Source organism: Centroberyx affinis, unplaced genomic scaffold (assembly GCF_046629955.1).
Source record: "Centroberyx affinis isolate AG114_WGS23_722 - 3 ecotype Tasmania unplaced genomic scaffold, CSIRO-AGI_Caff_v1 ptg000285l_1, whole genome shotgun sequence".
NCBI classification, from domain to species: domain Eukaryota; kingdom Metazoa; phylum Chordata; class Actinopteri; order Beryciformes; family Berycidae; genus Centroberyx; species Centroberyx affinis.
The window spans coordinates 263,985-336,073 of record NW_027278964.1 but is presented as its reverse complement, the minus strand read 5'-3'; the positions used below and the strand labels follow the sequence as shown (position 1 = coordinate 336,073).

Genomic DNA, 72,089 nt, shown 5'->3' with positions numbered 1-72,089 from the left:
CCGACAGTCCGGCAAAACATTTGTCACATCGTTAGCATCTTTCTGACAGCCCACAGGAAGCGCAGGGCTCCTGTTTCCGGGGCCCCGGACCCCTGGGCCGCAGCACCGGGCAGCAAAATGTTATTAAAGGAATAATTCACCCAAAAAATGAAAATTCTGTCATCATCTCCTCCCCCTCATGCCAGTTGAAACACAGGTGAAGTTTGTCCATATAACACACAGGGAGGTTGCCAGCGCAACTCCATAGCAGCCTTCTCCAAAACAACTGAAGTCAGTGGGGACCAGTTCTTCAGAGTTCCAAAGAGACCTACAGTATATTTACACCATAATTTAGTGCAATCTTAGCTACAGCTGATTGATTTGCAACAAATAATGGTGTATAGGTCTTTCTATTCACAGTGTGATTGTTTGGCTGTTTTTGTTTTGGAACTCTAAAGAACAGGTCCCCATTGACTTCAGTTGTTTTGGAGAAGGCTGCTACCAAGTTGTGCTGGCAACCTCCCTGTGTGTTATATGGACTAACAAATTTCACCTGTGTTTCATTTGGCATGAGGGTGAGTAGATGATGACAGAATTTTCATTTTTGGGTGAACTATTCCTTTAAATCGCAACCTGCAGCTAGAGGAAGGATGAGAAAGAGGAGGAGGAGGGGAGGAAGGGAAGGAAAGGGAAGAAACGCTCCCTCCCAGCCAAGCCCAGACACATTACTATGGCAGTCTTCCCAGTGTGCTGCCCATCAGAGCCCAATCAAATATTCTATTACATTATTCTCCAATTTCTGCCCCCTATCTGCCTCGGGGGCCCTGGGGCCTCGCTAGCACCGTCGGCCCAGGAAATGTTTCCTCTGCAGCCATCTGTGGTGATGGGAGGACATATTGGAAATCAAAGCAGGAACAGGAGGAGGGCACAGAGGGCAGGTCCCCCGACTCTGCGAAGGCTCCTCTTCGGCCAGGAAATACTGCACTATATAAGGATGGACTGGGAAGTGAACATGTACAGTACATATACCAGCATGTGGATGTTTACTCACTTTCTGTACATACACTGGGGGTAACATATAGGGATGGAAAAGCTAGCCAGCACATATTTTTTATCAATTTGGGATAGCTTATGTAACAGAATGCTAGGTGCCATAATTTGAAAATAGAGAAGAAGAATGGATAGAGATAGAGTGCCAAAAATCAAATCCATAAAATTCCTGTGTTACACTTACTACACTACACACACACACACACACACACAAACACACACACACCGCAAACCTTCAGAAACACAGGTCAGGATCTGTAAATCAGCGAAACCCCACCGCAGCACCTTAAACCTGGAGGAATCAGAGAGAGTTGGACGGAGAGAAAGAGAAATAACGAGGGAGCGAGATCGTGAACAAAAGCGAGGTCAGGAAAATAAACAGTGCAAAGCTTGGAAAGCGAGAAAGTACAGAGGAGGTGCCAAGAAGTGAGGAAAAACGCTCTCTTGAAGAAGCTATAAAGACAGAGTGAGGACACCCGCCGAGGACTCTCGCCAATTAATCCGTCCTCTGCTCCTCTGTCTGGGCTGCCCACTGCTTCCCTCTGAGGGGGGGTTTACTGAGCGCTCCGTAATCCCCCCCCCCCCCCCCCCCAAAAAAAAAAAATCCTCTTTCAGGAGACTCTTCCTAAGGCCAGAACTCATATCTCTGCAACACAGTTGGTCAGCGTCTTGCTCCCCGATTAGAAAACACACAGCTTCAGAAACTTCGGGCACACGCTGAATAAAATTAGAGGTATCGTTCAGTGCAGAATGACAGAGAAAGAGGGAAGATTTGGCTGGCATTAACAGGTACTTTCTAATTCCTAATGAAAAGGGTTATGTTCTGTTATTTCTGATATGGATTTTTCAGAGAAGCACGTGTTGTGGAAGTGGTTTGCGTGAGATTAGTTTGTCCATTAAAAAACCTACAGGAAGGAATGATTGGGTGCTGGTATGATAGAGATCTTGGACAGAGAAAGAGAGAGAAAGAGAGAGAGGGCGAGATCGTAACGTGAGAGAGAAGTTGGCGGTGACACTTGTAAAGGGGAAGGAGAGTTGAACGGCGAGTCGCAAATGGCCGCATGTCGACATTTCCCTGAAGACGGGAGCGAGAGAGCGAGAGCCGGGTAGCTAGTTTGCGATTGGACGAGAAAGAAGGAAACATGTCCGAGGCTTTGAGGGGGGAGTGAGGTGCCACGAGTGTGTGTGAGAGAGAGAGAGAGAGAGAGAGAGAGAGAGAGAGAGAGAGGTGTGGTGCAGCAGCCTCTCTCTCACCTCTGGACATCACACCACACTGATGCTACAGTATAGTTCTCTCAAAGGACCAACACCCCACCCCCCCACCCCATCAAGCTCTCTCTAGCCGCCGCCAATGTATAGTGGGCAGTCACACACAACCAGCTAGCAGCTTTATGAATTATGCAGCCTAAACAAACATACAAGCCACTGGGTCACTCGAGTACAAGGACATTTTCGTATTTCTTTTTTTTTATTATCTCCATCGTGGGAGAGGAGAGAGAGGGAGAAAGCATGGGAGAATGAAAGATTGGGAGAAGAGGAATAAAGAGGGACAGTGGACCGCCATCGACTCCTGTCTGAGGTTAGGTTGGTCCGCGGAGACTCTTCTCCTTCTCCTCCTCTGTCTGTGTATGCCTCCACCCCCAACACCCCCCTCCCACCCCCCCTGCTCCCTGGCTCCCCAGCAGGAGACTAGGGGGCATCTCAGAGCACTGTGACAGGACAGCAGGGGCCCCAAGGTGGGGAGGAGGGGGGGGGGGCGGGTTAGAGGGACAACAGAGCCACATGGGTTGTGGGATGAGAGTGTGTGAGTGTGTGTGTGTGTGTGTGTTGGGAAAAGAAGGTGGGGGACTGGGGGCGGTGGGGGACTGGGGGCGGTGGGAAGCCACTGTGTCCATTAAGAGTGGCCAGGCCTGAAGATCAAGCCAAGGGCACTCCAGCCAGCCACTCCTCCAACCAGCCTGGTCTCCAGTGGCTCAGTGTGTGTGTGTGTGTGTGTGCGTGTGTGCGTGTGTGTGTGTGTGTGTGTGAGACCCACCTATGACCGGCTATGCTTGCTCGGAGGCAGCTCTTTGTCTTTGCGGTGACAGGGTGAAGATGATAGAACGCTGTGATCCTCCAGTATTATGCCACAGAGACCCAGAGCTTTAGACAGCGCACCAGTTTTACACTAAAGCACCTCCACACATCGCTCTACATATCCTTCACTTGTAACATATTCATTTACAAATCCTATGCAAATAGCAAAACGTCTTTTTTATCTTCCATTCAATAATTAAGCCTGATGCTAATTATTATTATTAATTATTATCCAACAATAGAAATCCAATCATATCTCCTCACTGGATGAGCGGTACCTTCGGCCCAGAGGGATTATGAGAGGCTATATCATTTAGTCTTATTCATGGACTAGATAAACCTTCTGGAATTGGAACAATATGTGAACCGCCATGCTTGAACACTCTATCACCCATTTGTTCGCTTAAATAAGGCTAAATGGAACAACTTTTTATATTAAACCGAGTACCACTGCAGGGTGTGTGGGCATGTGAGAAAGAGAGAGAGAAAGTGTGTGTGCAGTGTGTGATGGGTGGGCTGCACTCATGCAGACTCTACTGTGCGTTTGAATGTTTATTTTGATTTGATATTTTTATAGTAGATTTGATTTGAGATTAGAGGATATTTTATTTTGGGTTTTTTTACATGCTCTTTATTGTCTGATCTAATCTTCTGTTCACAGTGTGATTTGTCTTGATGCAGTAAATTACTGCTCGTGTTTACTTGAGCTGAGTTTATTTGCAATGTTTTTATTAGATGGGGGAAAACACTGATAAAATGCAATGGTAAAAACACAGGAAGAAGAGAAAATGAGAGAGACAAGAAGAAAGAAAAATAAAGAGAAAAAGTTGTAAAGGTGAGATAAAAAAAAAACCTTAAGGGGCATAAAACCATTTCACATCAAAACAAACAAAAGAAAGAAACAAAATATGATATGCAAAGACAGTGATTTGGATAACACCAACATTAAAACACATTAAATCCATGTATGTGAAATTCATTAAAGACACATCAGCTGTTATGATCATTTGTTTAGTTGATTCATTGGTCTCAGTGACATTTTTGCATTAGATTGAGTTATTTTCAGAAAGTAATGATAAGCACATCTCTGGCATATATAGGTATTGCTTTTATTTGATAAACACTAGTTCAGGTTGCATTTTTGTTTGCAGGGCATCAGCAATGCAGTAGAAGCGGAGAACTTTATGGATTTATCTATTGAACAGACATGAATCGATAAAATCCTGTAATCGATTAGTCGACGTTTATGGAAGCGCTAGACTTCGCTCCATCGCGCTGCTCAATCTTGGCAGCGGCAGAAGACGGTGGCAGGCAGCAGACAGCGCCGTTTGTCCTTCACTGCTTCAATATCACATATCTGATGCTGCTGGTGCCAGTATGTAGACAAAACTGTGCTGAAATATCGCACTTGGCGCCGGTCCCTGGAGAGCCTGTGCTGTTGGACTGATTAGTAAAGCATGTAGCCGGCCTGTAGCTTGTTGAGCCAGACAGACAGGGAACATATGTATGTGTGCTGGGCCTTGTAATCAGCACATGGCCTGCGCGGCTGATGCTACTGCCAGGGACGGAGGGCAATTCTGTTTGGTGTTGGTTTCTGGGAAAACAGGGTAGGGTAAACAACAACACAAGTACGCGCAAATTACACATGCACAGATATAAAAGCACACAATCAGTATAAAAGGAGTTAATGGCTTCATCTGGGCTGAGAGAGATCAACCGAATGAGGTTTATGTGAACAGAGGGGATTGTCCATTTGGTGTTGTACAGGCGCACACACACACACACACACACACAAAAACCAAATCCAAACACAGTTGTCATTTGAAAACCATTGACCTAAACCACATTATGAAGCCAACAGAGGCTAATTAATTTCACCAGCAGCTCCATTCCCTCTCTCTCTCTCTCTCCCTCTATCTCTCTATTAGGCCTCCAGTGTAAGATGTGATCAGTATTCGTCTCTGGTCGTCCAGTAAACTGAGGGAGTGGTGTGACAGTAACCCTCTGGGTCCCCAGACCCCACTGCCTCCACACTCTGCCTCCCCAGTCACTAACAGGGCCAAAGGCTGCCTGTAATTAAGAGCCACACACTGTTGTTAGAGTATGTGTGTGTGTGTGTGTGTGTGTCCATCAATGGAGCAATAGTATGTGTGAGTATTACCCTTGGAGGTCTCTCTTGCAGCTCAAGTACAGCTGGAGGCGGAGACAGGTTAACCCCGGGGAGAAGAGGCCTTGAGGGCTGTTGAGAAATGCTGTTAAGAGAAGAAAGCTTTGAGTTCTGTCATCTGTTCATATGTATCAATTCAATAGATGATAGGCCTCCTTGTTTCAACTAGGCTGAGACGGATACGCGTTTTTGAAAGCAGATACCAATATTATTTGGATAGAATCTGTCAATAGCTGAAATTTTAAACTGCTATTCCATATGTTTAAATTTGACCATGTTCTTACCAAAATATATTTTTAAAAGTCTAATTCAGTGTTTCCCCCAGAACTGTATTCTTGTCAGGGTGGTAAAGCCTCAGAAACAGCATTTAGACCATTGGACAATAAAACTCTCCACTGAAAATAATGATAATAGCAATAAAGACATATCAATGCATGTTTGTGTGGAATCCCATCAAAATGTGGCATTAGAATCAATTCAGGTTAAGGCTCGCTCTATATAGACAATCAGTGTAATCAAACAAACTGCATCATATCCATCATATCAGAGGTGAACAAACCAATACACAGGTCTACCCCTTGTTTCAACACTCCTAACCTCATCCTGTATATCATCTGCAGAGAAGTGAATGTAAGGACTCTTGAACCGCCATCCAAGAGAGTTATATCATGTAACAGCCGAGCCTGGCTTACTCCCAAGCCTCCTGCTCAGCTGTAATGCATGATGCCAGCTGTAAGACACTCTCAAACTCAACAACTACCCTTGAGTAAGGCAGTTAACCTGCAACTGCCCCAGTGTAGCTGCTCAGTGGAGAACAGTAGCTGGCTGTGGCAGAAAAAAGCATGCATGTTCAGCATAAACTAACCAAAATCAAATAAATGCCTGTCAGAGGTGAGCTAAGAGCAAAGTTGATGAAAGACTTGTCTCATCCCGCCATCTTCTATCCGCCTTTTCCGTCTCTGTGCCCCGACTCTTCTTCCCCCCTGTGGAAGCCAGGTGAGGTAAGGGAGGAAGATGACGGGCAACACTCATCAGTGCGGCGCATTGATCACATTAGCATCTCCTGCTCACCGATCAATGCCTCTCCCCGCCATCCCAAGCCATGCTTAACGTGCAGGATTTCATCTCACATCATTACATCAACACATCTCTCTCTTCCCATCTCTCTCGTCGCAGTTTTCTCTCTGTCGTGTTCGACTGTTTTCTTGACAGTGAAGGATTTGTGACTGTTTCTGACAGTGCGATCAGTAATGCATGTGTTTGTGCAAAAAGACAACAAAAGTGATTGTTTTGGTGATAAAGATATAGATGCAAATATTGAGAACATTCAGGTCCAGTCATTTTGTGACAAGCACAGTCTTATTTACTTGTGTTTTTGGCTTGTACTCTCTTTCATGCAGCCTTTGAAATATCTTTATTATCAAGTGAAAAAAGATCAGGAATTGCTGCAATCATTTTCCCGGCGAAATGAAAGATTATTTCTCTGCCTCTCTCTCTCGGTCTCTGTGACAGGGACCCAGGTGTTAGATGAAATAGAGAAGATGAGCTCAGTGGAAAGACCCATTAGAAGCCAGCAGCGGGAGCTCAATTGAACAAATAGAATCACTGTTGTCTTCTCAGTTGCCCATGGTCAACTGAATGTAATCTTATCAAAGGACGAACAGGAATCTTGGCACATCAGCGCAATTACAGGAACCACAGAATCAAGACAGTCATACATTCCCATGCAAAACATTCATAGGATGTGACAATTGAATTTCTTTTCACACGACACACAATATGTGATGGAATTTCCTCATGTTACTTGAAAACACATATTAGAAAATTTTCCACCATAAGAGAGGCTTAGCCATATTTTCCTTGTTAACCATCAGTTACCTTCAATTTCATTGTTTCACCTGTAAAATCACGGGCCAAAACATTCCCCATATGCAGCTTATTGTAAATCATTTTCATCCTGACCTCCGTTTGCTCTGTATCTCCAACACGACAGTTACCGGACCGACCCCCCCACCCCCCCTCTTCCTCCTCCTCTTCCTTCATCTGTCAGCTTACTGTCACCGTCCCGCTCACCTTCTGGCACTGGCATGTGTGCTGAAATCCTCAGAGCAACGCCCCCCTCCCGCCCTCCCCACTGCAAATTTATTAATATGATTTACATAAAGTTAAAGTTCTCTCGGCAGCCAAGGAGGCCGCTCTAAAATAAGCTGTGGTGGTGACAGAACCAATGTGTTATGTGTGTCACCGGCCCGGGGGGCTCCGGGGGGCTGCTGGGGAGGGAGGGTGGAGGCTCCCCGGGGGCCTGCTGGCCTGGAAATGACACGGAGTGAGGGAAGAGCCCCCATACCGCAGAATCAGTCATCTCATCTGCAGGGGGAGAGGCGGAAGGACAAAGACGCATCGCCACACCGCCGGGCATGCACACACACACACACACACACACACACACACACACACAGGGAAAAGCACACATGCACACATATATACACAATGCACATGCTCACACACACACTCATACACACATATACTGGAGAATTTAATATTTCAAGTGTGATTTTTAAGTATGGCTTTAGAGAGGGATTATGCTGGGGAATGATAGAGGCTGGTTGTGGTTTCAGGACACTGCGGGCACTTGATCTCCTCGGAGGAGCCCAACACAAGGGTGTATTTTTTCATACGGCACACGTTTTTGCCAAAAAAAGATATACATTTTCAACCTTTCAGTAGGTAAACTCAGGCTGCTGTGCATCTGAATTAAAGGGGTCACAACCATGATGTAACACAGTAATACAGAATTCAGTTACCCCCGCTGCCCTCTGACACAGGATCGTAACAAATCAATTGCCGGCACGGCCAGATAATCACCACATCTGCCGATGATGGGGCTGAAAATAGTATGGTGTAGCTTACCTCACCGCAAGGTCAATATCTGCCCCCACCCCATGACAGCTGACTGATCTCAAACTACACTGACACCTTTTTGATGGGATGATTTTTGAGAAACCACCATCAAAGCCCTGGAGGCTCGGGCCGATAGAACGCGGTGGGAAATACAATCCAGTGTCAAATGGGACGGAGGAGGTAAAAAAAAATCCCCCCTGAGTGGAACACGGTGCTCCAAGCACTGTTTGTAACCCCGACCATGGGCAGGAGGTCTTTCTTCAAGAAGGAACAAGTATCAAGGCTATAAATAACTAGCCATGGCCTCTGCTACTCTGCCATTACCCACCACAGCTGTGAAATTACCCCAATGTGTTTCCTCCTGACTGCGTGACGGCGAAAAAGGCAAAATGTCAACACCTAGTTTTCCCTGTAAATCTTTAAGAAAACTGTGACTAAGGGAGAAAGCCTCCGAGAGAGAAAGAAACACAGAGAGGGAATTAGCTGAAACATTCATGCAACGCTTTCCCCGACGCTTCGTCTTAATTACCGCCGTGCAAGCCATGCAAATCCGATTGGCCGTTTATGCCAGGAAATTCATAACCACAGTGCGATATTAATTACTCCGGTAGGATTCGTGCTATATTTGATATGCACGACGCATCGCGGCCATTACCAGCCTTGTGTTTCAGCCTCGGCCCTGCGTGTCAGCGGTAATCAAATATAAACGTTGACAACAACACATTCGCCAATCAATATAGGATAGGAGGGATCCTTTGATGGTGGAATTTTAATCTCTTTTCTCTCATGTGTGTCTCTTAATTTGTGTCAAAATCCTGTTAGCATCTCACACACACACACACACACACACACACACACACACACACACAACTTTATTAATTTCTTTCCAACATGCTCATTGGATTTTCTCATTTAAAACATGTCTTCTATGTTCCATTGTTTGTAAAGCCATTAGATTAAGTAGAGTCAAATGCAATTACAGCACATGCTTGTTCAGTAATAACAAGTATCTGCTGTAATTGGAGGGGCGAGATAAGAAAATTAAAGCTATGCAGTGATTACCACATAATTAAATGCTGCCAGAACTCACATAGTACACCTAAAGCATGATATATTTTTTAATAGAAACTCTCACCTAATCCTCACAGTTGGTCATACAAGCAATGAGTGATGCCTATGAGTTGACAGAGAGATTAAGAGAATGAACGACAGAGACAGGGAGAATGAAGGAGGGATGGGCAGAGAGACACAGAGAGGGAGAGAGAGAGAGAGAGAGAGAGAGAGAGAGAGAGAGAGACAGACAGAGAGAGAACCAGCCCTTTTCTTCATCAATGGAGCAAGACTGACCTCTGGTGGTGGAGAACAACCCTTCTTCTTCCCAGCATGTTACTTCTGCTTTAACGCCTCGCTCCACTCCCAGCCACTGGCTTCAAATTGCTTTCTTAAATCATCGGCCATGTGAGTGAGAGGGGACATAGATCAAGCAAGCTGAGGAATAGAAATAATAATAAAAAAAAAAAAAAACACAAAGCACGGTGCCAATTACTGGCTGGGGTTCTACATTGCACTTATAAAAATGTAATCAATCATCCGCTCCAATGTGGGCCACCCACAATGTAGTCCACAGTTTAACACCCCACTGCCACAGCCACAGGAAGAGGTCACCAGGGGAGAGGAAACAGTGCACTCCGCTAATAACTTACCCACAATGCGCACAATTTACTGACCTTGGAAACGAGAGACACCAAGATAGAGGGAGATAGAGAGACACAGACAGAGAGAGAGAGAGACAGAGAGGCAAAGACGGACAAACGACAGACAAGATGACAGGCAGAATTCCGCTCTCATCCATATCCATACAGCCATTCATCTCTCCCTCCAGGACCCCTGGCAAGACTCCATTCTCCTTTAAATGCCTCAGTTGATTTTCAGACGGGCATCGAGGATGCCACCTCCAGCTGACAGCACTCGCAGCACGTCGGGAGGGTGGTGGTGGGGGAGGACCCCGGGGGTTCTCGCAGGCCCAGACGCGCTCATTAATATCTCCAGCTATGTGGGGTGCCACCGGCAACAAACAGCCAGTGCAAGAGGCGCCGAAAAATGCCATTCAGACATCGATGTAAAGCTAATATGAACACCCAGGCCATGATATACTGACTAATGTACTCATACTGATCGGCTCACGCAATCCTGTGGTCATTATGTAATCTTGCTTACTTGCGTGAACACATTCCCAAACCCATAAGTGCATGCAAGCACAATATACTCACAAACATCCATGCACACACACTGTCTCACTGCCTCTCACGCTCTCTCAATAAAGTCAGGGGTTGAATAATTTGACTGTGCATACTGTATGTTTGTTCAAATAGTAGTACAAGCAAACACAATATACAATTATCTATGCTAAATGCAGCTTGTGTGCAAACAGCTATCAGAGACAATTTCCAAAACATACAGGCTCTCTGTGTCTCTGTGTGTGTCTCTCTCCTAGTCATCCTCTGCCTCAGCTAATGATGTGCTGGCACACATGATGTATCTGCGTAGCCATTCACAGGGCTGGCATGTGTTAATGGCCCTGGCACCCCATGCCCACGGTAAAGTGATACATCCAACTGGCTTAGCGGCGCTCACAGTCAGGACTGAACAGATGCCACTCATTTCGTCTGGCCAAAGTGACCCAACGATCAGCTGGCTAAGCACCTAAAAATCTCAGCAAGCTAGTAATGAGCAAAATGAATGCTCTACTGGGTGACAACACAGCAAGGAGCCTCGCCACAGTAAACGCATTTCTCACTCCCTCTTTCTATTTGTCCTTTCCTGCTCTTGCCAGTTTCTCTCGCTGATCCTTACTTAGCTGATATTTTGCTGACCCTCGGTCCTTCTCTCCCGCTCTTTCTCTCTGTGTTTCTCTCCATCTCTGACCTCCCCCTCTTCCTCTTTTCTCATTTTCTTTCTTGCTTCCTATCATTCCACTAGTCTCTCTATCTCTTACTCCCTCTCCATCACACAAAACACTCATTCAGTATCTTTTCTGCCATACCACTCCCTCGCTGGGCAGCACCGGCGTGTGTGTGTGTGTGTTTGTGTGGGTACATGCCTGCCTGTGTGCATGTGCGTTTTCTGGGTATGTGTTTGTGTGTGTGTGTGTCTGAGTGCATGTGGCTGCTAGCTGATGCGCTCTATGACATATTGAGGTAATAAAAAGCTCCTCCTCAGGGACGGCAGTGGCCCACTAATTAAACACCTCCTATGCGACCTTATTGCAGGCGCCAGTTGCCATAGAATCCAACTACATCTTCTGGGCCCTGCGTCAAACCGCATCTCTCCTCTCTGATTCATAGGAAAGGGGAAAAAGGGAGAGGAGGGGGAGGCAGAGAAGTTGCAAGGTCATTACCTCAGAAAGCCCAATTATACACAAAATAATCTCCTCTCACGAAATAGGAGGTATTGATTCCCAAGACAGAGACTTTAGAATTGTTTTCACTGTGCTGTAAAAAAAACTAAACAATTTTACTCTAACAGTTATGGAACAATTTGCTTAGAACCGGTTTTGGCTCCAGTTCTCAATACAACATTTGAACGGGATGTTTCAGTTCTTTTCTCAATCTGAAAAGTGGAAACAGAAAAAAGGACATTTCTCGCATAATTCATTATTGCATTTGACTTGATAATAAAGCAGATTATTCAGATTATTTTTTGGGCATTTTTGCCTTTATTTGACGCTAGACAGAGACCAGAATGAGTGGGAGGGATGATGTGATAAGGGTCCTCGTCCAGATTTGAACCCAGGTGGTCAACTGAGCCAGCAGAACGGCCTTAAAGCTATAGGTACATGGAGTTTTACAAATGCTAAAATCAGTTTCATAAGCCTAAAATCAGCCCTACAATAGCTGTGATGAGGCAGGGAAAACAGCAGTTTAGTGTGGAAGCTCTTCTGAATTGCTATGTGCTTGTTTGAGACACTCAGACTATTATATGACAAAAGCAAAAAAAAAAAAAAAAAAGAGAGAAGAGAGAGAAAAAGAGAGACAAGGGATGCTGCTTTACCTGCCAAGATCAAGACTAATGTGCTGACTACACCTAGTAATAAACAATCCGACAAAGCCTTACCAAAGAACGTAATTTTCCCTTGTAGGAGCCTTTTCCCCAAGCGCAAATGGAATCAAAGAAATCAGAGCCCTGGGCGACGGAAATGTTACTACAACCTCCTTCCTGAATAAGTTAACTGAGGAATGATCTGTAGTGTCTCATTTTCCCTGCTTGTGTTTACTAGTGATGAGATACAGACTGTGTTACCACTGCAACTTAAATCATTAATTTTACTGCAGCAATACATTAGCAGAAGCAGCATAAATACACTGCCCGACTACTCAACATAGTCACAGCGATCTGAAAGTGCTGGGCGGAATTACGATATATGTTTAAAATGTGAAATGTGAAACACTGAGTAATGAATTTCAGAATTTGAAGTTTTTTATTGGGCTCAACCTTAAAATTACTTAAAATAGTGGCAAAGTGCAAGTGAAAAGGCAACCACAGAGAGTCATAAATACCTCTAGCCATACAGTAACCCAATAAAAAAAAGAATTACAGTATAAGCATGGTAAGGATTGGCCGTGTTTCAATTGCATGTGTGGGAGTGAGCGAGCTTTATATCAACTTCGAACTGAACTGATAAACGTGAAGCCAGACAGAGACAGAGGGATGTAGTTGTTAAATGTGATTAAAGAGTGTGTGTGTGTGTATGTGTGTGTGTGTGTGTGTGTGTGTGTGTGTGTGTGTGTGTGTGTGTGTGTGTCGGTGCAGGGGGGTCAAGGCTGCTGAATGAAGGTGTCCTCTGTTTTCGGTCCGTTGTGAGGTGGGGGTCAGCGCGACAGACGACTCAGCACCTGTCACCAGCCGAGTCCCACTCATCAGTCAACACCTCCATATGCTGCCCATTAAAATCAGACATGTGGGCACCTGGCTGGCAAAGTCCAAACACCTAGTGACCCACTCCAAATCTGTTGACAAAGCCTTAAACGCATGTGGTGCTTAGAAGGGGAGAAGGACAGTCGGTGAGGGAAAGCGAGCAAGGAGAGACAGCGGCTACATTTACATGCACTTAGCGTTCACTTCTTAACCTGGTGACTCAAGTAAATGGCATAACTCGGGTAGAATAACCTGCTTAAGCTTATACTAAACATGAGAAACCCGGGATGCCAGATATTACTGTAAACAGGTTACTGTTGCATGGAAACATCTTACTCCTTTCACATTTGGTTTTCATCATCTGCAGAAACTCTCACAGCGTTATGGGTACATTTTGACGTCAAAATAGAAAAATATAATTGCCTGTAACGTTAGGTTATTTGTCAGGAGCAACAAGAAGTTGGCACAGATTGCTATTGGGATTGTCATTTTGTTCCCCTGTATTAGAAGTAACCTGCTATTGCTCAGTCAAAGAGGGAGGGGGAATATTCTGTTAACTGGTTTATTCATGGAAACAGGGAGACTCAATCACAGTGGATCAAAGCTGCATGTAAACAGCTTAATCTGAATGAAACCTTAACCGGAGTGTGGCCAATAGCTGGGTTAGGCCATGCATGTAAACGTGGGTGAGAGAGGGAGAGAGAGGGAGAGAGAGAGAGTGAGAGAGAGAGAGAGAAAGAGAGAGAGAGAGAGAGAGAGAGGTGGAGAGAAATAAAGCAAGGGTGAGAGAGAGAGAGCAAGATGAGGTGTGGGTTGGAGTTGAAAGTAAAGGAAAATTCTCACTATACTAATGACACTGCTTGAATTTGATGTAGGTGTGTGTGTGTCTGCATGTGTTGCCGCATGTGAGCGTGTGAATGTTGGTACGCATGCTTGTGTGCGCGCATGCGTGTGATTGCACGCATGTATATGCATAAGCATGCAAGTTTGTGTGTGTGTGTGTGTGTGTGTAAATGCAAGTGTGTGAGTCACTGTGCAAAAGAGATGCAGAGGGCATTTTCTTCAAACGGACGGGATTCAAAGAGCAGGGAGTTTCAAAAGGAGACGGCACTGAGGGCAGTCGGGTTTGAACTGTGTTTGTGCAAAGCAGTCCGGCTGAAAAAAAAAAAAAAAGGAATTCCTGAAGTGCATTCAGTGAGTTTTCTTGGAGAGGGAGAGAGAGAATATTAGGAGAAATAAAGAGAAAACGATAGAGCCAGACAGACCAGGCAGAGAGGGAGCTCACCGACATACACAAGTAGAGAGAGGGGAGAATAGTGGACTGGAAAGGAAGAGAAAGAGAGAGGGAGAGAGAGCAGGACACATAGAGGGAGAACATTGGCCTGGGGCGCTGCTACGTGCTGCGCCTCCTTTCTCCCCTTCCTCCAGGAGACTCAGAGAGGAGGAAAGAAAGAGAGAGAGAGAGAGAGAGAACAGAAACTCACTTTCCACCCGTACCTATGGGACCGTCGAAGCAGGCGGTGGCCCATATACCCGTACCAATCTGACCTCGCTGCTGCTGGAGTGATGGCTAGCGAATTACTGTGTCAGTGGCCCCGGTGCCCCGTCATGCCAGCTCCCTCACACACACATAATAAACACACTCCATCACCCGCTTCAGCACGGCCACACCGCCCAAAGAGAGCATATTAATTATAGATGTACGTTAAATTACTTTCATTACCTCCCCTGCTCAGCGGACGGGACAGAGACAGGGATGATGGATGGAAAGGGGTTCACTATGCCTCCCCCAAGTAGTAAACCCCCCCCTCCTTACTTTTCCTAACCCCTTTTCCCGCCCTTTAGTTCTGCTTCTTTATTTTGCGAACTCCTCCTTCTCATTTTGTGGTTCTCCTTCTCCCCTCCTCTATCTCTCTCTCCCTCCCTCCCCCTCTCGCTCGCTCGATCTCAACTTGAACGCTGTGAAACGGGTTGCCTCTTTTTCTTATTCTGCCAAGGACTAGGGCAGGAACGGCAATGTCATATGTTGGTGTGAATAGATAATGCATTAGCAGTGGTCTGTGGGGGGGGAGATGGATGGTGGGTGGGGTTGTGGGGGTGAAAAAAAAAAAAGAAAAAAGCAAAGTGACCTGGGGGGGGGGGGGGGGGGGTTAACGGGCCCTAGCTGTGGGGGGCAAGAGTCAACCTCACATCTCTGTAGCTTTTCTTAAGCATTACAAATTCATATTAACCTGTTAATATATATTAATATTACGTTATTACGTTGTGCCACTCGAGTCAGATAAAACGGGGTACATTAATGTGAACATGCTAATGTGATTTCAAGTGGAGATCAGTGGTGTGTTGTATGGCTACAGAATATAGTGCAACTCTCATCCACATCACACACCCAGTAACCACTGCCTGATTGTTTTTACTAACTACTTTTCAAATCAAGCTTATATTTTCACATCCTCAAACAAAATGCAGCCTTGTTGGCATCCATATTCATATGTGCTTTTCATCCAATAAGGAAATTACAGTGAAAAACATTTCACAATGGCACGGGGAATGAGCCGGAGGCCATTAGCATTGTAAATGCTACCAGGGTAATCTGAATATAGTAGCTATCATCCTGTTTCTGACCTTTGCGATGTCAATAACAAACACTACTAACAAGATCAATACTTAAATAACACATGTGAAGACAGAGATATGTTCACCTGCAAAGACAACCTTTCAAAAGATTTAATTAATGGGAGGGTCGGGCAAATTATGCAAAGAATATGCCATCTGTGCTCATCTTGGGTGATTTACCTGCAAAAAATTTTTTTTTTTTTCTCTGTCATTTAAGGCAGGTTGCAATATATCCTTCTTCAAACTACTCTCCTATATACAGCCAATGTTTGTAGAGTTCTGCCCTGTAAATTAAATTCAGCTGGCATTCTTTGTGGGATAAAAATATCATCACATTGCACATGGGAACATATTGTGACATTTAGGATGGTGGTTTATCAAACCTTTGTAAGCCCATTTTGATGACTTTTGCATGCATGTTAATACTAACACTCCAATGGGAATGACATACCTGACATCTTCAAGTTATAATGAAGATTCCCTTCAGGCTAATGTGGAAATGGCACAACTCTAGTATTATCTAGCATTATCCCTTAGTGAACTCCCTTAACAAATAACAAAAACACCTTATCTCTACTTCAAACCTAAAGGCCATTGTAGAATGCTGTGTGTGTGTGTGTGTGTGTGTGTGTGTGTGTGTTTGTGTGTGTGTGTGTGCATGTGTGTGCGTGCACATACTTGTCCTTGTTCCTCTGTGTTCTGTAAGTTTGATCTCACTCTGGCGAGGGGAGCATTACATTGGTAGCCTCTGCTTGCTCAACACCCGGGGCCTATCTAATCTCTGTTGCTCCGAAACATCCCATTCAATTTCTGCCGCTGATAGATGCCAGTGCTCTTTGAGCCCTCCGGGACCACATTCTTCCCTTCCCGTGTGTCCCTGACTCTTCTCTTGTGTGAGACCGCTCCAGATTCATCAGATCAACCTCCCTATTGTAAACAACAGAGATCCAATTCGCACCAATCCAAAGGTCAGGAGAAGGGCTGATAATCATCCGGCCAGCAGTCTCTCCTCACCACTCGCTTCGTGTATGTAGGCAGATGTTGATGAACACAAAATAGCACTTTGTTTGGTGGCAAGAGGCTGGCAAGATGCTTTGATGAAGATTGATACCCAGTTACAATCATACACTCCAAAGTTGGCTGGTCTTAACAGGAACTGACAGTTAACTGAGAACTGTCAATTAGCATTACTAAATGGTGATATATTCTAACTGAAGTCCTCCTCATTAAGAAACGAGGGAGAAAGAATATGCACCGTATCACAGCATCTCCTGTTGTCTTTCAACTCACTTTTTTCACTAGTACTGATGTCGATGTGTGTTTCATGCTATATTGCAATTAAATTAAAATTTCAGAGCACGGTGGCATAGTGAGTCCTCAAACCAGATGATTCAGGTTGAAGCCCCCAGGTCCGCAAGCATCTATCCTGCTGAAGTGTCCATGAGCAAAACACAGAATGCTCTGGAGATGATCCTGTGAAAAGAAAGCAGTGTTTCCCTACTGGAAAGCCTCACATTAACCTCAGAGATAAAAGGTTTACACGTCTTGTGTTCCCCAACTGCATGAATGCTCTCCTAACCATTGCAGCACTGCAGTAACAATAAAAAATATCACACGAGAGAATTAAGTAGTAAACTTACCAAAGGCATGGTATTGGTAATTCACATTTTTCTTGTGCCGCTGTACCTCCCAACTAGTCTTGTCACCCAACCACCTCCAAGACCCTCTAGAGACCTAGAAGTCTCTCTACCATGGAGCGTGGAGGACAACAGTCATGAGGCTCAGCAAGAACACATGGGGCAGGGTGGGGTGGGGGGCGGAGGGTGGGGGATCGGGACGGAGGATGGGCAGGCGAGGAGGGTCAGCGGGCCGAAGGGGGAACAGGAGGTGAGAGGAAATATAATAATGATAAACAGATTCCTGGCCACAGCAGCCATCGCTTCGTCTCTGGGGTATCTCTCCACCTTGTCATGTCCGGAGACCTTGTGTAGCACTCGGCGAAGGGACGACAGGGAGCGTGGATGTGTGTGTGTGTGTGTGTATGCGTGTGCATTTCTAATTTATTGGCCCACTGATTTGCTGAGTGTGTGTGAGGCTGCATGCAGCTCAGAGCACTAGCCTGGAACATCCGGGCCTTGCTTCATTAGGTACTCACGCCCTTAAGCTGCTGACATTTCCAAACTTGTTCCCCAGTCTTCTAATTGGCGTGAAAAATTGGACACAGCCACCAACACTGAAAGGCTGCATGGTAAGTCTTGATTTGACACCATTTCTCTTGTCTCCGAGTGTCATTTACCTCGCTCCTCGAATGTGGAATACGAAGACATGCTTTCGTCTTGGCTGACTCTACAGTAAGCGAGCGAGGAGATGAAATCATACTGTGTTCATTCTCCTGATTTGACAAAATCATCACCCACAACATACAATTCCAAAGTACTGTCATGATATCCAATAAATCACAGATAAACACGTGAATTTTGTCAAGGTTTACAATTCAATGTCAATCAATAGTGCATGATATAGCCTACTCTTTTTGAGCAATGTATTGAAGGACTTTAAAGGATGACATAGCTATCAAGCATTGCTTTTGTCATTTGGCCACGTCAGTAACAAAGAATAACAAGATAAATTTTAAAGAACGGTTCTTTTTTATTGTTGATTTTTTTTTTTGCTTTTTTTTTTGTCAGCATGCAGGTCTTCTGATCCTTTGGAATACAGTATAAAAAAAACTGCTTCATTCTGTGACTCTGTCTCTCTCTCACACACACAAACACAAACACACACACACACAAAACGCTAATCAAATCGATCAACAGTGCATGCAAATATATTCTCCCCCAAACAGTAACCGTCACTGCTACATGTCAAAATAAAATGATTGTTATATTACAGTAGAATAAATATCACAATTTTGTGTTTCTGCATGAAAGTTAAAATCCAATAAATACTGGAAAGTAATTACAAAATGGCAGTAACAGTATTTGCTGAGGACTATAGAACACTCAGTAGTCAGTGTGTTCATTAGACTTCAGTTCTCAGTAACTTCATTACAGAGTTCAGTTCTCTGCATATTCATTAGAGACTAGAATAATCAAAATTATAGAGAAGAAACAGTAATTAAAGAGTGGATAAAGGTTCTGTTTATGTCTGTAATACTTTCTTTGAATTGGTAAATATTTTGATGTGTGAAACTCATTGTCGATAATCGGAGTGTAAACACTGATGAGTACAAAATGTCTCATAGTTGTCCCCTGAGGTTATAGACATCATCACAAGACTTTTTGACATTTGAATAGCAAATTATATTGCCATAGTATAATGTGTGTATTAAGGATCATGTGAGAGGTAGAATAAGATAAACTGCAAACATTCACTCTCAAATGTTTTGCAGCGTTGTCTGTGGATGGCTGCACTGGGTTAATACAGCAAACAGTTAACGCAGCAATAACAAAACAGCCAAGATCATTCAAGGTAGAACAGTGCAGGCAAAAAACCCACACAACTTGCTAAACAGAAAAATCAGGATTTGCTTGCTGTTACTGCGTTCTCTGGCCTTGGGTCATCCTTGCTTGTTTTCGTTTGCTCTCCCTGGGCTGTAGTCCCATCTCCGGCCTCAGGCTCAGTCTGTTCCACTGCAGCCTCAGGGGGCTGCTGCCTCGCCTCCAGCTGCACCTCTACGGCCTTCTCCGGGTCCTGGTTGTCTTTGGTTTTGCAGTTCTGGTCTGTGTCCTTTGCAGCCCTCTCCTTCTCCAGCATGTGGTTGTTGTAGATGTTCATGACAAAGAGAAAGAGGCCGCCGGCCACAATCACTGTGCCACACATGATGAAAAGGTATCTGTAGTGGCCAAAAACGTCCACCAAAGCCCCTGTGTGGAGACGGGAGGGGGGATGGTTAGGAGATACAACACCGGTGAATAAAGGTATCTACTCTCTATACCAATAAATTAAGATATTAAATGACGTTTCCAAACTAGATAGGGTCAATTTTACACCTCAATTCTGCCTGTGTAGACAAAACACACTTGGAATGCTTGCATATGAAGACAGGCTAACTGTAATATGCTACACTGCATAATATCTTCATCCAAACAGTATACAAGTTTCAAGGTGAAGAGCAGGACACACAGGACACAGCTACATATTTTGTGTCTACACTCAAGGTAAGGTGAGATGTGTTAGGAAATGGGCAAAGGTTACGACACACCTTTCAAACTCCGATTTGGTTTGTGGGTATGAGAGAGAGAGTATGGGCCAATTCAAGAAGAGCCATGTAGGAAATGACAGAGAGCCATTACACCCTGCCTGGCTCTCCCTGCATCTCTGGGAAGGCAATTTGGACGGCTGCTACCAGAACGAATCAGGAGAGAGGCCCATTCTCAGAGCCATAAATATCTAGCCCAAGTCTGCAGAAAAGTGACAAATGTGGTTTAGATCAGATTTAAGCCTCTAGCTTTTCTGAGTCTTAACCCCACCCCACCCCAACCCCTTGCTTCCAGACATGGATCGATTGGCAAGTCTCGCTATCTTTCTCAGCACAGTCTCACACAGCATGTATGAAGGTCTGTCCGTCTGTCTATTTTGCTGTATTACAATCTCTCCTCATATACCCTTTTAGTTCTTATTGATTCATGTGAATCGTGTACTAATATCTGAATCATTATGAGCAACAATATGTGCCCTTTATAATAATAATAATAATAATAATAATAAACTTTATTTATGTAGCACCTTTCAAAACAATTGTTACAAAGTGTTTTACAATAAATAAAAGCATGGAATAAAAACACTAGAAAAAAAAACAAAAACAAAGAATAAAAAGTAAGCACAAATAAAGAAAATGAAATGAAAATCATTATAAAAAATGGCTACAGCAACAAGATCAATGGAGTAAAAATAGAGCTAAGAAACAAGGAATAAAAGTAAAACACAACTAAGAAATAAAAATCATAGTAAAAAAGCCTTTACATAAAAATGTGTTTTGAGGAGAGACTTAAAAGAAAACACAGAGTTTGCTAGCCTGAGATTCTCAGGCAGGGCATTCCAAAGTTTAGGAGCCCTGACGGCAAATGCCTGGTCACCTTTAGATGCAAGCCGAGAAGTGGGAACGGTCAGAAGGGCCCGGCCTGAGGATCTCAGGCTGCGCTTCGGCTCATAGGGGATTAAAAGGTCAGAGATATAAGTAGGAGCCTGAAACATGTAGCGCCTTGAAAGTTAAAAGCAAAATCTTAAAATCAATTCTAAAACTAATAGGAAGCCAGTGAAGAGAAGCTAAAATGGGGGTTACATGGTCCCGCCTTTTACTCTTAGTTATAAGCCTTGCAGCTGCATTTTGCACTAATTGCAGACGAGAGAGGGACTTTTGGATTAGACAGGAATAGAGAGAGGTACAGGAGTCTAAGCGAGATGTAATGAAGACATGGATAACTTCTCAAGGTCGGCAAAGGACAAAAATGACCTTATCTTTGATATGTTATATTTCCTCAACTGAAGGAAACAGGACCGTACCACACTTTTGACTTGTTCCTCGAAACAGAGGTCAGAACCAAAAATTACACCCAGGTTCCTAGCGAAAGGTTTAATATTAGCTGACCAGCTACTAAGTTTACATTGAGTTTTGAGGTCCACATACCACGATTTCTGATTTGCTATCATTGAGTTGGAGGAAATTTTGAGACATCCAGCACTTAATATCGGAAAGGCAATTATTAAGGATATTGATGCTGGTCGAGTCACTAGGATTTAGGGGAATATATAACTGCGTATCATCTGCATAACAGTGAAAATGTATATTATATTTGCGGATGATATCGCCAAGAGGAAGCATATAGATGGAGAAAAATAATGGGCCCAGGATTGATCCTTGAGGGACACCATACTTAAGTGGAACAGAAGAAGAAACGCTATTTCCTATCTCAACAGAGAAAGTTCTATCAGCAAAATAAGAAATGAAAAAACTGAGGGCTGAGTCAGTAAGCCCCACCCAGTTTTCCAGACGATCAAGTAGTATTGCATGATCAACCGTATCAAAAGCTGCGCTACGATCAAGGAGTATTAGGATCGAGCAGAGACCTTTATCTGCAGCAAGCAAAATATCATTAGTCACCCTTAGGAGGGCTGTCTCTGTGCTGTGCTGGGTTCTAAAGCCCGACTGAAATTTCTCAAAAATGTTGTTGCTATTCATGAAAGAAATCATCTGCACAGATACAACTTTCTCAAGGACTTTGGCTAAAAACGGTAATTTAGAAATAGGCCTATAATTGCAGAGGGCATGAGGATCCAGGTTAGGTTTTTTCAAGAGAGGTTGAACGATGGCATGTTTAAAGTAAGAGGGGACCAGACCAGTAGACAGTGAGATGTTTATGATTGAAAGGATGTATGGGGCAACAGTACCAAGAACGTCTTTCAGCAGATTTGTTGGGATTATATCTAAGGTGCAGGATGAGGATTTCATGTGGGAAATAGTGACAACTAGGGTCTCAAGGGAAATGGACTCAAAACAGCTAAAAAAGGTATGACAACTAGGTGGGGTGGACAGATCTTGCCCCGGGGGCAGGATCTGTCCACGAATAAGATCCAACTTCTCAGTAAAATATCTGAGAAAATCCTCACATCTTTCTGGGGAAGCCTCCATAGCAGTTTGACTTTTAGGTGGAGTCAGAACAGAGTCTAATACAGAAAAAAGGATTTTAGCATTGTGACGATTGTTGGATATCAACTCAGAGAAATATGCTGCCCTTGCATCCTTAACTGCTTTTTGATAGTTTGACATGAGATCTTTTAAAATGTCCAATTTAATTTGTATTTGTTCTTTTTTCCAAATGCGTTCAGCGTTTCTGCAGTCTCCTTTTAGAGACCGAGCATGCTCATTTAGCCAGGGCAGATCTTTGGGTTTACTGGTCTAGCTCTGAGGGGAGCTATAGCGTTTAAAATGGTGAGACAAGTATCATTAAAAACAACAACAAGTTCCTCAACGGAAGAGTAAGGAAGCTGGGGCAGGCTATTGTAAGTGGCAGTAGAGAAAGCCTCACAGAATTTGGAGACAGAGGAAGCACTGAGGACACGAGAGTGGACAGTTGTACATGGAGTAGAAATGGGGCACAGAATAAAACATTAAAAAGAATGCATTTTTGATCAGATACAGGGACATCATCAAGAACCAAATTATTTGGGGTAAGACCAGCAGACAGCACTAAATCAAGTGTATGGCCTTTGGAATGGGTAGCACCTGCAACTGACTGAGCAAGACTAAAAGACTCAGTAAGATTGACAAAATCATGAGAGAGAGTGAGGGTAGGACAGCACACATGGATATTAAAATCACCAAGAATGAGTACTCTGTCATAGACGGGCATAATAATGGAGAGGAGCTCAGAAAATTCTTCAATAAAAGTAATGTTAGGTTTAGGTGGTCTATACAGTAAAATACATAAAATAGACTGGGCTTTTCCGGCAACCAGGAAGCTGAGATGTCCGAAGGAGTTAAAATTACTAAAAGAAACTGGGGAACATTTAAAATTATTTTTATGAATGACCACTAAACCACCTAGGTTTAGGCAGATTAGAATAACCAGGGGGAGTGGCTTCAATCAATGGCACAGCATCACCCTGACTAAGCCAAGATTCTGTCAGCATAAAAAATTCTAGGTCATGTGACATTATAATATTCTGAAAGATAAAGGATTTGTTGGTTAAAGATCTGACATTCAGCAAACCAAACTTAGATGTGTCTACAGAGACAGTTTGTAAAGAGGTCAGAGGCTGGATATTGATCAGATTGTTGCGAAAGGCAGTGGAGAGAGGCACAGGTGGAATAAAAGGTCTAGCAGCAGGCTTGGAATTTCATCATTTTAGGGGCAAGGCCATTTGGCCTTCGGTGTCACAGATTTTTTTAGGGCACAAAGGCCACATACCAGGGCACAAAGGCCACTGAGTGAAATAAGAGGATTTGCAGCCTACAAATATTAATAGAAGATATGAATGTTATACTGTTTTGAAAACATGGGGTCTTCAGCTTTCAGAATCCGTAAACCAATTGTATGTTGTCCAAACTATGTCTTATTGCGAAGTATTTTAACAATAAAGTGATACAAATATAAACTTCGTAAATATAAGAGCAAGTTGTGATCAAAAGATCTGGGATAATTTCCTCGTCAGTCTACAATAACATGCTTGCTTGGTATCGCTGGAAACTAGAAATTCTGAGCTTTCCAATGACCCTAAACGCACCACGATTGGAATGATACAACGTCCGCCATTTCCAGGGTAACATAGCAGTCAAACTTCACATTTTACAGTCACACTGACAAAAATCTATGTTCTTGCCAAAATATTTCACCAAGGCTTATGTTATTTTCGCCAAAAACGGCAGATTTTAGTTACTCACATTTCTACCGTAAGTTTGAGACCTCGTAGCGATCTTCTGGGGATTTTCACCAGCCATTTCAGTCCAGACAGACTGGAGCTCTATGGTGGGAGCTATGGCTCTTCGTCGCCATCTGGTGGCTGTATCGAAGTAAGTTACTAACGTATTAAGTATTAACGTTAAGTGGTATTAAAACAGAGAGGTTTGATTCAGTTAAGCACTAAATAAGTCAGCTATTTATCTATCGATAACTAGCTAGCTTGCTTACCTGCATATAGTCCTTCTCAGTTGCGCTCCCTTGATATGCCGAATTGTGTATGTGTATGTAGCCTGCTAGTGGCTTTGATGCGATGTGACGCTGGTGCGTGCATGCGCGCAACCAATCCAAGCTACAAGGACTGCTGCTGATCTAAGAGACCACTGACGCTTTTAAAGCAACCTCGAGATTTTGACAGTAGCAGGGCATAAATGCCATGGTGGCCGTAGGGGCGTACTGGCATCACGGCCAGAGCAAGGGGCAACGACGGCCATGGCCATCGTGGCCGCCGTGAAATTCCTACCCTGTCTAGCAGTGATACGTACTGGGATATGGTAGGAAATGTAGTAGTCAGCAAGAAAATGGGGGGGCGGGGGAGGTAAACAATGGAAACCATTTCCTACCTTTCTAGGCTGTCATGCACCAAGGCAGTCACTGATGTTGTCAGACAGCATCCAAGCACCCGTTCTGTTGGGGTGGAGGCCATCTCATTTAAGTAGGGAAGGTCTCGCCCAGGTCAAAATTGTTCACATAATCTAAACCTGTGGCTGTGCAATAATTTTGGAGCCAGGAGTGGAGGGAGAATCTCTCCATGCCTCTCCGATGGGTGGGGAGGGGGCCAGAGACAATCATCCTGAGACCCGAGTCCAGAAGAAGGGAAATCAGATTAAGCAAGTCAGTTTTTCAAACCTCAGACTGATGATACCTGATGTCATTTGTGCCAATGTGGAAGATGATGGTGTGAAGGTTGGGGTGTTTTTCCAGGATGGTAGGGAGTCTCCGTTGTAGATCCGAGACCCGAGCACCCGGGAAACAGAGAGTTTTCGATGAACCAGCAGACCGGGGGAGGGAGACGTCCCTCACCATCAAGTTGCCAATGATCAGAGTAGAGGTAGTGGACTCTGTAGGCGGAGGGGTGATGAGGGTAATGAGGGGGGCAGGGGCAGCGGTGACAGCAGCAGGAGTGACAGGAACCGGCAAGGCTTGGAGAGGAGGGTCCCAGAGGGTCCGCTTCTCCGGAGGAGCTGTTTGAACCGGTGAGGCTCGGAGAGGAGGGTCCGGGATGGTACGTTTCTCTGGAGAGCTTGTTGGAGGCGGCGGCGCAAAGATGAGCTGGAGAGGTTCCCCCCGCGGCTAATCTGGCCCTTTTCCTCGGGTTGTGGCTGGGGTATGTGGGCAACCGACACTGTCAGGTCCCCGTCCTCGCAGTCGAGGGCCAGAAAGCGGTTGGTGGTGGCGAGCAGGGGGACCACGGGGACGGCAGGTTGGCGGCTAGCTCCCCTTGACTTGCCCCTGACCTCTACTTTGGCCCATGAGACGCATGGACGAGGGGTGGAACAGCTGGCAGGGGGAGCACCAGACTAAGGGATGGTAGTATTGGTTTCGTTCCCCATCCACTTATCCTCCTTGGCCATTTGCCTCTTCAGGGCAAGCAGCTCCAGGTGAAGTGCGGAGACCCTCCCGGCCAGGTATTTGCTCGGTATCCCGAGCAGCAAACTGACTCCGACTTGGTAAGCGGGGCGGTAGAGTTCATCTTTTAAAATCAAAATCGGCACGTATGGCAAACGGCAACAATGACAGGCTAGCAGCCCAAACTGGCCAACAGTGACTATCCGTGAATGTGTAAAATGTACAAGCTAGCAAGCAGGCTAGCCAACCATAGTAGAGTCTGAAGTAGGGGTCGAGATTAAAAGTCCTTTAAAACTCGCTACCGAGACTACTAAAACGATCAAAAACAAAAATAAAAACTCAGGTTTAAGAGAATAAAACCACTAAAACCAACTAAAATGTAGAAATGAGATGCTAGCATTGAGAATCAAAACAGTGGAGCACAGCAAAGCTGCTGGACTACGGAGGCCCCCAGAGGACAAAAGCAATAATCTGATCTTTATGGTCCTTTAAATTTCCTAAATTAGCGAACAAACTTATGAATTCAGGAGTGAAGGGAGACCCAATTTGTTCTCTTTTTCTCAGTAAGTCTTATTACATTTGCTAAAAAAAAAGGAGAACTGTAAAAATTATTTAGCCAATCGTGTATCATCAACACACTTTGGCTGGTTTGTGGATCGATGTACTTGATTTGATTACCCTGTCAAGTAATCAAACTTTTTAAATCTTTAATTAATTTTCCAACCTTCAAGATATCTTTGACTCAATTATTTTGAGATGGACATTATTAAATCAATCAAAGTTTATTAGATATGCTATAATATCAAAACATTTCAGACAAGCTGTTAAACTGAAGGGCAGTTTCTTAGACTAAGTAATTACCAATTAAGTAAAAAACTATTAAAGCTGGATTTTAATGAACTAGTCTTCATAATGATGATGATGATGATGGTTTGTCTGTGTTTGTGTACATGTACTAGACTAGGAAGGGTCCCTCTGCATTTGGATCAGTCTCAAACACCTCAACACAGGCTGTATCATCTGATTGATAGCAATCGTCTGGTGGGCGTACGCCAATGACCATCACCCTCATTAAGACAGCCCTTGATTGGCTGAGCGGTAATTAAGTCCATCTGGCGAAGTCACCTCTTTTTTAATGTATTCACAACTTAATTATGGCCCAGGTACAGGACTTTAATGACTGGAGTTTGAACTGAGAATCATTAAACACCCAAAGCAAAAGGCTAATTACACCCAATTATCTCACTTCCTCCTAATTGGATTGACCCGGAGGTTTGGGAGGGCAGTAACGAGCAGACTAGTAAGGGGAGACGTACCGATTGTGCCCTCTGGAGGAGAATGTTCTGCATGCAGGGAGGCGCTTATTTACCCCATTAAATGAGCGCCTCAGAACAGGATCGCACCAGACAAACCGGGGGGCCTATAAATTTTCACCTCATTAAAACCCAGGATGGAGGCAAAGTAGAAGTTTGCCAATGGGTTGGTATGCACCGTTGATTAAGTCATGTGCACCTACTTCTTCTGTGTATTTGTGTAGCACACAGTGAAACAAGCCTCTCTACCTGAACTTTAAAGTTGACATTTATATCTATTTAACTGATGACAACCGGTAGCTCAAGCACTGTTTTCCCCAATGGCTCTATTTCGGAGATTGTTAATGTTGTTAGATCTTCTTGTGCTTCTCCAAGTTTTGGACTAAATCGAGAGAAGAATGACATTGTGTTGTTTTAGAGTGGGTCTTTCAACAGTGTAGCGAGCCTGAAAATGGCAAGGAAACATGAAGGGAAAACAATACTCCTCTGATTACACAGTTGTTTAGACCATGAAGGTAGCTGGCCAGTACTTCAATCTAAAGCACCATCAGATAAAGAATGCTGTGGCTAGAAGTCATCAGGTTAAAAATCCTTTTCCTTCTACTTGATTGGATGGTGAGCAATAAAATAATTTAGTAATTAAGCTTCTTGGGTGGGTGCTAGATGATAAAAAGGGAGCTGAGTCCTTGACCCATTTCACAAATAAATTGTATATAAATTCGCTACTGAAAACATCTATTAAAGGGGGATAACAAAGTACAAAGTTTCTTGCTTATAACTCTTTCTTCAACTTTCTAGTAAGTCTTACATTTGCATACCAATGTCAGGAATTGGGATTCTGTGGCACTGTTGCAGTATACTGTATATGTAACCAAGACTAGGGGGTCTTGCAAAGACCTTCATTACCCTTACAGCTTCTTAGCTTCAAAAAATGTTCCATAATATGTGTGGAGGCCAAATCCTCCAGTGGACGTGCCATGAAAGCCTGAGCAAAGAGCACAGCCATCTTATTTACAGCAGTAAATAACCATGACCAATTACTACTTTTCTCTGGGCCATTGGTGCATCCCGGTCCGCCCCTACTCACCGACGATAATCCAATTCTGTGGGAATGTCTTACAATAATGACACCCTGGGAAGCAGTTGAGCTCTACTGCCACATAGTGCACAGGCCGTGACCAAGACAGAGGGAGAGAGAGAGATCAAGAGACAACAGAGACAAAGAGAAAGAGAGAGAGCGAGAGAGCGAGAGAGAGAGAGAGAGAGAGAGAGAGAGACAGAGACAGAGAGAGAGAGGGAGAGAGAGAGAGAGAGAGAGAGAAAGAGAGAGGGAGAGAGAGACAGAGAGAGAGAGAGATCTGCACACCTAACGTGTGACAGTGTGTGCAAGGGTCTGCTGGCGTGGGCTTATCCGACTTGACAAATCATTGGTAGATAAATCTGGAAATTTGTTATCAGTTGAGTGGTCTACTGATAGTTTGTCAAGCCTACACAGTGAGACAGAGTGTAATATCTGTAAAACGATATTGTGTGGTGTGTGCAGTGTACACAGTTCTCACCTGCAGTGGGTGGTCCCAGCAGCATGGGACAGCACTCTATGATGGTGACCAGTCCGACAGCACTGGAGAAGCGCTGGGGTCCCATCAGCTCCATCAGACATTCAAATATCAAGGCGAACACCATGCCAAAACCAATACCGAATAATGCCACGTAGATAGCCAGGAAGACATACCCACTGCCCAGAGGGCACAGTAAGTGTAACACACCGACGAAAATCATGGCACAGCTGAAGAAGTACTGGATCCTGGGCCTAATCCACTTGGTGCTGGCCACCAGGCCAGTGCCAGGCCGGGCAAACATGTCCACGAAGCCCATGATGGATAGCAGATAGGCGGCGGAGTACTCCTCTATACCCTGACTGACAGCATAGGCTGCCAGAAACGTAATGGGGGCATAGGCACCAAAGAAGAACAACAGATTCCCTATGAGGTAAATGACAAAGCCTCTGTCTTTGAGGAGGGAGAAGTCCAAGAACTTGTAAACATTCTTCATACAGCTTCCTTTTAGCTTGGTGTTGCAGTTACCTGCCTGCTCCACCACCTTCTTCTGTGGCGCACCCATGGATGGGTTAGCAGAGGGAACAGTAGGCCTCATCAGGGACCCAGCAACACAGCAATTGAGCAACATACCCCCAAGGATGAGGAGACTTCCCCTCCAACCAAAATTGGTAAGGAGGTACTGGCAGAGAGGGGCCAGGAAACACAGGAAGACTGGACTCCCCGCCATGGCAATTCCATTGGCTAAGGGACGCTTGGCCAGGAAGTACTTGCTAATGATGGTGAGAGAGGCGTTGAGGTTGAAGGAGAGCCCACAACCTGTGGGTAAACAGATTATAAGAGAATACAGTCACGTTCCACAGCCTCACATGGCAACACCTTCCTGAACTACCCAGTGGTACTTGCTCAATTAAATTAAGACTGATGCTACTTGGTGCACATTAAGGTTCCATCTCATTTCACATTTGCCAACTAAAATGTCATTACAGAATGCTGGGATAATTTCAGAAATGATTTCTCCATTTAAGTGGGAATAAATTAGAGAGTCTGAGTAATTTGTTCACTTACTTGTCCTCTACCCAAAAATCTAATTTAATAACATTTCATTCAGAAAATGAGCACCTTATTTTCCAAATCAGTGTTCACCTAAGATAAAGAGCTACAGGTAGCTGCTATATTCCCTCCATCCAATGTCTATTTAATGTTCTCTGGTTCACTATCCCCTACTGAATTTTCTGAGACATGTTTATGGAAGTTTGAGTCAAAAAAGCTCAGGATTTTTTGGAATACATCTATTTAAGATGAACCCCAAAAAGTAAAGATTTCCCTGTTACATATTTCTAGGAGAGGGAGAGTATATTTCAGCAACAATTGTCTTCTTCCTCATTGAAGATAATTGTTACTGAAATATACAAAAAAAAAATACCAAAGCAAAAGATTGTTCACAGGAAAAAGGTGTTGAATTCCACGATTAGGAATACTTATTGGCTGATAATTTACATATTATAAGAGCCATAGCATCAAACATCAACATCAAAACTTCTATTCACATTGACACTGATAACAATTATTCATCATTGCAACAATCAGTGAAGTATCATCACATTCATATTATTGGTAGTTCACTCCTTAGAAAGTGCAGTCAACCCAATTTTACAAACCTTTATGTCTTTTACTAGTGTTGTAGTCGAGACCACCTAAACCGAGACCAAGTCAAGACCAAGACCAGAGCGTATCAAGTCCGAGTCAAGACCAAGACTTTGAGGGGGCGAGACCGAGTCAAGACCAAGACCGAAGGGGGGCGAGACCGAGTCAAGACCGAGTCTTGACCCTTTGGAAAGGCTCAAGACAGTGGGCAGAATGAAACAGAAGTGTTAAAACACCCTGAGCAGATAGCTTCACTAAAACATTCAAAATTATCAGGTTATAGCTGACCCTTGCTTTTATGTCACAATGTATAATTATTTTGATTCCTGAAATGAGAAGAAACATAAACTTACTGTCATGTATAGGCTACAAATTGTTTTTATGTTATAGTGTTTTGACTTTGACCAATGTGACAACTTGCCCCGCTCTCCCCTACTCAATCTGCCAGAGCCCCGCTGTGCAGACGAAAGTAAAGCTTAAAATTCCACAATTTACTCTCCTGTGTTAGTAACGGTATAAACAGTAACCTGATAACACGTCTTCTGCTGCACTACAGACTTTAACGGTAACGTTATTACCTTGTGGAATTTAAGCCTAACATTAGTGAAATTATAATTTAACCGATAACTGTGTCGCAATGCTTTAATGCAGTGCGTTGAATTGAACGCGCCATGTGCCTGTATGGAATCGGAGCTTGTTCTTAGAACTGTTTTGCAAAACTCTCTGTGATTTCTGTAGGCAAAATGTATTATTCTCATTCTCTCCTCCTCAGCCACACATGGTGCTCTCTCCTCCTGTATCCTGCGTTCTCTTTCTTGGCGCAGCTCAGAGGGGGGTGAGGGTGGCAGCGTTTAATGGTTAATAAACTTTCAAACTTAAAATAAGCCAAGTTATCGGTTGCAATTTGAAGGGGAAAGTTTTATATCCAATCACAGTAAAAAATAAATAAATCAGACAATGCACCGGCAGGATGTTACTGCACTTGTGGTCTCGACTGGTCTTGAAATAAAATTCCGAGTCCTCTTTGTCCGAGACCGAGTCAAGACCGAGTAAAAATGCAATCGAGTCCGAGACGAGACCGAGACCATCACAATGTGGTCTTAAGACCGGTCTCGAGACCAAGACCGATCTCGAGTACTACAACACTATCTTTTACAAACCTTTTAGTTATCAATGATACTTTCTGAGGGATGCACTACCAAGAACATGAATGCAATTGGTTCCTTACTGATTGTTGTAACTGCCTGTGTTTTGGCAGTTACAAGGAAATTATTAACAGTGGAAAGCAACCTTGAGTTTAACCAAAAGCTTATATAACAATTACATAGAATTATGACTCCAAAGGTTGTGTGTTGGTCAGGAAAAGATTTCAAGCTTTGGTCAAGCAATGAAAATGCACATCATGTATGGAGGAATATTCAGGACAAAATAAATAAATAGCGAAATGTTATCATAAATATATATGTATTGTTAAATATATAATTCAATATATAAATAAACAGGCAATTGCATATATAATACTTATTTATCTATTCATGCATTAATTTATTTTTTCTTTCAGTGTCACAAGATGTGGTGAGTGCAATGAAATAAATATTCTGTCAACTTAATCCATCAAAGCCAATGGGCGGGTTCTAACCGGCTCTGACTTTTGATTGGTGGTTGAAGTTGAACCAGTTGTTCATGTCTACTTCATAACGATGGCGCCCAGGGGAAATGTTCACTTCCAAGATTTTGCATGATTTTGCATATAGCCAAGTAGGAGATATGTTTACATTAGCAGACAAAATGGAAGCAAGTTGAAGGCTTCTCTGAAGTACCTGCAATTGCATTGGCTCTCTGATGATGACACTGATGCAGTATTTGCAAAGCTGGATGAACTTCTATAGTGAATGAAGCTGCATGATAGGAGCTGCAACAGTAACACTACCTGCCCTGACGCCCCTGGACATCCTGAATCAATCCCTGAATCAATTGAGCATTATGTGCTCTGTGGCTTGAACATTTGTGAAATAGCATCTTGTATCAAGCTAGCTACTTCCCTAAATAACTCAGGGCAACTACTGGAAGTCATCAATGTACAGTTAGCCATTAACTCATCCCTCCTACAGCATGATGGTTACATCTGTCCATGCACTGTCAATGGCAATCTAGTTCATAAAATCGATGGATTGAGACTGCAGCCAGTGACAGTGTTTCTGTAAAATTGAATCAATCATCCAGCCATCTAACTTTGATGGATGAAGTTGACAGATACATTTACACGCCACACCTTGCAACACTGAAAGAAGTAAATGATTAGATAAATAATTAAATAATACACATTTATTCACTATTAATAAATCAAATTATTTATTTGACAATTTATTTATTTATTTATGCTGACATTTCACAATTTTACTCTGGTTTCTTGTTTTGATAATTAAATAAACAATATATACATATATATATATATAAATATACCCACATTCCCTCAGATTCCCAGGCCTATCAAAAGAAGGAACCTGAGTAAAACTGATTGAAAATGAGTGTTGCAATATTTACGCTTGTTACTGGCTCCTAAATAAGGTGCAGAGGGAGAGCAAAGGCAGACAATCAATTCAATTTGAGTTCTGGGAGCAGTATTTACAAGGCTAAGTCCTTAGTTATTGATTGAAAGCCAAACACAGTCAGTGTTTAGGATGTCTTTCAACTGGATGGTTGTCTGCATGTGTGTGTCAGTGTGTGTGTCCATGGTACTAGGTGAAACTACCCGATGCCTATGTGTCAGTGTGCCAGGGCACAGGGGAGCAGAGCAGGGCACACAGCCCCCCAGGCGGCACACATGGCCTAGCTACTCGCTGGGCCTATTAATCCTTCACAGTAGGGTAATGAGCCTCACAGGGTGGCAGGGAGCCCCCATGTGAGGAGCTTGATGGGAGCCTACGGGAGAGTACAGAGGGCCACGGAAGACCATGCTCTCTGGGATCAGGGACAGCTCTGTCTTAATTACTGTCCTGGTCCTGGTCCCCTTGGTGCTCTAACTGCACCCCAGGAGCCGGGGAAGAAGCCCTGGGCCCAGACTGACAGCGCAGTAGCCCAGGCAGGGGGAACCAGACCTGGCAACCTTTAGAGCCTGAAAGGATGTGGACCACCAACCCCACAGGGGCTTAATCAGGGCTGGATGGTGATGAGAGCAGGAGAGTAAACAAGTCTTGGATCCATATCAGGAGATTGGCTCCTTCATTGACTTCACTGCAAATACGTGGTTACTCTGTAGTAAAGATCGCAGTGGTCTGTGTTTTGGGCAGTGATTTCTCAGAAAACACAGTGTTTACAGAACGGAGCCTTACTTTGGATCCCCAAGGCATGCATGTGAGCAGTAACAATGCTCTTCTAGAAAAATAACAACCGAGCTAAAGCATTTCAGGAAGCAGGATATATCACAAGATAAGAATCAAATATAAAAAATGTGTAGGTACCTCCGATGACACCAATGCAAATGTAGAGGTGAACGATGGAATTTCCAAAAGACGCAGTTACCATAGCGGCTCCGCACAGCAGTCCACCAACTATGACCACCGGCCGGCTTCCAAAACGAATGACCAGCAAACTGCTCAGAGGTCCTGCAAAGATGAGAGAATAATCAGAATAATAAAATGTCACATCTCAATATAAACAGGTTCGGTAATTTGCTTACCTACTCCTCGTGATCACGTGGTTTTGGAGAAGTGCACACAACAAGGCCAGTACTCACTCTAGGCCTCGACCAAGGGCAAAAGGATGTCACAGCGGGTGTTGAACACTTCCCCACTCTTACTTCCTTTGCAAAGCAAGTCAGTGACTCATTATACTCTCCCCTGATAATATAAAACACTACACTCAGTGATCAATCAGCAATTAAACAGCCCTTTATATGCTGTCATTCTCTTCCCTTCATTCATAACCCCGCCTTCGAGTGACATTGCAGCAACACAGTCCTTCTGCAGTGCACCATAATGCAAACTTCTTTCTTCTCCTTGCTATTAAGTCCAATCATTTAAATAGAAAATCATTCTGCTTTAATTCATAGAGGAAAAACAGGGAGAGCATCAATAAAACTAATATGTAGGCTGCCATGATTACTGAAGTCTTAACAAGCTGCAGCTTTTCAAGGCAGTGGTGGGAAGGGCCTCTGCGTGGACAGTGATAATTGAAAAACAGCCTAGTAAATACTAAGAGGATTACATATTTGGCAAACACCTGCTATTTTCAAGAGCATGTTTGCCACAGCTGATGATTAATTTCTCAGTACATTTTAGGAAAAACGAACTAATAGCATGTGGGCAAGACTGTTGTCTAAAATTGAGGCATGTGAATCCCTTCATGTTTTATGACAGATGTGGACTCCCGTAGATTGTGCCTCTTATGTGAGTAGGAAGCAAGCCAATGTTACTGACATTTACAGTGGAAAAACTCATTGGTGCATTGGTTTTGTGGGTGGAATGACAATGCCTTTATATAAGACATGCTGGTTCATCTAAATACACAGGTGCTTCTCAAAGCAGAATCACAGTAAACTGCTAAGAATTCTCTTTCTTTCTTTCTTTCTTTCTTTTTACTCATGCTGAGCTGTAGAGTATTTCACCTAAGATGTGCCCTGAACCACTGTATCTACATGAGATATGCACATACAAAATATCCACCCTAGTGTTTATACAGTTAAAGAGGTGCCTGCGGGGGTCAGAAATAGATCATCTCCCTCCCTGTGACTGTGTCACAATAGGGCAGCATCCCACACACTAGCGCCATTTCCACTTCCATTATAACTTTATCACTCAGACTCCTTGAGTCAGAGGTTCTCTGAAAAGGCTGTCATGTCTCTCCCATGGGGACCCGGTGCCAGACCCCAATGTGCTGAACCTTTCTCTGATATATTCCCCCTGTCTCTCTCCTCCACTGGGTGACATTGCTGAAGCCTTGCCAAGGACAATATGATAAAGCCCTGTGCCTGAGCCACGGTGGAGGGGAATATTTCACCAGTTAGGCCTCTCTGAGTTGATTGCAGGTGAGTCAGGCACCCTGTTGTCCTGTAACCTTGCAGGCAGCCACTGATGAATTCACTTAAGGTCTCCACTGGATCTCGGTGTTGTCATATTTTTGTGTCATCTAATGAGTCTTCCAAGGTCTCTCAAAAACACCATTAACTAAAATCAGGCTCAGGTGAAATGAAACCAAACACCCATCAAGGAAAGTCAGTTCTGATTTCTCTGACTATTGCTTTTGCCTGTTGTGATGGGGAATGCTTCTTGTAGCAATTTATCACACCACGTCCCAATCAAGGTGTGTGGCACCTGAATATACAAATGTTAACATAAGGGCAGACAGGGTGAATTTTCACTGGGTGAAATTTAAAACTCACAGGCTGGATTTAGAAAAAAATAAATTAACAATTTGAACCTGAAATGTGGATTAGGTCAAGTCAACCATTTTTATTGTTGTTGTTGACCAGTCACATTCAAATAAACTCCTGAATAATAATAATGGCCTTTAAATGAAATCATTAATATCCACATAGACCTAGAAAAAAAAAGACACATAAGTACATAATAGCTCATAATGACCCAGAGTAAACAGAGCCTGTGTGGATAGCTAAATTCAAGGCGGATGAGGAAGCACATGCAAACAGCATTCCTTTCATTAGGCAGCCTCACACTACTTTCAATGGATGTAGCCACTCCTCTTTGACTCATGTTAACTCAATTTATTTATTATGTGGGTTTTCAGTCTGAATGAGGCTGCAAAACAACTGTCTTTTTCTTTGCACAGAATACAGACACAACAAGATGCTTAAAGGATAATTCCGGTTTATAAATTATTTGTATTTACAATTTAAAATCAACCTTAATCAAACTGCAGCAGACGTTGCTCACTTTCGCCACTTAGTTTTAGTTTTTGCCCAATCCTAACAAAATGGTGCTCTCTTACCTCACATTGAGTGACACTCGCTCACCCAGTGTTCATACCACAATGTGTGTCATCAATCAATCAATCAATCAGCTAACCTACCACAGCGTGGCAATATACCACATCCTTCACCAGTGTATTGTCAAGAAGATGAATGATGTGTTTATCCTGATTATTCCAGGACTGTAGTAATGTCAACTACAGCAACAGATGATGCTGCACAGCTAGCTAGGCGCTGTGGGACTGGACAGCATCTGGACTTGTCTGTGTGTTTGTTTTCACACGAACAAGCAGAGCAATTCAAAGGGAGTCCTCTTTCTGTTCTGGTTGAGTTTCTATCTTTGTACCATAAGTCAATCCTGCACATTTTGCACCACATTGTACCTGGAGACAAACAGAAACACTAGAGAGCATCACAGAATTAATCAATTTACACTGTGATAGTCTCATTTTTCTACAGCCATTACACTATGCTATCAAAATTAATTTGAGAATGATATATTGAGTTACACGTATAGACTTTAATTAGGATTGATTATTAATATTAGTGTGAATATGACCGATAATTTTGATTTTTATTAACTTGGACTGCTGAGATCAGTGGATTCCCTGCTATATTTACCACTTGTTTTGACATATCCTACTTGTTATTACCACTAGGAGGTTGACATAGGTACATCCAATATAACGCGGCATCAGAGTACTTGAACAATCTACTTGCAAACTAGCTCACACTAGTTAAAATAGCACATCTAATACCACAACATACTCAAGTTTCAGGCAATGGATAATTGGAAAATCAGATGCAGTGTCAGTGTTATTGTGTTGAAAAGGACATGTTTTGGGTACTTTTGGGTTCAACTGAGTTTCCTTTGGCCTCTTTGGATTGCCCTGGAGAGCAGCACTCCCTGCAAACTGAGAGGTACGTAGCTCTACAGTGAAGTAATTGATTAAATTTTGATCAGGATCAATCGGCATAAAGGCAAAACCTAGGAAAATAACAATTATCCTTTCATTCTCAGTCAACTGTTAGTTGCTGCTGTTTTAGGTCCTCTCATTATTTTGGATTAGCCCACTTGATCTACAAATAGTAATCCCAAATAAACTATGTAATTACAAATGAAAAACAGACAATCCATAAAAAGGGGTAGGTAACAAACATTACCCATTATCAGCTGAACAACTTGTGCATTGAATAGGCCTACATTATGGGGCCAATGTGACAAACACATCAATGGCCTGCTGTATCAACTCACCGCCTGCATACATGGCCGCTAGCATGATGGACGTGACCCATGCTATATCACTGTAGCTGACACGGAAGTCATCTTGGATCTCACTGAAGAAAACGGTGAGGGCTTTGGGCATGGCATAGGAGAAGCCAATGGAAATGAAGGCCCCTACCACCACCATCCAGCCCCAACCCCCATCCAGGGGCGTGAGGCACAACTCAGCTTCTGGTGCAGGGGGCATGTTCCTGGTCAGAGAGTGGAGAGGGCATCTGAGATTATATTATCAAACCATGAAGATCTATTGTATTCTGGAAAAACTGAGAAGAGAATGGAGCAGGTGCAGTTTATGGCAGTCTCCTGGACTGAAGCCATTCATTCCTTCCAGCCCATCACACAATACAATTTGCACTCAGCATGTTCAAAATGACAAGAGCATAGTGTTTGGAAGGTTTTGCACTGTCAGACAGGAAAAATCACCAAGCCAGGAAGTTAGCATGTTAATGCGCCTGATCCAATGTTTTGAATGTAAAACATTGTGTAATGAAGATGTAATTAAAGGTTTGTCACCAGTGAAGTGAGAAAATTGTGTGGTAGCCTACCCTGTGGGACAATTTTGGGTGGTGCTATTTTCAGTAAACATGTTTAGCATAAATACATTGTAACAGCGAAGGGTCAAATAGCATGAGACAGAAAAGCAGTTAGGCTTGAGCCAGAGCAACACACATAAGCTATAAGCATAAGAAAGGCGTCAGGCTGCAGACTCTCTAGCTTTGGAGGAGAAGCGTAGTAACAAGTAACCACCCACTGCTACCGAAACTGGCTTAACTAACGCAGGTAAAGAAGTTAGAACTGAAACTTTCTTAAAACAAAAGACATCGCAACACCATAAAAAATCGGTCACTGAAATCTGACTATTGATAAACTGAAAAGGTTATCCGTAAGTTTACTCCCCTATCCCAAAGTCTTAATGGCCCCGGACAGGAGAAAATATTTCACACGTGGACTAGTCAATATCTGTGATACAATGCGGCGTTGCGCTTTACCTTTGAGTACAGTAAACGCGGATAGGCTACACACTAACATCAGTAACAGCTTAAACCCAGTTTCACCTTACCTTTCAAACACCACCTCTGCGACCAGTTTCCTCCAAGCTTGACACAAAAGTTTTTGTCTGCTGCGGATGTATTTGCCGTGTGGTCACGTGTCACATCGACGGCCTGGGGAGGTTTCAATGATTTCCACCTAGTCTCCACTTATAGTCACAGGACCAGTGGGTTGCAAGTGTTTAGTCTCCAAGATGTTCAACCCATAGGTCACGCTGCACTCAGCAGTGCTACCACTGTTCGACAGTTATAAGATCCTAGCGTTATATGAGTTTGGCCTATAGCTTGCTCGAGTTCATCCTATGCATGAACAAAGTACGACCGTCAAGTCTATCAAATTGTGTGAGAAAAACAACACTAGGTTGACACAGCGCAAGTCGGGCCATTTATGTCTGGCCTCCTCTTGGCTTTCGCACCCTAGTATAACAGTATAGTAGGTGTTCTGTACTGCCCTCTGCATTGCAGTGATATACTAAGTGGCACTTTGTACAATTTTAAGGGTTCCTGCCTGGAAAGTGCGTGGAAACAAACATTTTGATATTCAATTCAGTGCAATTCAACTTTATTGTAACACTAACAGTGCAAACAACGCAATATCACTTATACAACCATAACTGTGTAGGTCTTGACGCCACTTCTCGCGCAACTTTGTAAAAGAAATTAGAAGAACATATGTCACTTTTAATAAGTTTTATTTTCAAATTATGTGCAATGTGAATTTCACAGTTGAGCTCAACCACCACTATAACCCCAAACCCCAAAACAGACAAACCAGCAAAGTAATAGTGAACAAAAATGCAGGAAGAACTCAATGGTATAGCACCCATAAGCAATGCATATCGGTGACCAGAAATGAGCTCGGTATTGCAGCCCAAGGCCATTAACTCCTGTACACAGAAAGCACACTGACTGATTCTTAGCTTGTTGTATTAAATGACTTGTGTTTGAAACTTGATGTAACAAATGTACTTACTTAACTGTAATGCTTAGTTTCAATGAGATGTTACAATAAAGCAATACTACTACATAGGAAAGAAAGAATCAAAATGAAACACTCATGTGCAGGTAATCATTTTTTCTCAACAGAGGAGGATTACTCTACCATAACTAAATAAGTAATTAGATAAAGAAAAAAAACGGCCATTGAAAACGACAAAAAGAAATCACATCTATTTTTCAAGTTATAAAAGAAACAAAAATATGTTTAAAAAACTGTGCAAGTACAGCAAACCTATAGTACAGTATATTACACGTATAACAAAAACATTTAAATACAGTACGGTGTATCAATAGAAATCCTGAGAGTTGTCCGTTCCTGGTTCCCAGATGGCCATTTGTAGGCATATGGGTGAACCTCCCACCCTTCTTCTGTTTGAGGGCATCGTCCTAGCCAGGTCAATTGAAAGTCAGCTTAAAGTCAGTCATCTGTAGATCTTCTCTTGGAGAAGTTTATTATATCCACAACTCTTTATTGAATGAGAGTCTTCTCATATTACTCTCCATATAAAAAAATGTTGAGGACAGAATTATGATTGCTATATGGTTGTTGAAACCTGTTTTTTTTTTTCTTCTTTTAAATGGAGGGGCACTCTTTCTTGGGATAAAATACAAGGGCATTATGTAGTGCAAAGATGACACAGGAACCTGCATGAGGAAACTGACGGCATTGAAAATGTCACAGTTCGACAGGGAACGTCACTCAATGGTGGTATTACTTCTATACAAGATTGTCAAAAAAAAAAGCAGCACCGACAGTTTATGTCCTCCGTGTGATGGCGTGTAAAGATGGATTCATGGCTGTTAGATGAATTAGCACACAAGCTGGGCCACCCTCATTTGTTTATAGTTTGTTTTTTTTCCAGGAGGGTGCTTGGTAAAGTTTGCAGTTAAGGACAATTGAAGTGGAGAGTGATTCAGTGCAATGCTCAGTAAGACTTTTGAGATATTCTTCTTCATCAGGGCAAACACAGTACTTGATTCTGATGCCCAATTTCTAGTCACAGGCACAATGACATCCTAAGTGATCTGCACTAAATTACGCATCACTTCTCAAGCCTACACCCATATGACAGCCACACAACCATTATTTAGGACCTACATGATTAACTAGCAGAGACGAGCACCCAAAACAAAACAATTAATGCACTTTCACTAAGGTAATATAACCTAATATAGCCTTATCACAGTTCCATGAGTTATTGCTACCAGAAACTTCTTTTCAATGTCCACATCAACTAAAGCAAGAGCTCAAATGCTTTTTGGCATTTAAGAGGAAGGCTCTTTCAACCCTTTTTTTCAAAGGAAGATTATGATCAGGTGTCAAAAAACAGGCAACCTCAACAGAGCCCAATGCTGAACCAAGCTTTTCAAAGGTTTGTTAAATCAATGCAAAGGCCTGAAACATGTCCCTTTACTCCTAATCAGATGTCCCTGCAGTTGCTACTGCGGTAAACCTGTTAGTTGGTCTGAACTTCCCACTTAACTTTGCCACACATTTGACTCCATCCTCATTTCTCCAATGTGGAGAGTGAATATTCTAACTTTTCACTGAAGTTGTCTTGGCATGTGACACAAAATGGATGCCAACTCAGGAGATGGAGGCTATGAGCCCCCATGCAACTGGATCTCAAACAAAGCTCAAACTTACGAAAAAAAAACAAAAAAACATAGCTCGAAAGCCACACATAGTGTATTGTTTGACACACTGACGCTTTTGTGAGGGAAGAGAGGGTGTCATAAAAAAATATCATACATGCTTCAAGCTTCAAAAATACTAAGGTAATCTAAATCACGAGCACACTTCAAATTAAAAGTTGTCCACAAAAACTGCGGAGAGACTTGAGCATAGAATTCAACAAAAAAAACACACAACCTTCCTCAATCAGAGCTAGCAACCTACTAATGAGCTACAGTGCTCATCTTACCCGTATGAATATATAGTATATATAATTATTTATATATATAAATTTTCACTTTATGCTGACACGTAGCATCCATATATCCAGAGGGCACTTTTATCTTACCAAAACCCTCATTCGCATGCTTATCACTTGTAAAAATCCTTACCTATATATGTATCTAAAATAAAAATGGAACAACATGGCTCAACAACAAGCAAAAAATATGATAATTGCACTTATGATTCATTGTACGGTTCTGTTAAACAAGCATCAGTGTGGGTAGTTGGTGCTGTCTGGAAAAAAAAATACTGCAATCTTTAAAAGCACCCCCAATTTGATCATGTTAAACCGAAGTTAAACGACTTAAGACTTAACCGATAATGGTCCTTGTGGTGCAAACCCAAGGTAGCACCAGGCACAAGGCAGGCAGGACCACACAACTCCCTCTGCCTCCAAGATTGGATTCACAAAATGTTTCTAACTAGCTACCTCAAAGCACTTTCTGTAGACATTGAGGGTAAAGTTTGGCCACCACACATTCAAAATGGCGGCCCAAATCCCAGAGGCGGTCAGGTGTCTCATAGACTTTGGTCCATACGTCTGCCTCATCATCGTACTGGTAAAGGGAGTTCTTGCGGCTGGTGCGGAACACATGCTCCTCCACCATGACCTGTGTGGCTCGTACAAACAGATGTAGCTTGCCCTGCAGTAGCATAGCCTTGATATAGGGGCTTGTGGCTTGGTCAAAGGGCAGGTCTCTCTTGCGGCTCCAGGTGTTCTGCTCAATGTCATAGACCTCCACAGTGAAGGTGCGCTGGTGGTTCCTGCAGATGCCGGCAATGTAGTAGATGCAGTTCTTATATAAGGCAGCCAGACCCTGGCTCCGAGGGACACTCATCGGGGCCAGGTGACCCCAGTAGTCCTTACGGGGGTCAAAGCAGAAGAAATATTCACCTGTGGAAAACAAGGGGATGTAATATGGAGTTACAATCAACTGTCTAATCATATACTTCCTAACAGATATATCTGTCATATTGACATCTAATCATATATTTTCAGTTAGTGATCATTTTCAAGTAATGAAGAAATGATTACATTATCACAATCATCTTCAGTCCATTTTAGAGATTGCATAGTAGCACTTTCCTAGCCTAAACTCACCTTGGAGGACATAGATGCGGTCTCTGTACTCCACAGCACTGTGAAACTCCATGGCCACTGGCATGGGACTGACTGCTGTCCAGCAGTTGTCCCTGGCATCATAGCACTCTACTGACTTTAATGCGTTTCGCCCATCACCCTCATATACACGGCCCCCCAGTGCATAAAGCTTCCCACAGCAGTGTATCAACCTGCAACCAATCCTGGCCCTGAGCAGAGGTGCCCGTGGAAGCCACCGGTTGCCTGCATGCTCGTATTGCCAGAAGTCACTCTCTGCCCGATGGTCTATGGACACTTCACTGTTGCTAGGCCGGTAGCCTCCAGCGATGTAGATGTCGTTCTCTGAGGATACCAGGATACCCACCTCTCGGAGGTCGTTGGGCGGTTTACACAGCTTGAACACCCTGCCGGTAGCTGTGTCCAGGCAAGGCACCGTCTGCTTCTTCCCTGAGTGTTTGTGAGCGGCATCAAAGCAGATGACCATCTCAGAGGCAGTCATACCCAGACGCTGGGGGCAACCATTGGTGCCGTTGAGGCGGGCTTTGGTCTCAGCGGGGTCCTTGGACAGGGAGAGGGCACAAGCGAAGGAGGCAGGTATCCTATTGAGGAAGGCCTCGTCCAGTAAGGGCAGACGGATGCACTGGGAAAAAACCTCAGCTAGGTGGGCCTCACGGCTTAGCCGATCATGCTCCAACCAGCGGACAATGCTCTCGTAGACGTGCTCCTCCTTCTCCACGTTCAGGTCATCATTGTTCAAAATGCTGACTAGCTGCTCCTTGGTCATCTGGAGGAACTCCTGCTCCCGTGACACACACAAGAACTACCACAAAAACACAAGAAAAGTTTCAGTTTTTAGCAACAAAAGACATTGTCACAAACAATACTCAGCAAAACATTGTTATAAGAGCAGAATAAAACAATGTCTTCCAAAAAGGTGAATAAATGTAGTAGAGAGCAATCATTATCACAAGACAATGTAATAAGCTGTTTAGAACCCAATGCTATGCTTATAGTTCAACCAACCTTTTTGCGGATGTAGTCTTGTGAGCGTTCCCTCAACTCCTGATGACCATAGGCATCAGCAAACATATAGACCCCGATGCAGTTCTGCGGGTCGAGCCGGCTGATCATGAACTGGGCACATTGGTCCTGCAGGGCAGGAATCTGGAAGATGCTGGCTGCAGTGAACAGGGCCTGGACATTGGACTCAGAAAGCGTGACCCTGGACGTGTAGGCATAGTCTAGGACGAGGTGCATGGATTCGGATTCCACCCCAACAATTCTGACCTCACGCTGGCTGCTCTCTGTAAGGCCACTGGTGAACATGGACCTGGTGGTAGGAGTGGCGAGACACACATACAATAAGAACATGGCATCAGTTTTTTACATTCTGAATTACATTCTGATCCAAATGTGCTTACACTGGACAACTGTTTGTAAACAATTATTTGCATATTATTTATTCATTCAGCCCAGAGCCGAGTTGCTGATTGTTAGTAGAACCAAGTAAAGCTTTGATATTTCCGGGTACTGAATAATGGAAGTGATGTCTTGAATGCTATATCAATACGAAATGGCATTTTTATGATACGTTGTATGAATGAAAGCATTTTAACCAATTTATATTTTATGGGGTAGCATTTATGGTTTGTATTGACTATCAACATATTTGCATATATATTGTTTTTACATATTTATAATTGTATTATTTCCACATTTTCATAATGCACAAATCTCACAGTGTTTTATGTCTCAGTAGGTTCAGCTACTACTTCTGCTGTCAATGCTGGAAAACATACGTTATTTGCAACTTTTTCATTCATACATTTCTGCCTAATATGTCTGCGTTGGATGGATTATGTTTATATAATACCCCTTTGCTATCATTTAAGTTTAATGAAATCTAATATAATTAACACCATTGTCTGAAGCAGGTTAGTAGCAAGAATGAATACATTAGCAGATCGCTGACAACCTCAAGAGGAGTAGGCTACTCGTCAGCTCCATTTCTCAGATGATCTATGTCTTAAGTATTGAAAGCTGTGTATGTATACATACAGTATATACACTAAAGTTAATTACTATAGTAATGAGAAACTGAAAAATGCAAATATGTTCAGTGCCAACTTTCAATACTTCAAAGACATAACCTGATCCTCTGAGAAATCCACTTAGCGATGGCTGGTTAAGTAAATAAGTATAATAAAAACGTAAAAATACAACACAAGAGTAAAAAGTGGGCAAAATTAAAAATATTACTTAAAAGAAAGTCTCTAAAAGGGAGTTTTAAGAAAAGATGAATGCTATAGCTGACCTAACCCCTTGGTTCGGTTTCTTTTCACACGCCAAACAAATCCAAGCAAACCAAAATGCATCACTACAAACCACATGAGAACGTTCACTCCGCTTATTGGTCAGATGTGTCTGGGGCGGGAGCAAGAACGTAAATACAGGAAGAAGGTCCTGTGTTCTGGACTAGTGCACATTGCTATGCAACATGGAGCAACGGCAGAGTTGGCATTTGCTCAAAACTGTTGTAATTATCTGGGCAATATACCAGGCAAAACTGTACCAGCAGAATACCGAATGCACTTCGAGGAAACGTCTTGAAAATGCTATACTGGCTATACTTGCTATACCTGGCTACAGGAGACCACCTGGGTCTCGGTGCGGTTGTTTTGGTCCGCACCCGAGTGCGATTACTGTGTTCACACCTGCCCAAACGAATCGCACCAAGGGGGAAAACAGACCAGAGTCCGATTTAACCGGACTAAAAGCGCAGGTGTGAAACCGCCCTAAGTGTTCGCCATTGGAAGAGCATCCCAAATCAATTTGTGGGGAGGAGAAGTCGACTATAGAAACATCCACCAGCAATTCTGCATCAACACCGACTTGCTATACGCCGCTACCCCTCCGACAACACAAGTGCAACGCCAAAGATGCACGGAGGAAACATCTTGCAAAGGTAAGTTCCTTGGTGACTGTGATTTTGTCAAGTAGTATTTTTGCACATAGGTAACCAGGCTTTGTAGCCTTTTCTCACACTAAACAAAGTGACTTTATATTATATAATATTATGTTGTACATTATGTTATGTTGTTTGTGAGCTCCTAACCCAAGACAATAAAGTTTTTTGAATCTTGAAATCACTTAATAATTTTAATCATAACTTTCAAGTTAGTCTAAAGTACTGTCTAAATGAGTGTGGCCCTTAAGTGATAACTTCTGCCCATACATACACAAATCAGTTTGAAAGCACACATCGATTTTTTTTAACCATAGGTTTATCTGAAGGGACAGTCAACAAGACTAAGCAATTGATAGCAACAGCTGGACGAACAAAGCGTCCATCGGTAGCCCTGGTGGCGGCTGCTTCCTGTGGATGCTGTTAGCAGTTAATTTATGCCCTACCCCTTAATAAGGACGGGCCTTTACAGCTGTGAGTGTGACTTCAACTGGAGTGACACTTGGTGAAGTGGTAGTGGGCAGGGAACCATTTGGGAACAGGCTTTAGGCTTGAGCCTAGACTATGTTAACAGTCAGAAGGGCCCTGCCTGAGAATCTCAGGCTATGCTCCACTTCATAGGGATAAAATCTCCACAATATAGCTGGACGCCCAAGCTAGCCATGCTTTAAACATGATCAGTAAAGTCTTAAAATCAATTCCAACTGGAGTGATTCTAAAATTGGCTATATACTGTCTCTGTGTTTGCCACCAGTTAAAATCCTAACTGCTGTATTCTGAACAAGCTGGAGACGTGAAAGTGACTTTTGAATAGACAGTTGCAGTAGTAAAACGTATTCTATTTTATGTTTCTAAATTGTAAGTAGCAGGGCGTATACAACCTCTTTACTTGTTCTTCAAAAGTCAAGTCATTTTCAAAAATTTCTGAAGTTAGGAAGGCCAAATGATCACAGTACTAATGTGATTCAGTCAGTACCTAAAAAACATATAATTTTCATACTCAATCTAGCCAATACTAGCCAGTATAAAGAAGGGGCTATCATATCCCTTTCAAAAGAGACGTAAAATAGGCAAGTAGGCATTCTCTCACAAACACATCTGCAACATCAAGCGTTTCCTACCTAAAATATGGGCTGATTGCAGCAAGGACATTTCGGTGACAGGAGAAAGTCTTGCCATGGTCCACTTCTACAACAATGTCTGTGAGCTGTGCTTCATCATACAAGGCTTTGAGCTGTTGAAGGATGTTACAGGCATGAACAGCATCTACCCCGTTGTAGTTGGTGCTTGGAGGTGTCCCATTTTGTACTTGTAACAGCTTCCCTACCTCTGAAACAAATATGCAGAGAGGAAAGAGAAAGAAAAGATCAGCATAGCACCTTCAGAGATGGCCTAGACATCACACTAAATATCGATAAATACAGGAATGAAGAGAGGACACGAGAACATGACTCAATTTAAGAATTCCTATTTGTTATTCATATGGCGTAGGAGTCCAAACAATATTTGTAAACATGCACAGCACAACGTCCCAAAAACCAGAATCCAGAGAATTAGCATGCATGCCTGGGATCCAATCAGGTAACAAATCTGGAGCCAATTTAATTGTAAGTGAATATTTCAAAGGTTATTGGGACAGCATGCAGGGGCGAAATGTATATTTCTGGACTAGGACTAGCTAATACAAAAATTAAGCTTGAGTGTAAAAATACAAAGTATATATGGGCTCACAATATGCATGATCCATTCATGTTCTGTGTAATAGCTCCAAGCCTTTTAACTGATGATATCACAAATTTGAGTTTTCTTTTTCTGGTTTCTAACTAAGTTGTTCGTGTTCACATCGATTGGTTGGACTGCCGTACACCCCAGGAGTAACATATGGGCCTATAAACTCGTAAATTGAGTGGTGTCCCCCAGTCAAAGCGGAGAAAACACGTTTCGTATCACATGTGCTATCACAAGTTACACAAATACGATACCAGCTTTACTCCACCTGTAATGTCACTATATAGCATGATATTCACAACTGCTAAGGGTATGATTGACATTTTTTCCAGTAGATATCTCGTGCTGTGGAGTGCTAACTAGTTGACAGAACAAAGACTCGCGGTGAGTGAATAAAAAAACTTGGCTAACGTCTCGCCAGGTGGTAGCTAGCTAGCTAACAATCATTGAAAAGTGCCCGAAGTAGCAGACTGGGTAGCTAATTAGATAGCAAGTAAACTTAAAGCATACTAGGTAGCTATTCGTAAGTTACATTCAGATTCGTCAGAATGCTTGTTTGCCACAAAAACCAGTCCCGGACAGCCGAAACAGATCTGGATAGTGTTAGCGTTTACGTTAGCTAGTTGACTTGCAGGTTTAGCTGTTAGCTGAAAGCTAACCACCGAGCTAATATTAGCAAGCTCTCTTTGACATAACATTACAGCACAATGAGAATATCTGAAAGGACGATGAAAAGCTTAGTTTTTATGGCTCAAGTTTCATAGAGAAACTTAACAGCATTTAGCTCAATATCTACCCAATTATTATTGATAACAATAATCGTAACTATAACTTATCAAACATTTGTCTCTTGTCATAAACAAGTGTTTACACAATCAGCTGTGGGTGCTAGCTTGCTAACCTGCCGAAAGTTAGCCAGACAGCTAACGTTAGCTGCATAGCCAGGCTAACGAAAAACCAACACTTTTGAGGAGTCGTTTAGAGCTTGACCCCTTTTAGCAATAACACAACTCGTCACGACTCTTTCCTTTGGTCAGGCTGTAAGACTAGTTTTTGTGTACATAAAACTACACAAATTATAACTTTAAAATGCATTATTTAAGTTTGATTAGTACACAAAAACAATGAAGATTTGCTAACCTCCACTGGCAGCCATTCTCCCCAGTCTGTCTCGGGGCAGACCGAGAAACGTCAGTGTACAGAGCCCCGGAAACAAGCAGCAGCCAATCACCGGAGGAGCGAGTATCTCGTAGCCAATCAGATTTCCTTCCTCTGAAATATGATAAAGTTGATATGTGGGCAAATTAGTCGCCTAATCAAAGTAACGTTATTACAGGCGAGAATCAACATAATCAGTTAAAGACTCATACCAGCCCGAATCAAACAGAATAGGCAAAAGAAGACACACAACACACTGAGCGCAGCAATGCACACTGTAGCACATTCTCATCAGACCAGTGTACAGTAAACTTTTCTCATGGGCACAATGGCAGTCACAAGACTTCTATTTTTGTTTTACTTATTTAACTATTTTACAACATTTTAACCCAAGATGTTCATTAGCTATCGGGTATCATAATTATGTGGGAGCATTGGAAGCAGCGTGCAGCATTTTCCTTTTTCATTGTTTCTTGTAAGCTACTATAATAGGCCTATTCCAGCACCTGCTAAAAACATTCATTGGGATGTGTGTATGTGTCTTTGCTTGTTCACAATGGCTGTTGCAAAAGTTTGGTTTAGCTACAGCTGTGCACTAAAATGTAGTCCACCATTGTAATATAAAAACAATCCAGGTTATCCAGAGGAGCTGATAGACCTCACACCTCCTGCTCCCAGCAGACGTTTCCATTTCCCTTTGCTTTGTCCCTGTACCCAGTGATGTAGTGGTACATAAAAATGGGGATACACGATGAACTCCAGTCAGAGATGACCATAAGGTGAACAACCAACAATGTTAAAAAAGACAAGCAAAAAACAAACAGTTATCTGTTGTATTCAGGTGCATTTGTTTTAGTGAATTTAGTGAATATCCAAAGTCTACACAAACTTTCAAATGTATTAGTCATTACTGCCTTGAAGCCTAAAAAGATCGAACCACAGAACTTGACTGGATTTAATTTATTTTGTCAGAATTGCAGCCTGCAACGTGCTCACTGGTTTGCATATGTCTTTTGTATAGTTTCATCAAAAATTACCTGAAACATTATGTGTTATTCTGTGTTCTCTTACATATATATATATATATATATATATATATATATATGTGTGTGTGTGTGTGTGTGTGTGTGTGTGTGTGTATGTTCAGTGTATATATATATACTGTATATGTATATATATATATATATATATAAATTGAAGTGATAATTTGACCAATGAAAACCATGATTTTACAGAAGGCTCCTTGTTTTGCATGTAGTATGTCAGCAGAGAAAGCCATTACCAACAAGGAACTAACACAAGATCTTCAAGATCCTATTGTTGGAAGGGTCAGATTAGGAGAATGATATAAAAAGATTTTAAACACTTTAAATATATCCCGGAACACAGCAAAGTCTATAATCAAGACATGGAGGAAACATTGCACCACCAGGACCTTACCTAGATCAGACTGTCCCTCCAATATAGATGATCATATGGAGGGCGCTCACAGGAAGCTGCTAAGAGGCCAACAGCAAACAGGACTGCATGGTAGATGCATAAAACAAAAATTTTACATGTTCTCTACAATTTTGGGCAGTGGGGTAGGATGGCAGGACTTGTGAAAAATGTCTCATGGTCTGATGAAACCAAAACACATTTCTTTGGTCTTAGTTATGTTTGCAGCAGAGGTAAAACAGCCCATCACCCAAAGAACACAAAGCAACATCATACTATGGGCCTGTTTCTCTTCAGCGAGGTCAGGGGCTCCAGTAAGGATAGAGGGGAAACTAGCTCCAGATACACAGATATTTTGAGAAAAATCTGCTGCCCTCTGTAATTAAAGTCAAGTTAAATAATTTCATCTTTCAACATGACATTGATCCAAAGCACACAGCCAAATCAACCAAGGAATAGCTGAAAAGATGAAGAGATCCTCTAATGGCCCAGTCAGAGCCCGGACCTCAATCCTATAGAGTATCTGGGGATTGGCCTATAGAGCGGTGGGCCCAGGAGGTCCCCTTGCAATTTGCATGAGCATTAACTCTCACTGAAAGAAGAATGGGAGACAATTCCTAAATCCAGATGTGCTGTAAAGATGCTTCCAAACAGACTTACTGCTGTTATCAAAGCAAAAGGTGCTTCTGCTAAGTATTAAAGAAAAAACACACCCTGGGGTGCTCTTAAACTGTTAGATATCACCAATTTGTGATGTTCAGTGCGTTGCAGGAGTTATGGTGTGATGAAGGGTTGTAATTTATATCGTGGAGATGCTGCAGTCTATGCAATGGTGTGACACACACCACCTCGTCCTGAGCATGAAGAAGACTGAGGAGATGCTGTCCACAATGAACCCATCTCTCACATCACCTTGTATAGATACATATTGAGAACATCTGCTCGAGAGTAGCTACAACAGAGACTGTATTTTTTACGCAGACTCAGAGTCTTTGGGGTGGAACAGAAGATAATGCTCCTGTGTGTCATGCTGTAATAGAGAGAATCATCAGGTTTGGCTATCTGACGGTCCTGTTAAAATCTAAGATCACTTAGCTTGTCCAGACAGCTATGAAGAGTATGTTGTTGTGTATGCTGAATGTTCGGTTATGTGTTAGCATTATGTGAAATGCAAGTGTATGAAGAACAAGTCCTACTATGTATCGATCAATGTAATTTAGGCACTGGTAACTGGATTATTTTTTACAGTCTATGGCTGCCTATGTTCCTTCCATCCCGTGAGGCGAGAGGCGCAGCGGGGGAGATCCAGGCACGGGCTGCTGCCTCCAGCCGACCTGGGACAGTCAGAAAGCTGATGAGGCATTGGTGTCCCTGGATCAGTCCCTGGATGAAAGAAACAAACATGTATGTCATTATTGTTTTACAGCCTTAATGTTATATAGCTAACCACAGACCTATATTTATTCTGAAATATTTGTTTACAACCTCAATTTTAGTGGCTAATATGAGCTACTGTAACAAAAGCAAGGCAAGCTAACAAATCACTAATCTCTAGAGTAAATTACCACAAGCAGGCTCAAAAGCTAAGTAAGTGCATTTTCAACAAATAAACATTTATTCGCAATGCTCTTTAAGTGTGTTTAAAAATATTTGTTGGTACATGAACCATGTTAGTGAAATAAATATTGCCTAATTACATTTGTACGTCCTTTAATGTGTAGTCCTTTGAAAAAATGTGCCTCTGATTGGTGACATGTCACACCTCCTTGGAGGAAGACATGTGCTGACCAAAATGGCCGCTCCTATATGTTCTAACTCTTCACACAGGCAGTTAGTGTAGGAGCTAAACCACATCCTCTAAAACTGTTTTGGCCTGTGTTGTGAGTCACAGCTACAGATGCCTTGTGAGCTGTAGGGTTTCTGATTCCTCTGGCATGTTGTGACATAGACGTTTTGTCCTTATAGGTATCTAGAGTGGAATCCTACACAAAGTGTGTGTCCAAATGTGTCTTAAATTTTAAAAAATTAGGCAAGATGATGAGATAGCTTATAATTAGAAGCACATGGTAGTTTAACATTCTGTGAGAAATGCATTGAGTAATTGTCTATTTAGGGAACCTTTCTTGGCTTAAATGCTGCCCATTGCCCTTGTTGAAGTTACAATGCCCAAAACACTGTTAGTATAGTGTGTCTGTGTGGCACAGTTGGCAAAAGCACAGCTCTATCACCATAGTTCAATACCCTCTAGGTCAGTAAATTAAATGTCCCATATAAGTGAACCATGGTGCTGTGTTAGGAAACACTTTATATTCACCATTAAGCGATAGAAATTCACAAAAAGACTAAGTGATTTTTTCTGACTACTACAGGGTGACAGCAACCGCAACACATTTTGTAGACACACACAGCAAAGCTACTGGAAGGCAGCCCTTGAGGACAAACCGTGCATAAAGGCTAATGGCTAAAATAAACGTAGCTACGGAGAAATGTCGCCGGTTACCAGTCTCGCTTTGCCAGATTTTTCTCCCGCTGAAGGTCACATGTCCCACAATGACAAGTGAAGAGGTAGGTAGCAAGTTTACTAGTTGAAAACGTTTACTCGCTCGCTTCATCATTTCCGCCATTTCTCTGGCTGAAATTAACAACAAGCTTTAGGAAAGAGGTGAAAACAGCAACACAGCTCGGTCTGCATGTGTGGCTATTTGTTTATATCATTACGTCTCATGGAAATCTCCACATAGCACACGTTAGTTTCGGGATTGGTTACTGGGTCTGACATCGCTTATTGCAGGTTTAATGTCGCAATGAAATAAAAAAAATACTTTTTCACCTTGTTAGCTAATTTTCTATGTCATAATACACATACTTAACAATAAATGCCATAAATGTAGCAAATATTTTCTTGTATATACATATATATTAAAATCCCATTACTTGTACTTCCTACAGTGTAGGAAGTACAAGTGGCTCATGCTACCAGTAGGCGTAGATAAAAAAAAATGCCAATAATACCATCACTGATTTTTGTACAATCCCACCACTCCCATCAAATAAAACTGCCTTTCCCTCCCTAACTGATATCCCATTGGTTTACACTTTTGAATGATCCCTCCCTTCATTATGTCCCGCCCCAATATATGTTTCAATGGTAAATGGAGTTTACTTGGGTTTACCCAGCATGTCATCGTTACCATGAGAGGCTGAATCTTTGAATATGTGTAGAGAATGACAGTGGTTGGGAAAATACATTCCTGTTTTACCAAGCCAAACAATATTTTTTAATTCTATATTTTTTTCCTGACTTCCATGGGTACATTCTATTGTGTGCCTGTCAGAAATGTGAATCTATTAATTGCACAGGGAGTGTAGCAGCAGCGTAATTATGTATCACAGGGTAAGAGTGCAGGCTTATTCAATACAATGTTTATGAAAAGGGTAATGATACTCGCCAGTGAATGATTCCCATGTCGACCTGCTCTCAACGTGATCATAGAAAATATTTTTCATCCTCCCACAAAACCTACAGGATTTCTGTTAAAATGTCATACTCTAGCCCAACCGAGCCATACTGTGCCTTATTCCTGCCATCTATGTTCCACCAAAGTTGTTTGTGATTGGATAAATGAGCACTGATGATGGCAGAGACCGACTCTGCTACACCATGTAATGGAAAATTACTATGTATTCATGTAACCAGGCTGTAATCAGCGCCTGGTGCGCAGCCCCCAACTGTAACACTTGCTCTTTCTCTCAGTGGCACGTACATTCCTCCCTTAAAAAGCAGACTCACCCAAAACTCTGTATCAGTCTGCATGAGATCTTGTATGCTCTGTAGCTGGTCCTTTCTGCGCAGAAAGCTGAATAAACAGATGACTGAAACACTTGTTTTTATATAGACTTTATTTCAGAATTTCCATCACAACCACCAAACTGTTGGGTGAGGCCAGGGTTATATAGTTGAGGTGAGCAAACTCGGTGACTCTGCCACCCAGCATTATGTCTTATACACACTTACATGCCCAGAGAAGAAGAAAGATTCAGGCCCACTTGCATATTACAGTAACAGTACAGTATTCAGGAAGACCAGATAGACGCTGCACTCAGTGTTTGAGAATATTCCTCAGTGTTTACATAGGCTACATGGTTAAACATAATGCAAGAATATTGCATGCAATATTACAATCTTCATCCGTCATCAATGTGTCTTTACCAGTGACAGCGACTATCAATTTCAGTAGGCAATCAGACATGATGGTTCTATTTAAAGGTACATTTAGGTTCAGACAAAACAAGTAAAGAAAAAAATGAGTGGCTATAAAAATATCTCTCTATCTTCAGGACAAATATTGAAAAGATGAAATATTAAACATTGGGAACTTGAGACTTTCATCTACCAATTACATCAAACTTGAATATTTCATTTAGGTTCTCTATAATCATGTTGATCCTTGATTGCATATTTTATATCTCTTCACATAAGCTGTCATCAGTAACAAGGCAATGCCCTTTTTTTATAGCAAGGTATATGCTTGGTAATTCATCGCAATTTGCTGTGGCGGGCCTTTTGACATTCACAGCATGTGGCGCCACCTGCAATCTAATGCTGTCAAGAGACATAGACTAATTGCTGTTTATTGAACAATGTGATTGCCATATAATTTCCATGTATTAATGTGCTGTCATTTAGTCTCTATTGCTCTTAATTAGAATTCATATACTAATGGATTTGCTAGAATAATTACACAAGCCTGCCTGAGGATGTTGTTGTTTATGAACACAAATTATGTCCATTGAATATCCTAAGCATTAACTGCTGTTGTTTCTAGAGTTTTTTTGATATTTCTGTTACTTGATGCCATATGGGAGGTTGTTTCTCAATCACTGGGCTTGTTAGGTAACAACCCTAGTTATGAGGCAGCATGGAGAAACATGAAATGTAATTAATTCATTTTCGTTACCCGCTTATTCCTCTTCAGGATCATAGGGGGCTGGAGCCTATCAGCATGCATTGGGCAGAAGGCAGGGACGCATCTGGACAGGTCACCAGACCATCACAGGGTACAGATAGACAGACAATCACTCACACTCATATTCATACCTTTTAGAGTGTCCAATCCACCTGACTTGCATGTCTTTGGACTGTGGGAGGAAACACAGGTGAACACAGGGAGAACAGGCAAACTCCACTGGGCCGCCCTTTGATCTGTGATTTGTTCTGAAAATATTGGCTTTCAATAATAGCCAACAGGTCTTCTTTATTGTGAATATAGGTACAACTGTGATACAACTAGGTATGGCACAGCAGATTACTGCCTGGAGCACCAACTATAATGATTGTAAGGAATGCCCTCTAGAGTTTTATGGCTTTTACACAATGGTTACCAAAACATGAGTACTGGAAAGTTAGACTGAAAAGTTTTCTATATGCTTTCTATATAAAACCTTTCGAATTTGACAGAAGGCGCATGTAGTGAAAATCAAACACTATCAAATAGCAGTATTCCCCTTGATGTAAAATCCTCAACTCTGTCAGTAATCTGATAACAGGCAACATTAGTCCACCTCTACCTGGATTATTTTCAGTAGTATTTCCTACAGACAGAGTGAGATTGTTGCAAACCTAAAGGTAGCGGCCTGTTTGTTGTGCCATTATCAGCACTGTGCAGGCTGGAAATGCACTCTAACGCTGCATAACACTGTAAAATGACAGAAAGGGAGACAAATAAAAGTACAACTGCAATCTAAGCAATCGATTTCACATTTTTTTCCAATTTCTTCCCATTCAGCCACAGCGCGGCCTGTGAAATTGGGCCTAGCTAGTGTTGAATGAGAGAAAAAGGCTTCCTGGGGTCGCTGTTATTTGATGATAGCTCTGGTTTCTGTTTACCCCTCCACAGATGTCCCTTTTTGATACATTGAAACTGATATCTGCACTTTTTGCTTTCTCCCCATCTCGCGCTGAATTTTCTGGTCACAGCACTATGAACGAGAGATTTATTATTCTAGCGTGCGTTCACAATGTGATACTGTTTCGGCCTGAAAAACTGCAGGAACGACTGCAACCAATGAAATAAGGAGAAGTGTCGCCGGAGAGTATATAAGAATAGATGGGATCATATTTTGCTGCTTATCTGCAGATCCAGAAATACAACTGCTGTCCGGAGTTTTTCTCTCAAGAAAATCTGTCATCATTGGGTTCAAATTAGAGTAAATGTGGACCCTCGTGTTTTATAGTTGAAAATGTTTGGTATTTCTAAAAAGATGAAATGTGTGCTTTGTTGGTGTGTGTGTGTACAGTATGTGTGTGTATGTGTGTGCATGTTTGTGCATACATGTGTCGTATACATACAACAAAAGAGGGATTGCATTTCTGATGAATCACCTTATCGTCTCTAAAAGGCTCCTCTTCAGCTGTGAGTCAATCGCAGTCTCTTGGGCTGATGAGAGAGAGAGACAGTGAGTATGTGTGTGTGTTTGTGTGTGTGTGTGCGTGTGTGCGTGTGTGCGTGCGTGTGGAGGGGTGGGGAGGGTGGGGACGGTAAACGGTGGAGCCTCAGGTTGGCAACGATTGAATTGCAGAACAGAAGAAGAAGAAGAGGGGACGAGATGGAATGCATGAGGGAGAGGAGGCAGGGGGCGTAATTGTAGTTTAAATGTGTGTTTTTGTCAGAGATGGAGGTAATGGGTTATTATATGCCTCCGGGGACCTGTGGAAGAATGCCTGCAGATGTTGTGAAGAGCCGCTGGCTCCCCTCCGCCACTCGGGAGGAGACAAATAGGAGCACCATGGGAGGCTGCTGTAAATACAGACCTGGAGGTCCTGCTCCATGTTTAAAAAGTCCCCCCCCCCCCCCCCCCCCCCCCCCTCTCTCTCTCTCACTTTCTTCCTCACTAACCCAAACTGAGAAGCAGACCAGCAGATGCTCTGAGTCTACCCCGAAGCACCCTGATTTCTGTGCAATCCCACCACACCCACTCAAACTGCTGACCAAGTTATTTGCTAATGGCTGTTGTTTAGAAGTACAATAACTTGAGATGTGGAAGCTTTTCTGGTTTTGTCGAGGGCCTTTTTCAAACATATTCGGCTTGAAATGGGCTCTTTACACACAGGGCAGTTTGCATACATTTTATTTTTGTTGCTGATAAAAGGAAGTTGAAAGATATGAGATAAACATTGATCTTTAGAATTTAATACTCCCACACACTCAGGCCTGTGATAGAAGCGCTGCCAATAATTCCTCAATACTGAATTCATTTGAGCAAATGTGAGATTGTACAAATATCAGTCTGCTGGAAACTGCCCAAATATTATCTAGTCTGTTGCAATCCTGGTGGGTGGTCTTACCCTGTAGTGATATTAACCATTCGTGCTTTCATGGATTAAGATGGAAGGCAAGACCCCGATTTAGCAGAGATGCGCCCAAAAAGGAAATGTCCCCTTTTCATCTGTTGAAATTGTGTTGAAACTGTAACTGAGCTGATAACGCTGGATCAAAGCTCATCTGTTTTGATCTGGCTGCCAAAGAACACAGTGCCTTGTAGGAAGCCGAGGTTCACATTGCCTGTAACTTTGGGGACAATTCGGTTGGCTGGGTGACCGTGCATCGTCTGCCCTTCAAGTTGTAAAAGCAAACAAATAAGGCTGTGCCGCCTCCCACTGTGAGGTCGACTCATTTGTTCCACTTGTCCGGCTGATGGATTTGGTTTTATAAAATTTGGCTTTTTTTAGCCTCTCTCTAATTAGTGAAGGGAGGAAAAAAACACATGCACTCCACACATTTTGTCCAATTTGACTAAGCTTCTAGCCTCTTTTTTCTCCTTCTAAATCGTCCTCCAATGGTCTTCTTCACAGGCCCGTGCGTCCAGCACGGTTGAGCTCTCTCCGCGTCGGGCCGAGCCGGAACAGCCGGGAGGCTGGAGACACCCAGCTGGGAGGTCTGGGGCTCTAATAGCAGAATCGGATTAGAGGACTCCCCCCGGTGTGTGCCGCCACGCACCCGTGTGTGAAAGCTCTGCCTGTCATCAATATTGAGGCGGTGGCGCAGGGAGATCCATCAGCAAATCCGATTGCACGCAGAGAATTCTGAGGTCCCGGCAGAAAAGGCTGGGATGGGCTTTTTTCTCTCTCCCACTTTCCTTTTACATTATTCCCGGCCCCAGGAGAGTATTCTCCATCATGTCAATGTAATGTAGCACACAGAGGCAATCATGCAGCCTCCGCGGCCTCCGGGCTGCCTGCTCGGAGGAGAAAATGCAACTTTAGCACTTAATCATCTCACCCATAGCTGCCACACCAGTCTATGGGAAGGTTTTCCACACAATATGGGAGCAGATCCCTCATGGTGGGCATGCTGTTGTGTATCCCCCTTGGTTGTCTGGGGGCTTTTTGATCCTCCATTTCCCCCCTTCCTATTTGAAGAGCCGCTGCCTCAGACCTGTGCTTATATGTCAAGTCAGTCCATGCGGAAAAAGACCTCAGTTGGGTGTGATGTTACCTGCAGACACCTGCTGGAACATTTGGATTCATGAGTCCCATTCACTCACTGCGGAGTGCATGGCAATCACAGCCATTCTGCTGTGATGCCACACTGGTGAGGAAGACCATGCATGCAGAAACAGAGTGGTGTCTGGTAGGCGTGGGGGCTTTATTGATATTGGCTTACATGCTCACCAGACGTTACTGTTTCATCCCTGTGGGGTGTGGCCCGAGAGTGCGTGTTTGATAGAAAACAGAGACAGTGCAGCCCCAATGTGTGTTTGTGTGTGTGTGAGAGAGAGAGAGAGAGAGAGAGAGGAGATATTGTGTGTGTGTGTGTGTGTGTGTGTGTGTGTGTGAGAAAGAGAAAGAGGGAGAGAGAGACGAAAGAGAGAGAGTGTGTGTGTGTGTGTGTGTGTGTGTGTGTGTGTGTGTGCGTACGTGTACGTGCGCATAGGAATGAACAAGGAGGTGTGTGTATTATCAGGTGATTGATCGGCTGCATGCATGGCTCCAAGGGAAGACACAGAGAGAGGTCAAACAAGACTGTTCCAAATAGACCTGTCGGAATCAGCCTGGGGGAGGCCTAACTGGTTGGACAAGGGCGATACTTTTTTACTACAAGTGCCCTTGCTTTACTGTGCTTGGGCTGGACAAGCCCATGTATTATTCACTGGTCTCACTGGGTGATAAATGGGAAACCTCCTATCCAGAAGCAGTGGAATATGCACTAGTGCTTATCTCTTTTAATTCCGTGACCGGGGGCCAAGTCAGTGAATTAGTGGGCAGAGTATAACAATGCTGCTAAGCTGCAGGGGCAAGGTTGTTTAACCAGACATTAGGATATTTATCCAAAAGCAATTTATATGACAGATAAGATTGGTTGTTTGCCGACAATATTTTTAAGATGTTATTTAAAAGTAATACATTATGACGTAACCGTTTTGTGCTGGGAATATGTCATTTTTAAACTTTACGTTCCACCAACACGTAATTTGCTGTTAACAAGTCGTGTTCATTTCACGTGTTTCTGTGAGATCAGGTTGGATTTATGCTAAAATGATTCTTAAATTAATTGTGATTGTGACCACATATATTTTCTGTATCCCCTGGAAACTGTTTTTCATCAGTGTATTTATTTATGTCTGCTCCCTGCTGCATTTGATGTGCAACTTACCAGCCCACTAGAAACTGTTGCGAAGCCTTGATGAAAGCACAAAGTAAATCACTGGAGTTACGGCTTGCACGTCAGCGCTTGTGTTTTTAAAATGCGCCATCGCAACAAATGTCATGGCAATATGTTAATGAATAAATCATACAAGTCGCAGCTCTCTCAGCGCTTTGTTTTCAGATGACTTCTTTTCAATTCAAAAGCATTCAGCTCTATAAAAAGATAAACTCCACTTTGTCAACTGCATATTTGAAAGCATGGCATTATGGGTCTGTTCACAAGCATAACAAACAGTAATTTTGTAGCGTTCTTGCCAACATTAATCTTTCAATAGGGAGACGTGTACATAAAAATGGATAATTTTCTCAGGTTTTTGTGTTTGTGTATTTCCTGTATGTTGTATCATGCAGAGACCAATCTTTATTATATAGAGTGTGAGCATCCATTAATTTAACTAAATGCCACTGAGTTGACTTACTGCCTGTATTGTGTGTGCATGTCTGAGTGTGTGTGTGTGTGTGTGTGTGTGTGCCTGGGCCGGATTATCCATATATGGCACCAGCCAATTTGTCTTGTCAGTGGGCATCACAGCATTCAAACCACAATTATACCTTTAAAAGTTTCGTCATATTTTCTTTATATATTACTCTCTGGCGGGAATGCATACACGGCCAAAATTAACCTTTGATACTAAAAAAGAATATAAAGAGAAAGAATCGTGATTGGTGTGTAGGTGCCCATGTGTCATGGGGCCGGAACGCACTGGATCCGGGATCCGTGAGTGAATCTGACGACAGAACACGCGTTCCAGTTCTGCAAAAATAAATACGGAGCAGTACCGGTTGTTATACAGGTTTTGGTGGCTTAAACAACTGGTTTGGTTAGTTTTTATACCAAGTTTGCCGGTTGGGCGGTGTTTGGACCTTCGGGCTAATCACAGTGCTTAAAAACGCAAACTCCACCCAACCGGGAAGCTGGGCCACCTTAAACAACCTCACATCAAATGGCAGGCACAGTTAAATCTGACAGGTTGTGTTGTGAAATCACCAGCAAGGATGGTTGGTGTCCGGCCGATTGCGGTTGGCTGGTCTGGACTAACGTCCCAGTCCAGCCCTGAATGTGCTGCTCCTTTCACCTTCTGCAGGTCCCACTGTCACATCACCTCACCTGTAGTGACTGTTTGCTACAGTCAGAGCTTGCTTTATTTGGTGGTACGGTATGTGGGGCTTTGTCCGTGGTGCTGAAGTTGCATTAGATGTCTGTAATGGGTTTTTTTTTTCTTTTTTGTTTTATGATTTTTTAGTCATGCTCTGTAATGGTTTGGCATTTAGTCTTCATTCAGGCCTTTGAAAATTTATGTTGGAAACCATGATTTTTAAAATGATGTCTTTGATGTGAGTTGCATTAAAATTTGATACAGTATAGCTCTGTGTGTAAAGCCTAAAATGGCATTTGTAGTCAATCTATGGTGTAAAGTAATTTGTTGGTTAGTACATTGTCTTATATTTGTCTGTAGTATATGTGTTGAGCCTGTATAGTTTAAGTTAATGTAAATGTATGATCTTTATTGCCATAGTAAATGTAACTTTTTTACGTGTAAAGTGGAAGGAGGGGGGCACTTCAAGTGAGGTCACTCTAGGGCACCGCACTGTGTTAGGTGTGTGCGTGTGTGTATGCATAAAAGTTGCATGTCTGTGTGTGCACGTGTGAAGCTTTGGGTGGCTTCTTGTTATTGTTTGCCCTTTTCTGTCTACAGCTTTTACAGTTCCAACAGTTCCTCTAATGTAAACACAAGAGCGGCTATATCTCCATGAACTGTTTTCCCAGGGTTTCATTTTGAGAGCAACACCTTATATTCCCCATTTCGCCATCAGAGACAATTCCTCATATTCTCCTCAGCCCTTCTCGCCCTCCGTCCTCGGCTCCGCTACAATCATATCACAGCAATTGGGATGAAGCGAATCCTACAGTACAATGACACTACCAGCCTTTGTTTTTCCACACAGAAACTGGATGTCTGCCATGGAGCTTTCTGGAATACTAATGAGGGTGCTTAGCGAGTCAAAGTTACTGACCTGAGGTGCCGAGATAGAGCACAGAGCGAGGAGCGGTGGCCAGCCAGACACCGTCTGCCACAATAAGACTGCAAATGTCAAAGTTTATTACCTCTGGCCTGGCTTACCCTCATCAGTCAGCGCTGATGGCAAACTACACCCACGCCTTATTCTTCCTTTTACTGGGGATTGTGAGTTTTGGGCTGACAGAGGGGTAGAGATTTTGTCACGCTCCAATCACCACAGCAATGTCTCACCAGAATGTTTTGCATTATAGCTCACCTAGTGGAGAGATGTCATGTTTTCATTACAGAATCAGAACTCTTTGGAAGGCAAACAGTTCCTAAGGGACATATTACCTGTCAGAGTGACACAAACCAACCAGTGTGTGTGTGTGTGTGTGTGTGTGTGTGCGTGCGTGCGTGCGTGCGTGCGTGCGTGCGTGCGTGCGTGCGTGCGTGCGTGCGTGCGTGCGTGCGTGTGTGTGTGTGTGTGCGTGCGTGCGTGTCCTGTAATTAAGTGTTCAACCCCAGAAGAAGCCCCCTCCACATCAGGCACGAGCGTTGGCGGAGAAGAAGGATCTGCATCTGCAGCGATGTCTCTCTTTCTATCCACTTCCCTCGATGTTCCCTCATCTCTCCCTTTTCCTTGCCCTCCTCTGTCTTATTTTTTTTTTTTTGTATCTTTCATTTTGGCACTGATTTGGTTTCTGCCGGTATCTGGCCGTATCTCTGTTTTTCCTCTGCCTATTATTTTTTTTTCTCTCTCTCTCTCTCTCTCTCTCTCTCTCTCTCCCAACTTTTCTAACTTCATTTTAATTCTGCTCCACCTCCTTCTCTCTCCACATCCCCTCCCCATTTCTCTTGCTCTCTCACCACAGGTGGCGAGGCCAACAAAAAAAAAGAAGAAAAAACACACACACAAAATAAAAGAAAGGGAATGATCCCCCTTTTCTGCTCCTCATGCCTCTCCATGAACATGGCCAGGGTTAGGCTTGTCAGGCAATTAATGCAGCGCTCCATGGCTATGCGGAGCCCCTCTGCCGTAAACAAAGCCTATTCATGAGCTGGGAGATGAGGCCCATGCCTTCATTTGTATCAGGGGGAGAATAATTACACCCATGCAATGAATCTATCTCCACACGCATTGATTCATTTTACATGTGCGATGATAAGGCAATCTGTTTAAGGCGTCTATTTCTTCCTCCTATTTTTTGTCACTCATTAATTCACATTCCAATGTAACATTATGGATTACAGTGGGAAAATCTCATACTCCTCATGATGAGTGTAAATTTGCATCACTCTCCCAATTCAGCAGAAGCCTGGTCTTTAATCTTGGCTGAATCACAATCACTCAGTATTAGGGAATACACAGGGTTTCGTGCACAGAAGCATTTAGTCGATGAACATTTCCTATTTTACTAAAATAAACTTTAATATGACAAGAGATTACAGATAAAAATTTGTTGTATAAAGACATGTGGGGTTGTGGGATTTGATGTATATCTGAGTTCGCTCACAGAGAACACATGAAATGGAAGTTGCTGTTAAAAGACTGTGAAAAGTTCCAAACTGTAATCCAAATTTGCAAAAAAATAAAAACATAACTATTAATAATTGATTTAAAAGGCACAGCAGAGAATGTCAGATGTTATGCAGCAGATAAATATGAGTTTTACACTTTTTTGCTTTGTGCAAATGTCTGTATTTCACCGTTTGTAAGCATAAAATTAAAACATATATTTTGGGTTACAGCAGCATCTGAGAGTCATGGAATGCTCATTTTCCAATCTGGAAGTCCCACTTTCATAATACGTGCATAATAGTACCCATAACTGACGTACTCGAAGAATTACAGGTTTGGGGCTTTTAAGTGTTTCTGTCATTTGTGCTTCCATTTAACATGATATCTGCAAAAAGTGAATTTTGATGGGTTGAAATTGGACAATTATTATGTAAAAATGTTTGCGACAACCAGCAATTTGAAAATACCCAAACCTTCAAACACAACTGGGTGGTGTTCTGTGGAAGAGCAACATTGCCATCTATCATCTAGCAATAGAATAGCAGCTATACAAAAAATGCATTTTTTCACTACACTCAACAGAAGAAATATCATATTTTTTGAGGGACATAATCATAAGACACACAGACAATTTTTGTCAGAATGGCCAAAGCATTTTGTAATATTTATTTTGCTAAACTATAAGTATGGGTGTCTTGTCTGTCTTTATGCAGTGATAGCGAAAAAAAAGTTTGCATTGAGTCAATGAGTAAATCACAATGAAGACAGAGCAGGCTTATCTGTCATTGACAACAGACACAATGAGGCTTTACAATATAAGCTGACCCTAAGGAGGGCAGCCCAGCATTCATGATCCCTAATGGTCCTGAATGTCCCCTCCCTCCCATCCGCTCTGCCCTGACTGACAGGCTGATGGCCTACTGACTGACATTCCTCATGCATACAATGCTGCCAGCACAGCCTTGTATGGGAATACTGTACTGTGAGCCTGGGATTTATTCCTCTGGCCTGCGTTGAGGTAGTCTATTTGCATGGGATGCGGTGGTGCTGCCATAAAGTCAAATGATAATACTGCTTTGCTGCCGGTCCGAAAGTCCCACTGGCGCCTACCGTGAATGTGATTTAATTTCTCCGGGCTAATATAGTGAAGAGAGTAGCTCATGGAGTGGTCCTGCCTGTGAGAGAGATTACAAGTGGAGGTGGTGCAGGTGATTAAAGGTGTGTCTGATAGAGCTGTGTGTGTGTTTGTTCTGCTGCTGGGATAGCAGTGGTGACATCAGAGTGTGTGATGCATGGCCGTTCTTTTTATTACCACACACACACACACACACAAACACATCCTTTATGCACATGGATATGCGCATCCACACACACGCGCACGCACAGACAGGAATACACACGCTGAATGCCACAGTGCCGTCGTGATTGAGAGAGATGGCTTCTTTCTTAACCATAATTTCATGCATAATGTCACAGATCTGGATGCTCTGCAGCCCGACTGTTCTCCTCTGAATCCTAATTCCACATTCAGATTGGTTTATTTCTGAGACGCCTCGGCAAATCATGCCCCTAATTAATCGGAATGATGCATCGATTCCAACTTCCTTCTTCCCTTTCCTCTGCAATTTTCAAGGGCTCATGAGGGATGCATGTGGAAATAGAAACACAATCAAAGGAGAGAAATCCCCCAGAAAAAGACTACAGACTATGGCTATTTCAGATGTAGCGTTTGATTATACTACTGTGCACAGTTCAGTAGCATTACGGCTATGCTATGGTTATGCAAATCTATATGAATAGATTTTTTAATCAGAAAAAAACTAAAACCATTCAAGACAAATGCAAACAAGTATATGTAAATTCATGTTAAATCATAAACTCGGAGCGAGCTTCCCTGCCTCTGAAACCGCAGCTCTGCTACATCTCTCTCTTCCTAGCTCTGCCTATCTCTCTCTCTCCCCCACTCTCTTCCTCCATCCCTCCATCTTTTCCTCTTCAACTCTAACAGCCCTTGACAGCTGGAGATGAAATAGAAATTTCGATATCAAACACCTACACAAAGGAGGGCTGACCTTTGATCAACGGGCCGTTTGATGTTGTGGCATGAAATTTGCATCGCGGGAGCCGGGGCAGCAGACGCTACTGCGAGGGGATAATGCCTGGGCCCTGTCAGGGAGCCGCGAAGGTCAAGGGCCTTTTAGGAAAGAACAAGCCCTCTAATCCCCCACAAGGGCCCTGCGCTGCATTTGATGTTCAATACACAGAAATAGAATAGAAAATCGGGTTCTGCGAGCAGAGCGGGAACTGTAACAGCATTCATTAGGCATAAGTCTATGCGTGAATGGGTGAGGAAGGACGTTTTTGTGTTTAGAAAAACATAACCTCGCCTGGTCAGGAGATGATGTTCCACCTGTCAGATGTAACGGGTTTCGCCTCCAGCTGAAAAAAAACAAGTCTGGTCGTTCAACAGCCCAGACTGTCTCGCTATCCTTAAAGCACTTCTTAATTTGTAAGCAGCTGTTTGCCAGAAGTAAAAGGGACCTCCACTCTCAGGTCTGTGGTGGCCGTTTCAGAGCATACGGCACGCTCCGTCAGAATGTTGTCTATTGATCTCTGGACGGGCGGATCAGTGGAGCTCTGAAGCTGTTTAATTATTCAAGCTGGCATGTCATTTTTCATGCTTGGTGCTGTATGAGGCCCAAAATAAACCTGTCACTCCCACTGACCATCTTTCATCTGGCCATCAGCTTGCAGCCTCATTAGCCGCGCAGCACAGGTGAGGAAAGGAAAGGAAAGGAGAGGAAAGGAAAGGAAAGGAAAGGAAAGGAATAAAGAGAGGAGAGGAGACAGGCATGCACACACGCACACACACACACGTACACAGAAAGACACACTCACACCTCACGCACACACACATATACACTATTTAACAGGTCTGCTGCAGTGTGTCGTCCAATCATTTGATCTCATTTCAGGCAATATCATCATCTTTCCTCTTTTCTGTAATCAATATTTCAGTTACATTTTTGGTCCCAATTTCAAAGTGCTGCCATATGCATTGGAAAGGGTTTTGTAATACACTAAAGCCAAATGTGTTCGTTTGATTAATTCATGAGAGTGATTGATACCAAGTTTGACGATTTGGGTCTAGGTTATTTAAGTGTATAGTGAAATTATCAATGTGTTGTTCAGTTGCTCCAGGTTATCCCAGCCATCATCACTGCATCATGCTGGTAATCCTTTAGGTGTGTGTGTGTGTGTGTGTGTGTGTGTGTGTTCATTCTTCTTGCATTTTTCTCTCTTAATGATTGTGTCTTGTGGATGAGTCTGTTTCATTACTCAACCATGCAGGACAAACAGAGAAGTCACCCAGATGCCTTTCATTGGTTCATGGTCCACCAATATCAAAAAATCTTTTCAACTTAAACTTAACCAACAGACTCACTGTAAAATATAACAATCACTCTTATGGTGACTTGTCACTGAGTCATATGATTGCTGCATAACCTTTGGCATTCTCCAGTTGTAATAAAGGCACTTTTTTTCTCTCACTGAAAATAGGAATCATTCTGCTAGGACAGATATCCTCTCCCAATAAATCAAACAAAGTCAGAGTTCACCCAGAACCTCTCTCATGTCTGAGACATTCTTTATGCATCTCAATAATCTCCCGGGGGTGATGAAAAAAGCCCAAATATGGTCCAATGTATTGCATTACCTCACTCGCCATATTTCCTGACACCAGTATGAGGTAACTGCTGAGCCTCACGCTCCTCGTTTTTAAGACTCAGGAGTTTGCTGGCTTGATCAATATTTTTGTTCCCTGTAATTATCTCACCATTACACTCATTAATTACACTTTCAAGGCTCATTTCCAGTGTTGGTCGCAGCTGCCCACTCTGAGGAGGAATCCAGAGAGGTGAGGATGGGAGAGGGGAGGGTGGAGGGGCGAGGGGAGAGTGAGGCCTGATTAATACTCTGTCTCTCTGTCTGAGGCTGGCTGCCACTCGCAGGGGGTAAAATGCAAGTATTCTGTCATCTGAGACTCCACCAAGTGGGAGACAAACGAGGTCTTTGGTGGCCAAATCGATAAGTTCCTCTGATGAGCCAAATTTAGAGAGCGCTGCTCTGCTTTGAAGTAATCCTCTAACACCCTGATGTAAGACTTTTCCAGAGAACGTCCTGTGTAGCCGCTCCGAGTGCAGGATACATAAAGTATGGATTGAGAAATTGAGTGAAAGCTCACTTGGATCGGTGCCGACTGTACTGATGCACTGCTGTTATTCAGCGGCACATGAGGACACACTGCAGACTAAACTCAGCTCAACGTGTTGCCTGCGAGTTGGGCCCGTCAGAAGTCAGCCACATTGCGCTGAAACTATGATGAAGCATAAACACATGATCACAGCTGGCTCAGCACACCACTGGAGCTATTGTTAAACTTTAATGTGCTACCTAAGTTAAAAACCTTTTTACTCTTGTCTTATCACTAACTTTACTACTTCTACTTTACTAACTTTAACCTTTTATTAATTCTATTTTTCATTCTTTCTATTTGTTTTATGTAGGCCATGTCATCTTATCATCTTATTAGTATTATTACTATTATTGCCTTTTTGTAACTATTGTAGTTACCATTGCTATTAATTTTTACTATATGTTTTTACAGTATTATTCTTACTATTTTTTTTTTTTTTTATCTTTAAAGATGCTACACAAATAACATTTAGTATTATTATTATTATTATTATTATTATTATCATTATTACTATAATTATTATTATTATTAGCATTATTAATTGTGGCATCACAGATGATGTAGAAGAAGATGATCAATACATTTCTGTAATAAATTGACAAATGTATCGATATTCTGCTTCATCTATGATGTGGCCTACTTTAAGACTATCCATGTCTAAAAGAGAGTGAGTTGCCCAAGGAGTTTTCTGTTCTGCGTCTCCCCTGCTCTCCTCTACGCTGACTTTCCATTGTCTAGAAATAAAGAATAAATAACTGCCTGTCCTCCTTTTTGAAAAAAAAAAAAGTGGAATGAGCTCCGCTGATCGCAAATCCTGGGTGATGTGTGACGTTGCTAAATGTGATCACTGCCTCGCCAGCCTCCCCATCTGTCCAGGAGGCCGGGTTGCCAGATTGGCTGAACCGTTTCACTGGACTCAAACAGCTGTCAGCTCCCATCGACTGCAGGTTCCCATGACAACACCTGGATACACTGGACAGTGAAGGGAAGAACGAGATGCTGCCGTCACAAGAATAAAAAAATCTGTTCATAACGGTTGTGCAGTGAGAATTTTTGATCAATGCTGTTGATATGAAATGGAAGAAAAGGCCACTGTTGAGTTATTATTTGCAATATGTCTGACTCCCTTCATGTCACTGTCTCTGTCTCTGTCGAGGACTTATGCGCAATGTTGCTCTCACCACTGAGCACTATGGGACCAAGTGCTCCAGTGCAAATAGGTAAATCCAGCAGGGGGCAGACTCAGGTCACTACTAGTTATAGCTTCAGCCCTCATGTCCTCTTCTAAACTCCCTGAGCAAAGCCTCAGCTGGTCAGAACTCAGCTGAACAACACATTGCAACCAAGTATTGGCACACTGATGCCATCTGCTGTCTGTAACCCCAAAGCTGGATTTCAATGAAATGTTATGAGAAACACACTTTCCATTTTGAACTCAAAGCGTTATTGGAATCTCTTAAATTCAGAAGATATAACGTTGACTTTTTTCCTGTGTGATGAACATCAAATGATGAGTAACAATGTGTGGTCAGGCAGGTATAATCTGGACACAGACAGGATTTCTTGGATTTGGTTTTGTATGAATCTAAACTTCAGCGACGGTGTAACTGCTAAAGTATAAGCCCTTGTCTGTCTTGACTTCTCTGGCAATAAGTAACACACGTCAATCTCTGCAAGTCATGGGATGCATGAGTTGAACTGCTCTCTCAGTAAGCATGCCTTACATATGGATGCACTCTGAAACCATGTAATCGTTTGGCGGCGGAGGGGGGCAAGAGCGGGAGAGGCTATTTAACTGCTGAGATATAAGTGGTTTGGCATGTAGGACAGAAGATGGGAGGGGGGCAACGGAGAAAGGGGGAGAGGAAGAATGGTCGGGGGAGGAAAAGGAGGAGGAGGAGGAGGAGGGGTAGGGGTAGGGAGGGTTGCACCTTGAGTCGGGGGGGCGCAGCTGCGAGCGCGGTGGCGTGCGCAGCCGGTTGGGCCAGGCCAGGCCCAACACACAGCAGTTTCACGCCTCAGCTGCAGAGAAGTCAACTGGGAAACTGGGGGCTAATAAAGAGGCTGGGAGCAAATGATTTTCTCCTTTTTTTTACGGAGTCTGTTCCCAACACAAGCCTGCCTTAAGGGTCTGCATGTCTGTATCTGTGTCTGTGTATATGTGTCTGTGTGTATGTGTGTGCGCCTGTGTGTGTGTGTGTGTGTGTGCGCGCGTGTGTCTTTGGCGTGCACATAGCATTACACAAGACCATATGGTAAAAGGCAAGGGCCCAAACCTCCTGACCATGACAACAGAAAACAGATGGTTTTCTGTCAGCCAGCAGCACAACACAAACAGGTACAACTCTTCCAGCAGGGGAAGTCCAACTAAATCAAACAGCCTTTGGCAAACTATACCTGTTGTTGTTGTTCTGAGATTCTCTGAGGAAATTAATCTGATGTTGAATATAATACAATGCACCAATGATTGTTATTCTATCTGATTTCTTTAAAAACTGGAGCAGTGTCAAGATGCGTAGACATTCTGGCTTTGTTCCACACTTGGCCATAGAAGTGTTAATAGCAGAATTATCTGTAGCCTCCACAAGGGGGCAAACTCTCTCCAACATTAGTATGTAGGCCTGCTGTAACTGGAGTCATAAATATGCCGCAGTTCCTCAAACTATAGACGTGTCTTGTAAGTATGGCAAAAGTGGCCATAACTGATTAACTCAAGTACTGCAGTTTAATCCAGGCCTGCAGTGAGTCTAGACCAGTCTGTTATTCGAGCAAGGCTTTGATGGAGGGCGCCTCACTTTTTTCTTCAAAGGCATGCATGCCTTTCCTTTCACCTCGGAAATTAATTTTCAACCTTGATATACAAACTTGGCCGATTCATTCCTTTTTCAATGGAGTGGGTTTTTTTTGCTTGTTTGAGGCAGGAAGCGAACACAGGAGGATTTGTGCTCCGTTGTGGGTGGGGGTCTCAACCCCCACCCTCCCCACCCAGGGACTCAACTTGACGTTGGGAGATGAGACGGGAAACAGGTGTCACCCATGACCTTCAATGCTCAAACACTACTGGCTTCACAATCAGGGGCGCTTCCAGGATTTATTGAATGGGGTGGCCACTTCGGGGGGGGCCGGGGGGGGGTTTGGTCTGCTCACAGGCTACCTTCCCCTTTCTCCTCTCATCTTTTCTCCCATCGCTGCATCGGCCTTGTCGAATATTAGGTAACCCCACACTCCCACGTTTGTCATCACAGATTATTTCCATCAGAGTTGATGAGCACTCAGGATACTGTGTTTAACATCAATGCCGCATTACCCAGTTACACTGCGTTTCTCTTGTGTTCACCTCAGTCTCACCTCAGCTCCGAAAGATGACCCCTCAGACAAAGACGGGAACACAAAGCAATAACCTCTAAATCCCATCGACGGGCTTATGTGAAGCCGGAGACGATGGGGAAGTCTGCTGTTGAGGAGGATAGATGTGGGAGCCGGCGGTGTCGGTGTCCTCAGCGCGTCTGTCAGCGCCGCTCCTATCGCCCACTCTGTTTTCCTCATAAGAAAAAGATTAATTCTGCAGATTATCGAGGTTCAATAAAGTACTTACTGTTAACCAGTAATTGGGAGAAGTTGATGCCTTGTCCGGACTTGGACGATTGGCGGTCAAACAGAGGTAAAGGACACAGTAGACAAGAACTATACTAATCCTATAATAAATCTGAGACGGATACTATACAAATATCACAGCACAGCTAAAAGCCCCTATAGGAATATCTATTATCCTATATGATTCTCAATATGTCAGCCAATTATTCTTATTATTATACAAACCCCTGTCTAGAGGGCCTTTTTTATTTAAGTTCCTTTTAGGCAATCTTTCAAGTGAACAGCTGTATGTAATAGCTTTATGACCATTATCTCACCACAAACATGACCATAGAAATCCCTAACCGTTTGTCTATAGAAGGGCGCCTGTTTATGGACTAATGGTTATCCTGGTTGTGTGTCTATGGTATGAGCCTGACAGCCAACTGTTTGACACTGAGGCCGCAGAGACAGATGGCAACCAAATGCCTTTTATTGCCTGCCTTTACCACTTGTGTGTCCCTATCACTGCCGTCATGAACACTGCTGGCCTGGGACTATATGACATGAATCTCTCTCTCCCTCTCTCTCTCTCTCCAACCCAAAACAATCTACAAAGCTCCCCAGGCCCCCAGCCGATCAGATTCAAATGAATGCAGTGATACAATCAGTGATTTATGCTTTTCACATTTAAACATGCTGTATGCATATCTGCTGTAGGTAGTGCACGCCTTTTTCTGGTGCAACACTAATGTATTTGTGTGTGTGTGTGTGTGTGTTTGTGTGTACATGAGCATCTGTGTGCACATATACTGTATGTATGTGTGTGCGTGTGTGTGTGTGTGAGCGTGTGTCTGTGTTTGTGTGTGTGTGTGTGTGTGCTTAACAGTGTCATGTTGCCACGCTATGTGCTGACACAGCGCCGAGAGCTACAGGTCGCACCTGGTGTGTGAGAGGAGTTCACCAGCTGCTGACGCTCCAATGTCAGACGCACACACACACACACACACACACACACACACACATACACACACGCAACTGTATGCTCATGCTGTATGCTCATGCTCATGTTCATTCTATGCCTTACACATGTGTGCATGTACGCATACGCCCACGCATTCACATATGCTCCTTCGTGCCATGCATGGCCCAATATGCACGAACACTGGATTCT

The 72,089-nt window shown here is 43.0% G+C and overlaps 2 protein-coding genes across 2 annotated transcripts; both read right to left on the bottom strand.

Moving 5' to 3' along the window:
* Positions 1-18,399: 18,399 nt before the first annotated feature.
* Positions 18,400-38,616, bottom strand: LOC139640143 (monocarboxylate transporter 2-like). Its single transcript, XM_071514318.1, has 5 exons — positions 38,519-38,616; positions 37,429-37,649; positions 33,709-33,852; positions 28,604-29,419; positions 18,400-19,569 (listed from the first exon to the last, which is right to left on the bottom strand). The coding sequence occupies exons 2-5, from the start codon at positions 37,643-37,645 to the stop codon at positions 19,223-19,225; spliced, it is 1,524 nt and encodes a 507-aa protein (XP_071370419.1). The 5' UTR covers positions 37,646-37,649; positions 38,519-38,616; the 3' UTR covers positions 18,400-19,222.
* Positions 38,617-39,135: 519 nt separating this feature from the next.
* On the bottom strand, positions 39,136-48,417 carry kbtbd8 (kelch repeat and BTB (POZ) domain containing 8). The gene is made up of 5 exons (XM_071514329.1): positions 48,402-48,417; positions 46,655-46,862; positions 43,592-43,898; positions 42,569-43,388; positions 39,136-42,361 (listed from the first exon to the last, which is right to left on the bottom strand). The coding sequence occupies exons 1-5, from the start codon at positions 48,415-48,417 to the stop codon at positions 41,898-41,900; spliced, it is 1,815 nt and encodes a 604-aa protein (XP_071370430.1). The 3' UTR covers positions 39,136-41,897.
* Between the last annotated feature and the right edge of the window lie 23,672 nt (positions 48,418-72,089).

What these genes read in the sequence shown, in the direction of transcription:
- LOC139640143 (XM_071514318.1), bottom strand. Translation starts at nt 37,645, where the DNA reads ATGCCCCCTGCACCAGAAGCTGAGTTGTGCCTCACGCCCCTGGATGGG. An exon ending in AGCGGCCATGTATGCAGGCG is followed by an intron (nt 33,853 to 37,428) that starts GTGAGTTGATAC and finishes TCATCTTTGCAG; the next exon opens with GACCTCTGAGCAGTTTGCTG. An exon ending in TTGCATTGGTGTCATCGGAG is followed by an intron (nt 29,420 to 33,708) that starts GTACCTACACAT and finishes GTTTACCCACAG; the next exon opens with GTTGTGGGCTCTCCTTCAAC.
- kbtbd8 (XM_071514329.1), bottom strand. An exon ending in GCAATCAGCCCATATTTTAG is followed by an intron (nt 43,899 to 46,654) that starts GTAGGAAACGCT and finishes TCCTACCACCAG; the next exon opens with GTCCATGTTCACCAGTGGCC. An exon ending in AAGACTACATCCGCAAAAAG is followed by an intron (nt 43,389 to 43,591) that starts GTTGGTTGAACT and finishes TTTTTGTGGTAG; the next exon opens with TTCTTGTGTGTGTCACGGGA.